Source organism: Gallinula chloropus (assembly GCF_964237585.1).
Source record: "Gallinula chloropus genome assembly, chromosome: 8".
Lineage (NCBI taxonomy): Eukaryota > Metazoa > Chordata > Aves > Gruiformes > Rallidae > Gallinula > Gallinula chloropus.
This window is the reverse complement of record NC_140093.1, coordinates 18,566,546-18,638,634: the sequence shown is the minus strand read 5'-3', so window position 1 is coordinate 18,638,634 and position 72,089 is coordinate 18,566,546. Positions and strand designations below refer to the sequence as shown.

General features: G+C 42.6%; 3 protein-coding genes across 3 annotated transcripts; 2 read left to right on the top strand and 1 right to left on the bottom strand.

Moving 5' to 3' along the window:
• Positions 1-8,103: 8,103 nt before the first annotated feature.
• SEC62 (SEC62 homolog, preprotein translocation factor) lies at positions 8,104-26,201 on the top strand. The gene is made up of 8 exons (XM_084267624.1): positions 8,104-8,253; positions 16,308-16,416; positions 16,809-16,914; positions 19,102-19,312; positions 20,801-20,893; positions 22,819-22,879; positions 23,689-23,808; positions 24,604-26,201. Exons 1-8 carry the CDS (start codon positions 8,218-8,220, stop codon positions 25,068-25,070), a joined length of 1,203 nt encoding a protein of 400 aa, XP_084123750.1. The 5' UTR covers positions 8,104-8,217; the 3' UTR covers positions 25,071-26,201.
• Positions 26,202-36,090: 9,889 nt separating this feature from the next.
• Positions 36,091-37,110, top strand: GPR160 (G protein-coupled receptor 160; the record flags this gene model as incomplete). Its single annotated transcript, XM_084267223.1, has 1 exon — positions 36,091-37,110. The coding sequence occupies one exon, from the start codon at positions 36,091-36,093 to the stop codon at positions 37,108-37,110; it is 1,020 nt and encodes a 339-aa protein (XP_084123349.1).
• Positions 37,111-46,416: 9,306 nt separating this feature from the next.
• PHC3 (polyhomeotic homolog 3) lies at positions 46,417-66,173 on the bottom strand (the record flags this gene model as incomplete). The annotated part of the gene is made up of 14 exons (XM_084267205.1): positions 66,039-66,173; positions 65,104-65,262; positions 63,644-63,721; positions 61,927-62,085; positions 60,542-60,640; positions 58,798-59,038; positions 56,435-57,312; positions 54,855-55,005; positions 53,612-53,865; positions 52,628-52,784; positions 50,468-50,582; positions 48,959-49,109; positions 48,636-48,867; positions 46,417-46,571 (listed from the first exon to the last, which is right to left on the bottom strand). The coding sequence occupies exons 1-14, from the start codon at positions 66,162-66,164 to the stop codon at positions 46,417-46,419; spliced, it is 2,955 nt and encodes a 984-aa protein (XP_084123331.1). The 5' UTR covers positions 66,165-66,173.
• Positions 66,174-72,089: the final 5,916 nt, after the last annotated feature.

Here is a 72,089-nt window from a genome sequence, read left to right as displayed (position 1 = left end):
AAATATGTTTCCCTCTCACTTCTGCTACTGGTGATTCATTACCTCACAGCAAACAAGAACCACAAAAGAGAGGTTTTAGCTAGGGATAAATCCCCAGCATTTTATTGTGATTCCTGTGCAGATTATCTTTGTTCCTTCTTTAGGGGTTTGGTCATACACTAGTCTTCCACTGAGGCTTTGGAAGTCAGTATACTTCCACTCTCCTCTTTGTAAAAACACTACTCCAAAATACAGACAAATATTTTTGATTAAATTAAGTTCTGTAAATTGAAGGTTTACTGCTGTTTACTGCTACTTTAGATTCTCTCCCCTTAGTTTAGTCTGCATGGCTTCAGGTACTTAAAAACCAAGAGACACGCTGCTGTTTAGAGGGTGAGTGTGTAAACACATGAGAACAGGGGGTATTCTTGTATTCTACACTGTGGGCACCTGTTCTTTTACTTCAGCCTGACATAAACTATTTTATATCTTTGGTATATTTGTGAACTAGATCATATGTGCTTAGATGTTTGCAACAGCAACTTAAGATGTTCATCTTACTATACAGTCCAAGCTTTGCAGCCTTGAGAAGAAGGGCAAATATCTATGGTATTCTTTTTCTGAACCAGCAAAGTCTTCCTGTAAAAGGAATAGAGCCTGATTTCTGCTCTCACTACAAACTGCCCCTGACACCAGTTACGGGAGTTCAGGGCTCTGTGTGTGTATCTCCCAATACTGTAACTGGAATACAGGAATTTAGGGTTAATCAATAAAATCCTGTGAGGCCTGATGCAAAAACGTGGTATGCTACACAGCAAATACTCCAAAGGTGGGGACAGACCCTGAAGTAATCCCCACCTACCTGAAGTGCTGACCTTTATGTCTGTGATCTGGTGAAATAAGGGGAGTCTTTCTCAAAGAGTTTGGATAATGTCTTATGTGTCATCCATGGGTATTTTTCACAAGGGAACTACTTACTGAATACTCAGTAGTGTTTAAAAAAGGACAAAATTATAACCTGAAGGTGGAAAGTTTAAATATAATTCCATGAAAGTGTTTAAAAGCTGCACAGCATCAATAGTAATCTTGGTCTGGCGATTTTGATGTTCACTTAGTCATAATTTCAAAAAGTGTTAATTAACCTCTGTTCTCTTCATGAACTTTTCTACATTTTTTTCATGGCTTGAAGAGTTTTATGATAAATTTGGTAATGTAAATGTTTTTACTTTTTCAGATTTTGTTCGAAACACAATTTTCTAGGTAAAATTACTACTCTCTTTGAAAAGCTTTGACCTGTTATTTTAACAAGTAACATCTTGGAGTAGTTACACCAGAAAAATGTTTTACTTTTACAGTAGATTTCATTATTGTGATTTTTTTTTTAAATGTAGACTGTTCAAATACATTGAGGGAAAAAGAATATATTTTTATATAGAAAAAGTGTTAGTTAAAATAATAAAAAAACCCTATCAGGGACACCAATTCTGCTTAGCATCTGAAACAAGTTCTAACTTTGGGGGTTTTTGTACAATTGACGACCATGTTGACAATGTCACTTATCTAAATAAAGAGAGTTAATGAATTGGTTTTCATACGGCATCCTGTATGAAATATTTGACTCAGTCCACAGGAGACCTTCTCGCTCTGGAAGAGGAATCCCTGACATGTTTCCAGGTCAGAGAGGCCACGAGATGTCGCTGCAAAGCTACGAGACGTTACCTACCACCTCTAAAAGTGAAATGCGGCACCCTTGAAATACAGGTGGCCTGTTAAGAGCAAGGATATGAAGAAACGGAACTTGGTTTTCCTAAGGTAGCAGCAGAACTGAAATCCCATCTGCTAGGGAAGGCGGAAGTCTGGTTCTGAGGGTGACTGGTTTTGCAAACGGCTCAGGCACAGGCAATGCCAAAAGCAGAGAAGGCTGGGATGCAGACTTTGCTGTCTGGTACTACTTGTGTGCTCCTTCACACATACTGGGCTCTTCTTCTTCCCAGAAAGACAGAAAGAGTGACTTCACAGCTTCCTGTACTGGGGGAAGATGTGCCAAAGCAGCCAAGGTGCAGTAAGGCCTGGGCTGCTTACAGCCAGAGAGTGAAATAGGAAGGAAAGGGATTTACCTAAACACCCATCAGCAATTCTGTTTCAGATGAAGGAAATGCCACTGGTAATGAATGTTTCCTCTCATACAAACACTTCAGAGGGAATGAAAAGAAAAAAAAACAAACACAAAACGGTAAAAATGTAAAAAAAATTACATAGAATCAGTGGTCAGACCCATTTTTTCAGACTTTGCTGTGTTTTCAGGAGTTATAAGTAAACATTGAAGCCTTACTGATTCTCAGCAGCTACATATTCTTTTTCGACTTCTAATGCTTACACCAGCTGCACAGGGGTGTAGCTACCAAGCACATGTGAAAGCTGGCAGACTTGTGCTAGTGAGTAATTTTCTGGTACCTAAGCCACCACTGCACTCTTTTTTTTTTTTTTTGCTATGGCACTAAAATCCCAATGGGATGCAGGTGATGTCTTTTAATAGGTGTGGCAGCACTAGAAATGTTTCACTTCACATCTATTTCTGTAATAGGTAATGAAGAAGAGACTGTTTTTTATGAGATGTTGAAGAAGTATTTGATTGTGTCTCTATCTGCACTGAATGGGTAAGTTCCTAGGGACAGGAACTTCTGTGTCTCTTTATTTTAAGGGCCAAGGCTAAAGACAAGCTAAGTAAAAAGGTATAGAAAATGCATATGATGGTTATGTGGAATATGTATTCACACAGACCTAAACAGAGTATTCTCTGTTTGATTTCCTAGGTGAAAAATCTCTAAAAGAATGCTATGAATATACAACACTTAGACAGAATTCCCACCTGGTCTAAGTCAGGCAGCTTCTAGCCACCCCACTAGCCACTTTATAAAACTTAGAACTGTCAATTCTTCACAAAACAGTTTTCATAATGTAATTTATCCTTTGAGGGTGAAACAGAAAAAAAATCACCTCCAGTTTTAAAAAACACCTCTATGTTTATTTCTAATTAGAAACTTCTCACATTTTAGTCTTTCCAAATATGCTAATAGAACGCTGATTACTGTGTAGTGTTTTGAGTCACCTCCAACAGCAGGCATGTTACAGAAAAGCATCCAAAAGCAGATACAGCACTTGCTTCAGTACCTTGCTCTGATAATGGCATAATAAATGTCCTAAGCCCTTTATTGTTCACTGAAAATAACAAGTTAGTTCATTAGGGTTCTCCTGAGGCTTTTCATTAAGCCCTTTATGATATAATAAATAGCCATATTGCTATTGCAATTTCAGTATAAGAACACATCTTCCGGTAAAGGAAAACTCACCTCTCTTTTTTTGTTTGTTTGTGGGGGTTTTTTGTGGAGGTGCTTTCTGCATTATCTCCTTCTTTGGGAAGGCTCTGCTCCTTTCATCTATCCCGAGGCCATAAGAACTATTCTGTTGATTTGGCCTTTATGCATTCCTTTCTTCATCCCATTGCCAAGACAACCTAAGCCTGAATTCTTCCAGGCAGACATTAGTTCTGCTACTACCCACATGTTCTCCTTGAACCAACAATTTCCCTGTTGGTGAGGATGCAAAGTCTTTCACCTAAGCAGTAGAAAAGTTACCTGGAGACCTATTGTCTGTGCTGTTTAGAGAATGATACAGTGTGCTTTCCAACAGCACAGCAAAGACATGGATAGATGTTTTGCTTTATCAGAATTTAAAAACACATATATGTGGCATCTGCATGTGTGAAGTACTGAAGTAGAAACCAATCAACCAAAACAGCAAACAGAAGAAGCACTGCTGACCAAGAGGGAAAAAGAAGCATCAAGCCAATCTGGTTTTCATCTCTGCTGATTACCTTTCAGGGTTCAAACAGCTCGGGCAGAGAGAGTGCTGTGCAGTCTGTGATTCATGGGCCTCCAGCAGCCTGTAAACAGTCTGCACTGAAAGATGGTCTGTAGAGCAGTCAGCATCTTCTCCTTGAATCTGTTAATTGGAGAGATGAAAACTCAAGAATCACAGTTTTACATAACAAGTATTTTTAACTCAAACACATGTAGTCATAACAACAAAGTTATGATTTCATAAAATAATAAGTTCCTAATGCTACATCCTTAAATATTACTGTTCTCCTCCCTTCCTGCCACTGTCAAAAAAGAGATATACAAGAAAGCCTTTTTTTATTTTTCTTCAACCAAAACCTCATCCGGTTCTTAAAAAACAAAAAAAAAAAAAAAAAAAAAAGGATAGATGTAGTTTCAATTTAACATATTTATGTATCCAGGTACATCCCCACTGCATCCAGCAAGGTCTGCTGGACCAGGAGAATTGATGGTGGTCTTTAGGAAGAGCTACAGACCACTCTGCATCAGGAGAATCATTCCTTTATCAGGGTTCACCAGCTATTGCTAAAGTGAAAAAGTATTCTTGCAAAAAGCAAAGCTGGTATTTGAAATAGATGAAATTCATTACAGAGGGACCATAATCAGGGGAAATTCATTCTTAGTTCAACTATGGCTTTTGTAAGTTGTATGTATCAAATAATTCTGAGTTGTACAGAAATGAAAAGGAACTTGCAAGAGTGGAAGTATTTAAGAAGCTTCTTAGTGAAAGATAATTCTGGACATTTGTCTAATGAATCTTTGTTGTTCTGCTAAATTAAAAGCTAAGTGGCTAACTAAATATTTATGAGCTTCTGAGATGGAAGTGACTCAGGGTATGTCTACACTGGAGTGTGCTTCTGAGTAATGACTCATGTATTTGTGGGTGGATTTTATCTAAACCTGCCATGAACGCATGTGTTGCTGTACAGCACAAGGCCTCTATTCCTGGTATTTTGAACCCCTATTCAGTGCTGCAGCTGACTGGATGAAATGGGAGTTCACTCTAGAGCCTGCAGCATGCTACCATCTGTGGATGATGTTGGAAATGGCTCCTAAGTTATCACCAAGGAATTTGCCTACCCTTCTTGGATCCCTCTATTGAGGCTGTTTCCTTCTTTCCTTCCTTCCTACCTTCCCTCCTGCCTGCCTTCCTGCTTACCAACATCATAGTTGAGGTAACTGTGATTTGTCTTCTCCCCTCTCTTCCCCCAAAGACAGAAGGATCAACCACGGGGCCAGCGGATAAGGTTCTTACAAGTGAATAGTTTGCTGAGCAGAACAGTTCAGAGTTCTAGTGGCACTGTTTCTGTATTGCAGATGGCAGTGTGACTCTAGAGATAATTCATGACATGCTTGCCAGTAACTTGTCTGCCAATGTGTAGCCTTGCATTTCTGGCACCTATTAACTATGCCATAGTGGTAACATCAAATCATCTTATGGATCCAGGATCAGTGACACCGAGCCCAAAACAGTGAGACTGCCCATAGCACAAACCCTGATAAATCACCAGGAATAAGTGAGTATAAGGGTATAAGAAAATATGTTCCAGAAAGAGAAAAAAACCACCCAATTCAGGGACCTCCCTCAGATGCCAAGACAGGATACCTAAAGCAGAGTATAAAAACAAAGCAAATGTTGCAGAAAACTCCCTTTATCTCCAGAGAACCTTTCACACAACCAACCAGATCTGATTTTTGTATTTGAGAGCTCATGATGCCCTTTTGTTTCGTGAATGTATCCAGCTGGTTTTTGAACTAAGCTTTCAGCATCCATACTGCTGTTTTAGATCACACAGTTGGGTAAAGAGCAGAGAGAGAGGAGAGAAAAGAGACAGATGAAATGCTGTCGGTTTAGCTTCAGTTGAAAAAGGAAACCACTCCACTTGCATGCAATATCCTTCACACCAGTAATCTGAGCGGTCATGATTCTGAAACACTACTTGAAACAAAATGGCAGTTGGCATTTAAAGGGTAATAACATTACTGCATGGTTCTGAAATGCTTCTTTTTGCAGCCTGCCCTACAGCTCACATAGACACTAACCTTAAATGCACTCAGTTTGAACCTTCACTTCCACTCCCTGGCTTCCTTGAGATACAGCCACTTGTTCCTTTCCAGTTCTCTCACTCTGCTGACAACTGTAAACAAGCTTGTCCCATGTATGGATTCAATCTTGATAGGCTCTGTGCTCCATAGTGGTAGGAAGCTCACCAGCCAGTGCCTCATGCTGGACAGCACATTCCCTGACCCACTGTCCATCCCTCAATCCTTTCCATAGATCTTGAAGTCATAGCTTTGTCCCCTGTGCTGCATACCGATCTGCTGCTACATGTCCAGCTGAACTGGGAAAAGCTCCTGCAAGTTATTGTTCCTCATGCTTCAAATGAATTCAAAGTTCTGTGGAGGAAAAAAGAAAAAGAAAAAGAAAAAAAGTAAAAAAGAGAGATTAACCAGAAATCCAAGGTGCTTCTCTGGCAGCAAACAGCTTTATGTACTGCAGATAATACACTGTGCAAAAATAGACCCAGAACATTAAGAACTAAGCATTAAAGGTGGATTTATGAATCAGCAGTAGATTCAAAGACACAGAAAGCATATGGGAAGTAAGGGTTTTAAAAAGCCTGAAAGTAGAGGGATGAGGGATGATGACCTGGAATGGGACTCATCGTGTGGCAATGGCACACTTCACAAGGAAGGCTGTGAGGAGACAGCAGCACGGTTCCAAACAGCCTCTCCCATAGAGCAGGGAGGAGTTTTCCAGCTGCAGTTCAGCTTGTGCCTGTGCTGGGAGAGCAGAGGGGCTCTGAGCGAGGCTGTGCTGGAAGCCTTAGTGCAGGCACTGTGTATTATTAGCAAGCCCTGAGCTACAGATGGCTGAAACTTCTTCCGCATGAAAGCCTCTAGTTCAGACGTGCTTCTATGTTACTGCAATTTGAGCACGTGAAATAACTGTTAAAATCATTGGCAACTTAAAAATGTAATTTTTAACAAATGCAGTTTGCACACTTTTTACGAGATATTGTTTTATTGTAACCATAACAACTTTTAATTCCCTATACCTACAATTCCATCTTTTGAATTACCCTTTTATAGTTCATTCACTCTGCAGTCAGCCAGCTTAATTTGTAACTTGTATAGATTTTCTGCCCAACAACAGCAAGAGGAAAACATTCAGAAGAAAAATACGTCATAGCAGAAAAAGCACAGAAAACTGGCACAGTAACTCAGGAGCAAATATGCTGCTGGAAACAATGTTAGGTTTTTAATTACCTAGTTTTCAATCTGAGAGGTTCCAAATGGCAGGAACAGGAGGGGGCACTGAGATTTGAAAGGACTGGACAAGACGATGCAGCGCTGTACGTACTTTTCCATCCCGAAGCGCCAGGGTGTGGCTCCAAAACATGGAGCCAGGATAAACGACTATAGGCTCTGCTAATTTGCGTGACCTCATAGGGGAAGCATGCAGGACACCCACAGACTAAAAAACCCCAACGCTTTACTTTTTATAGGTTGAATTCTAAATCTAATTCTGTAGGTACATGAGGTCTGTGCAAGCAGAGCACGTTTAAATAGGTAGTAGTGAACAAAGGCCTGCTACATCTAGTTGCTTTTAAGACCAAACATCTTACTTAAGAGTATCAAAACTAAACATGTAGCTTTTTACTGCCAAGGAGCTGGAGCACCTTCATTCCAGTGGGATGGGGCAGCTCGTCAAGAGGCCAAGTGACCCCTCTGGGTGCGAATAGGCAACTTTGGCCTTGTCCAGCCTGCAGAAGACACGGCCAGGCCACGGCTGGAGTGCTGCCTCCTGCCTTGGGCAGGGCCTAACGCACAGCCACAGCCACCTGCGAGGGAACCAGATGGCCAGGGGCTGCAGGAACGATTTGGGAGTTGGACTTTAGACGACGGGGCCCAAGCACGGCGGGGAGAGGTCCGGGCACAGGGACAGGAGAGGCTGTGTTTCCCCTGCCGGGAGTTTCCCATTAACCAGAGCGCTGCTGGGGGCCCTGACAGCGGCGCCTTTGAACCGGGGCTGCCACCGCAACGGAGACCCGGCACGGGGATGCCGCCAGCGACCTTTCCCTCAGAGCTCGGCACCGCCCGGCGAGGGGACTGAGGAGAGGAGAGGAGCGGCCGTCGAGGCGGGCTGCGGGCCGAAAGGAGCTGCGAAGCTGAGGCGACTCCGGCTCTTCGCAGCCGCCGGGCTCTGTGAGGGGCTGAGGGGGCGCGGCCTTCCCGCCCCTCCGCCGGCTCCCGCCGCCTCTCGCGAGGCCGCCGCCACCTCCCCCCCCCCCCCCCCCCCCCGGCCCACGTCACCGGCGGAGCAGACGGGGACAACATGGCGGAGCGGCGGAGGCATAGGAAGCGGATCCAGGTAGCCGAGCTTCTCCCTCCCTGCCCGGCCCGCGCCCCCCTCCTCGGGAGGCAGCTCACCGTCCTCCGAGCGGCCCGGCCTCAGCGGGCGGGCTGCTCCGGGGCGGCTCAGCCACCCTTCGGAGGGGCTTTCCCTCCCCCCCTTCTCCGGTTCTGCGGCCTCCCCGCCCCGACGCCGTTGCGAGGAGGCGGCGGCAGGCGGTGCCGTGCGCTGGGGCTGCCCGCGGGAGCCGGCGGCGAGGGAAGCGGTCTCTGCCGCCGCCGGGGCAGCGGGAGCCCCGCAGGCACCGGGAGCGCTGGGGGGGGGGGGTTGGGGGAGCGCCGCAGCGGAGCTCGGTGAGAGCCCAGGCTGGCGCCGCAGGGACAGGCTTTCCTCGGAATTTTCTAGCAAATTCGGAAATCCTAATAAACACTGAGGGAAGCTGGAGCCCGCTGCGCGGCGGAGGATGGCGGGTGGGAGCGTTTCGGGAGCGCCGCTGACTCTGCAGTCCCCAGGCTCCCCGCAGCACCGGCTGCCGCGGCGGGGGGCTGAGGGGCGGCCGGCCGGGTGCCCTGGCCCGGTACCCTGGCCCATCCGATACCCCCGGCTGCCCATGTACCCGAGGGCCCGGTGGTTCTGCTCTCATGGGGGTCTGCGCCCTCAAAAGTACGTTCTGTTTCTCAGTGGTCAGAGTGAGATTTCCAGCTGTTACCTATTTGCAATCGCTGTATTATACTCGGGATCTCACCCCGTACTTATGTTGAACGACAGCCTGAATACCCCTAGAATGCCCAGGTGAGCAGCAGCCGTAGCCAGGAGCTGACACCCAGCGTGCCTGTCCCAGTGGTTTGTAAACAAAAGACATGGGACAGATGGTATAAGCATCTTAAAAACTAATGTGCCCCGGCCAGGAAATGATGTGGTAAGGAAAGGAAATTTGTTTTTACAAGACATAAACAAGCAACAGCATCTAAAAATAGACCTAATCAGCTTTAAGATCAAGTTAAAATGTATTAATAATTATATGGTGTCACTTAAAGCCAAAGCAAGGACTGCTTAGGTATTTTCATGTACCTCAAACCCTGGACTTCTCAGTGTGTAACTTTAGAAGTGAGTTTTACAGAGGTTTTAATGCATGTTCTGGGCATAGTTACAGCATCAGTTACTATAATGCCTGTTGCTGTTATGTATTAGCACTAAGCCTAAACAATGTTTGTTTGGGATTCTTTGCTGCAAGCAGAGATAATATGAGAGAAATCAATGTGCACTTCATATGTCATCCTGCTTGCCTGCCCTCTCTTCTTCCTCATCCTTTCCCTTCCCAGCCCCCAAAAGGATGGAGATGAGCCTGAACCTGTAATGGTTTCTTTTGTCCCCTTTAATTCAAATTACTGAGGTGGGGAGAGAAGGGAGGAACGTGAAGAGCAATTAATCAAAATTTTGCTAAGCCTTATCACCAGCATGAATGAATTATCATAAAACATTACAGAATTATTCTGCTTTCATAATCGTTATAGACTGTCCCTTATCAGGGATGACAACAGCTCAATAGAGCATCCATCAAAACCAAGTTAAATGTAGTTTAATGTTTAGTATAATACCCAAGGCTGTGGTCTTGCAGGCATTTAAACATATGCTTCATTCCCAGCCTGTTAGCAGTAAAAGTATATCCCGGATTGTTAGTAATTAAATCGATGTCTGGGTGTTAACACTTGAAGGTTGAAGATTGTGGCCTAAATTTGTGATATAATTATGCAGATAAATGTGTGTTGCATCTTAGTAATTTCCCAGTGTATGTCAACAACAATGGGAAGACAAGACAGAGAACAAAGAATGCTGTTGAATGCCCGAAGGGTGTTCTTAATTGGTCAGCGAATAAAACTGCAAGCATTTTTCTTGGTAGTTGTTTTGTTGGGGGTTTTTTTTAAGCATTTTGAACTTTATTGGCACAGTTACAGTATGATTATCTTGTTTCAGGATAATTGTGCAAGTTCTTTTAAAAAGCAAGCATGGGATTTTTATTTCTAGGTGATTCCTGTGCTTTAGAAGTGTGTACTCATTTTAGGGTGATGTGTAACCCTTAATAAAGAGACTAACAAAGAGACTAACGTGCTGTATGCAAGCCTGGCATTTGAGTACCCCATTGGCATTAAGCAGAGCTCTATATTTTGACAAGAACAAGGTTCTTCAGAGGAGGCAGTGTGTTTACCTGTGGAAGAGGCTCATGTATTGGAGTTGAATTGCAAATACAGAACCTGGGTTTTGAATAATTTTCTACGATTTTATGTCTGCCATTGAGATTGGAATCATAGTTAGTTAGGTCAGCTAGCTACATGAGACAAATCATTAAAGCAGTTTCATTAAAATAGTTCAAAGCTCTGTCAAGCCTCCTCTCTGTGTTTCCTATTGGAGTGCTAACAGGAAGGATGTGTTTTGTAGAAAGCATTTTCATGAAAAGACACGTTGCCCAATCTGTATTGCATAGCTTAGACTCTGGCAACGTGTGGGAAGTTATGGAGGTTGCAGAAATCTTAACTTTAAAAGTTTGAATAAAACCATTTTAGATGTAAAGTTTTCAAAGCGGTGTTCCTGATTGTCTTTTAATTGTAATTAACATGGAGATTACTTCAGATGTGCCATAGTGAAAAGAAACTGGTCTGTAGGGATGCAGGTTGCTCAAGCCACTGGGCTCACATATGATTCAAATCACTGAAATCAAGAATGCTTGCTGTATGTAAAGGACTCATGGAAGGAAAAACAATATATGTTATCTAATACCTAGTTTAATATTGTTTTCTTCTTTCCAGCTACATCTGGAAAGATGGGAGGTGTCTTTGGATGCCTATTACTCCAGCAACCTGATCAAAGCTAGTTAATATCTTGGAAAACAAATATGGATCCGTATATATCCTGAAATATTCACTGAAGCACAAAACCTTCAGAGTTGGTAACTTTGACAAGCATTCAGCAGGGTACCACGTGGCACTTTGTTGGCAGCTCTGCAGTCTGACTGTTAAGCAGGCATTACTTTTTAATTACCTTGGCCGGGTTCCATTGTGCACGGTTCTGCTCCCCACATGTGAAGTTTTGTTTATCTTTGCATTGCAATTAATAACACTTGCACAGCACCTTAGTGCTTTGTCCTCTACTCTGGAAATGTTAATGCATATAAATACTGCTCTTATGAGTAGAGAAAGCGGTTCTTAGGCAAATGTCTCACTGCAAATAGACCTCTTGAATCATTGGATTCAAGCTTTCAGATGCTCCTGATGAAGGACATCTACTAATCAATATTAACTGTTGTAGCCTACAGTTCTGCCATGTCTTGATTTGGGGAGGAAAATGTGCAACAGCATCATTGCTGCTTCCTATACTGCAGGTTTTTTGTGAATCAGGATGAAAAAGATTTTCAGAAATGACAAAACAATTGTTTTCTGGTAACATGGACTTGTCTGTCTGTATTTTCTCATATATTCTAGGAGAGCTGAGTGGAATGCCAGCAAAGGAGACTGGCTGAGTGACTTCTTTGAAAGTGAATGTTACCAGGTGGTAGAGAAGAAAATAAACATTGGGAGGGGGGAGACAGAAAAATAAGAATGATAAGTAGCAGTGCCACTTGTCCTTACAACAAGAATTGCTGTCTTGAAAACCTGGGTTACACTTTTGGAGGTGGGAAAGGGAATAAGTCAAGCCAGCTGGCCTGGGGTTAGAAGAGGACTGACTGCAGCTGGCACATTTTGGCTTCAAAATTTTGTACATTGCTCCTTTGACATGTGTTTTAGAACTCTGTTTACAGCTTTTGCTCAAAAAATATAGTGATGGGTGAAAAGGAGAAAACAAATACTTCGATTTTTATAGGATATGTATAGGACAAAAAAAATCTGTTTCATTTTTTCTGTAAAGAGAAATTAATGTCCTGTAGCTAGCACACAGCCATGGTAATCCAGAAGAACTGGTTTCTCTGCATGGTTCTGCCATGTTTTCTTTTAACAGTCCTCAGGCAATCCTTGTACTGGTCATCAGTGCAGGAGTTGGACAATTTTAGGTTTATTAGTCACTGAAGAAAATGTACATAGAGTCCTAAGAGCAGCTCCTAAGACCCTAATGCGTCCTTCTGCATCTTGATTTATTTTAGGCAAAGTATAAATGTTTCAGCAGAACATGAGGAGTACCAGCTTCCCTGCCACTGAACGTCATCTAGTCTGAGGTCCTGAGAGTCAACAGATAATCCTGTGATTCAGCCCAAGCTTTGTTGTGCTCAGACCACCTTCAGAGATGATAACACTAATAAAGTTGTACTGTGAGGAGAGGTGTGAGGAATGGAGCAGGACTTGACACAGTGTCATTTCTGATGCATACTCTCAGCTTGAAAAACAGGTTGCACGTAGCAGATGTGTTTAAATTTCTTCTTTTCCTTATCTGAAAACTGTATAAACTAATCTGCTCCAGGAATCTTCTGTGAAGGGAGGATGTTCTGAGCATCGAAAATCTCAGATGTAAGAGCAAAGAAGTAAAACCAGATGTAATTGAAATCAAAGAACTCTGATGCTCCTTTAAAAGAGGAGCATCGATCCTTGTAATGGGTTTGCACATGGAATAACTTGTTAGTCATAGTCATCAGTTAATTTCTCCTGATTTTCCAGGAACCTTGTGTACATTACTGTGTTGTGGATGGAAATCATCCTGTCTTGGGTCACACCTGTCTTCTCACAGCTGTGATGCAAAGGTGGGGAAAACAAAGAGTGACATTTCAAACCACAAATACGATCTGGTCTTTTGAGATCCATTGAGTGGTTCCAGGAGTAAGAGAGCCTGAATAAGTCATAAGGAGAGATGAGAGGGAGAAGGAAGCTCATGGGCACAATAATCTTAATTGCTCAGTTCAGGTGGTTTTATTTTTGCTTGATTCAGGCAGCTCTTCTGCTGCAGCCCAGCTGGAGGCTGAATTAACTGGGAACTACATCAGTGCGTTGAAGGAGGTTCAGAGAGCACTATGCTATGCTGTGAATTGGGAGATAATGGTAAAAAAAAAATAGATGAAGATTTTCCTGTCACTTCAGCAGGTCTGGAAGGACCCTAGAACAGAAAACCTCAACTTTGTTTTATGAATTCATTGAAGGCAGGGTTTTGATAGGAATACTTGAGAATTATTCTTTAAAAATTTGAAATACCAGTGCATTTCTAGTTAGTAGGCACACTGAGCACTGCTTTTCCTGTCTTCCAGTAGATGGAGTTCTTATGTTTAGATAAATAAGAAATAGGGTTTGATTTTATTTTTAATGGCATTCTTCCAGAGTTTGTAAATTATCAGGGATCATAAATCTCTATGTTTTACGTTGCATGTTTTGATATTTAAAATTGAAGTAGATGCAAGGGTCTAAAACTAAATGTAGAGCAGAAGAATTTGGAAGCTTCATACTATCCTATGTTTTTTATTAATTGAAAAGAGTTCTGTATGATTTTAATTGAGAAGACATTTTATAGCATTCCAGAAACATATTGCCTGAGTGGTTTCTTGAATCTCTCAGCCTTTCCTATAAAAGCAAATGTTAAATACCAGCAAATTTTCATATGCATTTACAGGCTGTTTCCTCTGTTAAAAAACTCTATAATTTATGGAGAATCATCCCTTGATTCGTTTGTATAATCTTTTTCTGAATGTATAAGGAGGCCTAAAGTGCCTGGGGCTCGGCTGGTTTTATAACTCAACATCAGGACCAGCTGAAAGGCATCTTGAAAAAGTAGAGCTTAGGCTACTGAAAGTTTCAGGGCTTTGGTTGATTTCAGGTTGTGATGAAATGTAACACTCTGTTCTGTCAGTCATAATGTTCTAAGAGAAGCCTGGCTTTGGGATGAAAATAGGATGAAAAGATGGGGATTAAATTGCAGGACAGACTTTGTCAGAACGAGCTCAGTTAAACTGTGGCTGTCTGTCTCGCAGGGAAGCTTGCTGGGGATGGTATGAAACTAGCCCACAGGGAAGGACAAGGCAATAGATAGTAAGGAGCAATGAAAAAATCAATCCAATGCCAGCCTCTGCCTATACAGCACATCACACGACCTGGCAGGATCATAAATAGTTCAGGAGGAAAAAAAAATGAGCCTCTTAGAGGAATTAATGTTGATGTGAATATCTCTAGTTTCTCTGACAGCTTTCCTGTCTGTCCCAGGAAGGTTTGCCCTGTGAATGGTGCCAAGTTTAATTTGCTGGTAAGAAATACTAGAAAAGTGTTATTTTGAAACACAAATGCTGCATGTAGCCATCAATCTCCATGGTACCTTACCTGTGGGCCACATGGTAATGATGGTACATGTTCCCTCTTTCCTTTAAATGCATTGTACCTCCTTTTGTTGCTATTAAACCAAATCAGTTTTGATACCAAACTTGGTAGTATCATCAGTGATTTACTATTACTGGTACAACTGTACCATATAAGGGGACATCAAACTACAGCGTGTAAATTACAGGCACTCATGCACTGCCAATTAGTGATTAGTTTTCCATGAGTTATCTGATGTTTTATTTCTAAAATGAAAAGAAGAAGAGGGGGAGAAGATTCAGCACAGAGACAGAGCTTATTTAATCTATATGAGGACTCTTAGGCTCATCTGCCTTAATTTGGGCATGCATTTTTGAAATAACTGCTGAGTATGAGAGCTTTTTTCCACATGTATATGAAGTACTTGGGCTTTTAAAGTCAATAATCTCAGAATTTGAAAACTATGGAGAGCTTTTGGCATTTAGGTATCATGTCTGTATTATTCTCTTTAAAATTGCCCTCAGGTAGGAAAAGCAACAATCTCCTCTAGAACTAGAATTCATTACCCAGTTGATTTTGAAAGTTGACTGTTTAACAACACTCATCACCTGAAGTTTTTATCTAGTGTAACAGCGTCTGTCTGGCCTCAAATTTCCCCTTAACACACTGCTTGTGCTCTGATTATACATCTTGAAAGCAGTAATGGGGGTTGTATATGTTTATTGATCTTTGGAAACAGTATGTCTTCAAATAGAACCTTTGGCTTGTGCCTATTCCTGTAAATCCCCAATCTGTGGTGTGGCTTCTGTGGTCTGTTTCTTTGTCTGGGTACAGAAGAGGTACTGCCAGGCTGAAAAGGTGTCCTGATGCTTATGGATCTGCAGATAGCAGGGGGATTTGGAGAATTATGCATTAAAAGAATGTACAGAAAGGAATTTGGAGGAAGTTTGCCTGAGTCTGTACAACATGTATTTGTACTATAACAAATGTTGGGTCCAGATGTGTTTTTGTGAAGCAGCAGTGCTGGGAAGGTCTTCCTCTCCTGATGACAAATATCAGGTCCTAATTTTACATAGTTGAAAATGCCCATCTCCATCCTTCTGGTTTACACATCTTTGAATTCTGCTGCCTCTCTGCCAGTTCCTGCCTGTACAAAGTTCATGAACGTGTGCAGGCTGAGGGCTGCCTTCTCCTAAACCAGCTCTTGTGGCCTTCACGGGCTTCGTTCTGCTTCCTACTGATGTCCCTGGTCTCTAGAGGGGAAGAATCTCCATCTCCTCACTGCTACTCTGAAGTTTATGTCACTTTGTAACATGCAGTGGTACTGAAAGTTTGTAGCCAAATCTTTCAACTTTATTCCAGCCTGATTTTCTCTGCCCTCACATGAAATTCAAGCTGCTGTATTCTGTCAGTGTGCCTGCATTGCTGTCACTTCATACATGTTTGTCCCTTGCTCTGTTGTTTGTCTTTCAGCTTCACAACTCTTTCCATCCAAGCTTGTGTGCCTTCAGCAGCTTTCCCTGTGCCCAGGGCTTTCCTCTCACTTCCTCCTTTACCTTGCTGTTTTTCACAGAGCTGTTAAGTTCACAGTTGCTGCCTTCAGATCACCTAACTTCAGAATTCCTGCTTTTTTATGTGTGTAGACAGAAAGTTACAGGGGAAAAACCACTTGATCTATTTGCACATCTTTGACACCTTGTTTGTTTATGAATTGTCCTACAATAATGAAGCATTGGCAACATCTGCTTTTTGAGCCCAAATGAGTGTCTTTCCCATGTGTTTAAACCTATTAACTTTGCACTTTTGCTGTTGCAGGAGGTGGGTGAGCCATTCAAAGAGGAGAAGGCTGTTGCTAAATACTTACGCTTCAACTGTCCAACAAAATCCACCAACATGATGGGACACAGAGTTGATTATTTTATTGGTAGGGTCACTTTTAACTGGAGAATGAAACTTTTCTTCTTCTAACATTGCACTTTGGGGGGTGGGAAGGCTCTTTTGGTTTTATTATTAATGCTTTAATAAGTACTGATCTTACATAAAACTTATCTAGGCATTAGAGAGCCATAAAATTAATCTAATCAGCCTGAAGTAAACACAATAAACTTCACTCTGTGATTTAAAGTATATATTTGTCAAGACTAATGTAATTCCAAAGAGTGGCTAGTCTTACTTCAAAGATTGAGAGGATGTAGAACATCACCAGAACTGACTGACTGGCTGGTGTTGTTCAAAAAATGAAAACTAAATGTTACAATAAATGTGATTGCTTCTAATGCATTTTTAATTTATTTTTAATTCATTTTTTCCCTCTAGCCTCAAAAGCTGTGGATTGCCTCCTGGATTCTAAATGGGCAAAGGCAAAGAAAGGAGAAGAGGCTTTATTTACAACCCGAGAGTCTGTCGTTGATTACTGCAACAGGTATGACCTAGCCTAATCCATCACTTCTGTTCATGAGTACAGTTGTGAAGGTGTCCTAGTTATTTAAGAGCCAGTTTCACTTGGGCTTCTGTATTCTAAAACACTTGTGGTTGGAGGTAAAATAATGATGGCAATTTATGACTGCATTTGAGGATGTCATAGCAGAAACAGGAATAATTTAGTTTCATCATCTTTATTCTCAAAGCTCCCTCGTGTTCGTTGTGCTGCTTGGGGCAGCAAGGTGAACAAAAGGATTTTTGAGATTTGATAGTTATTTTATGTTAGTGGGGTCAGTGCTCTCAAATCTCTCCTCATGGACCTGTTCTGCCTTCATGGACCTTGAGGTTCAGTTTATGCCTCTCAGATTGTCTCTGATGCTTGTTTAGGTGAACAGCATATTGATACATCTCATTTGGGGCATGCTCATAGGATTAAGGGGACCATCTACACTTGGAGAGCTCTGCCAGAGCTACTTAGGGATGAAGAATATGGCTACTCTTATGACACTTTTGTTCCTTTTTGGCCTCTTTGATATAGCCATCCAGCAAGGTAGGGTTCTTTTCCCCAGTTCCAGGGCTGAGGCAGGGCTGATTCTGTGTTTGAATTTTAATCCTTTTGCTGATTTCTTCAAGAAAGTTCAGAAAAGAATAAACCAGCATTGTTTTAATGCAAGCAGAAAAAATAAGATTTCCCTTCCAGAGTTTTTGGACTCCGTAGGGATCTGTGTGTTTGTTCTTCAGTTACAAAAACATCAGGTGAGATGAAGTTGAGCTCCACCTGTGTAGTGTGCAGAGAAGATCAGTTCAGCCTCTGTTCTCTGGCACTGATTTTTCTCCAGTGTGTAAGGCTCCCAGTACACTGACATCCTGACCTAAGTTCAGTGAGTTTTCTTTTGAGGGGGTTTGTCATGAGCTACAGCAATAGAGCTTTGTCCAGCAGTTCTGTAGAGGGTTTAGCAAACAATCTGCACTTCATTATTTATGTCAGGGTCTGTCCTGCTTCAGGACCTGGCTGTTGGCTGCACTGCTACTGTGGGTCCATGCTCTGAGCAGTGGGTCTTGCACAGTCCCATCGTTTTGTCTTCCATCAGAGACAGAGGTAGCTCCTGTGAGTGCCAGACCTGTCCTCTGGGCCAGACCTGTCCTCTGGGCTGTTCGCTACCCGAGCCCCTGGACTCCTGGATGTGAAGAAAAGTAGTTTCCCAAACAAGTGATTTTTCTGTTGCTAGAAGGAGAACCCACGTCAGCAGTTGTCTGAAGAAAGATTTCATGATTTTCCATCTTTCATAAAAGATCTACATGAAGGAGCTTTGCTTGCTAGTCAGCATGCATGCAGTTGAATTGGCAGAATGATTTCTCTCTCTCCAGCAGGTTTTCTTTATTCAGTGAGCAGCCCTGTGTAGGGATTTGGGCTGCAGCAAGCCATGAAAGGAACCAAGGGCAAATCAAATCGATTGGGAAGGTGGGACCAGGATTTTCAGTGTGAATGAGTGCTTGGATTTCAGGCTCTGCTGGTTCCTCTCAGTCTGAAGAGCAGTATTCTGTACTGTTCTTCCCATTCTGAATTTGGCTGTGATCTTTTCAAGCATATTACTGTTGGTAACAACCTTAAGACTACCAGCCAGTGCTTCCTGGTGCCCAGCTGGCCACAGCTATGCCTGCTGTAAGGTTTGTTCTGTAGCTGGTATGAATGGGACGCTTCCATACCCGCCACCAACGGGGTGATTTTATTCATCACCCACCTCTTACCAAGGAGCTTGATAAGCCACATGTCCACTTCCTTACTTTTGCTATGAAATACACTGACACCAACATGAAAATAAATCGTGGTAGGAGTTGCATTAATGGGAATGATAATTAAATTGACCTGATGGCTTTCTCTGTCCTACATCTTGTGTATTCATGTATATCTATGCAAAATGCTGCCACAGAAAATGTGGGTTTTACCCAGTGTTGAATAGATAGTAAAAAGAAGAGCAAAGCAAGAAGTGAGTTACAGGATAATTAGGTCTGGTTTGTTTCTTTGCACATAGAGCAGATGATGTTGGCCTCTGTCCTTTAATCCTGCTATGCATGATTATATTAGATAGCCTATCTAAACTGGTATCTAATAATAACACAGTTGAGTATAAACATTATTATTGCAGCCACACTTAAATGTATCATTTAAATTTGTTTTCATTTTAAGACTCCTGAAAAAACAGTTCTTCCATCGAGCATTAAAAGTGATGAAAATGAAACCTGACAAGGATACAAAGAAAGAAAAGGAAAAAGGAAAGGCTGAGAGTGGGAAAGAAGAGGAGAAAAAGAGCAAGAAGGAAAGTGGCAAAGATGAAAAAACTAAGAAGGAGAAAGAAAAGGAAAAGAAAAAGGATGGTGAAAAGGAGGAGTGTAAGAAGGTCAGTACTATCTGTAAGAGAAGAGCCAAACCCGTAGCAGAGAATACATGAACTGATTGTTAAGATTTCATTGGCTTGAAAACATGGTTGGTTGGTCTAAAATGTGACACCTTTCTTGCCTGTTTTCATCTCTAAAAGATACTCCTCTTTTTAAAAACTTTGGAGCATTTCTGAGTTTGGTCTAGGTAAAGAAAGAGGCTTCAGTGGGTTCTTTGTGTACCTACCTTATCATCTTCTAACATGGACCAAGTTAATTGAAAGTGAATTCTCTGCAGCCGCAGTAGCACTGCTGCTTAGCAGTGGTTAGCATGGAGTGACATAAATGCGTGGGCCTAACAGCTCAAAGCAGGTGTGAAACAAAGCCAGGCCTGCAGGGTTTGGTGATAAGAATACCTGGGATTTAATGTTGGATGCTTGGTGCTTGTCAACAGCTCTGCAGTGGTGGGTGGGTTTCTGTGTGATGCCTGGTTTTCACACGGGTCCTGCCTTTGAACTTCAAACTGTTCTTACTGCACAAGTTTCCATATGCATTCACAGTCATGTTTTCCTTCCTGATTTCTGTTGTTAGCAAAACAGAATTCCCAAAGGATAATGTTAGGAATCTGCAGGAGAAACTTGATGATGGGCTGTGGGGTTTTTCTTCTATATCCAGTGAGCGTGAGCAGGGTCAAAAGTCAGTATTCCAGACACCCCTAAGTGAAATAATGGCAGGTTCAGTGAGAGGTGCAGTCCGTGTGCACAGCCTGGATCTCACAAGGAAGCTACAGGGCTAATAAAAGAATTCTAAACAAAACAGTCTTGCTGGCAGTCCAAACACAGACACCAGTGTAACATGACCTAACTTGAGGTACTTTAAACACCAATTATGAAAGCTGTGAACCAATCCAATCCCCTGTCACTGGGAGAGTTACATTATTAATGTCATGTTAATTTTTAAATTAACCATTACTTATTGAAATGAGATTTTAGTGCATTATATAAACCAGTGGGAAGTAATTTGAACGACACAGGACACAATTCAGAAAGTTCATTTCAAGCAAGGAGAAGGAAACAGGGAGGAGGAAGCACAAGGTTCACAAAGAGATTGAGAGGATGAGAATAAACAGCAGAAACAGATTCTGACAGGATGCCCATGTGGTGAATACAGGGAGAGGGACCAGATAATTCTAATAACATCAGTGATTAAGAAGTGGTGTGTCCAGTCCCTGATCTTTGGGCAGACTTCTGTTAGTATCAGCAGACTTTGCTGTGTGTTTGAAGATGTGATGTTATTGTGCAGTCATAATCTAGTCCTTAGACACTAATTAAAAATGACATTTCTCTTCCCTTAAAATTTACATTTATTTTTAAGTACCCAGTTGGTAATAACAACTTTACCAAAAAGCAAGTGAAAGTGATCTTGTCTGTGAAAAGTTACCAGACTCAATATATTAAAATGTTAGGAATTAACCTCTTAATTGATTATTTTTAATTGTATTTTTTGCTCAGGATGAGACCCCAGGAACACCCAAGAAAAAGGAAACTAAGAGGAAATTTAAACTTGAGCCACATGAAGACCAAGTTTTCCTGGATGGAAATGAGGTAAGATTTAAGGTACTTTCTAACTTTCAGTGTCAGTGTCCTGCTGGCAGCTGCCAGTGTAATTTACTGGATGTCTGCAAGCTCCTTCTTGGCCCATTGAAATCAGGAAAATTCCTGACAATGTGATGGCTGATCTTGAAACATCAGAATTTTAAATATTTGCAAGGAGGTGAGAGAGAGATAAATGCAGGACAGTGACATAAAGAATCTAATAGTTTACCTGTTAGTGCCCATGAGGTCCTGGGGCTGTGATGGGGTGTTGGAGCAGGCTGCAGCCTCCGCGCTCCCCAGGCTCTTGTGACCAGGCAAGTCAAAGCCCCCAGTGAGCTGGACTGGCCTTGCAGCTGGACAGAGAGACCCAAATTTTCCTGAGGCTGTTGTCAGCTGAAATGTTTCTAAACAAAACAGAAACCTTTTAGAACAGGAGGGGAAAAGAAAAGTTTCTGCTGCCCAGAGGCTGCCTGACCTTGTGAGCCAAGCAGCAAGGCCTAGGCATTCCTCACCTCTCTTCCTGGCTTGGTCACTGCTGTTTGTTTTGCTCTTCTCAGCCAGTTCTCTTACCACCCGCATCGCTGTGTTCAGTCCCACCACATGCAGAATCACACCGACCTCTGATCCTCCCCGTTGTTTTTAATGGGGGTAACCAGAACAGCATGCAGCAGTTACAATGAGGGTGCAGTTCTGTCTTTGCAGTATAACAGTATTTACTTTCTGTCTTAGCATTCTTTACTTTTTCCTTGATTAATGAGCTGACTTTTTTAAGAACTGCGGTTTTCAAGATCTTTCTTAAGTAGCACCTAATTTAGAGCTGATCTTGGGGTACTTACATCAGAGCCATTTCTTCTTGTTTATTTTGCCCTTAAACACTATTACACACTACCTAGTGTGTAATTGCCCAGTCATCCATCATGATCTTCAGCTTGTTTGGGCCCAGAGAGTAGCCTGGCAACAGAGCTACACCTGTAGAGAGTCAGCTCTCTCACCCTGTGAGAGGCAGAATATTAAATATCACATCACCCTGACAAACTATTGCTGCCTCTCAGGCATCCTCATGGTGGTTCTTATTAACTCACCCAATATACAAGGGTTGCTGGTTTCTAGCAACCAGCATCTTCTTTCACAGTTAACTGCAAAGATTCAAACTGTTTGGTTTGGAAAGAAACAAAAATCCCTGGTTTTCTCATTCAGAAAATCCTGTGCTTTCCCAAGAAGGGCTTGGTTTGGGATTTTTTTAGTAAGGCAGAGGAAATCTGCTTCAGAGATGCACAGTTCTCACACAGATACTTGGTTCTGAGCGTTGCAACTGCAGACATCCTCTGAAGGGAATCTCTTCACAACTAGAAGCATATTTTGTTACTGCTTGGTGGACCTGAGAAATGTTTTGGGCTGGTTTTTGTTTTCTACAACAGTTTTTTTGGCTTCATGCTGCACAACATTAATGAATAGAGATAAACCCAAACCTCCATTCAGTAATGTTTCTGGATCTTTAATTTCCCCATCAGTTTTGCTGTCAGATTGCTTTCCCCAGGGTTTTACATCACCTGTATGTTACTTTGAGTACTGCTTCTTTTAAAAAATTCTTCCAGTCTGAGATGTGCCATATCTTTCTCTCATAGCAATGGAAATTCCTTCCCTTCCTCTTCCCCTGCCAGCTGGGAGCTGCCAGCACTGCCCAGCGCTGCCTTGGGGCTCCGATTGTCATCGGCAGGTAGCTAAGGCAGTGAGTGCAGTGTGATCACACAGCCCCTTGCCTGGCTGGGTGGCTCCTTTTGCACCTCTTTCACTGGCAGAAACCTGTTCCAGAGTGTCACCTTGCCTATGCTGGGTATCACAGCATGGCAGTAAGCACTTGGATGAGGGAATAAATGAAATCATTTCTCAGAGAGCTTTTTTTCTAAGCGTAAACCATGTTCTTGCTGTTGTAGGTGTATGTGTGGATCTATGACCCTGTTCACTTTAAAACTTTTGCCATGGGACTTGTACTGGGTAAGTAGGAGCTGATACTAGTAAGCACATTTGCTCTTTGTTTTCAGCACGATATACCAGCATGATGCTCAGCATGATACCAATCGTATGACATGAATTTTAATCTTGGTGTGGAGCAGCTACACACATTTAAAACAAAACCAAACCTGGAGTGTGTGTTAGCAAGTATCTGAACTTGCACAAGGCTGCAAACTGTTTATTTCCATTGCTTTAAGCTAATGAGTAAATAGCCCAAGAGGCAAATGGGTTGCAAATCAGGGGTTTATAGTACAGATGGTACAATGAGATTGTGTAAAACGTGAAAGATGTAAAAGGAATTATTTTACACTATGAGTGATACCTTTCTGGAGTTGGATTTGTGCAGGGCAAACCCAATCAGCTAATTTTTAATCTGAATTAGTACTGAGGTTGCCTGACATCAGGGGGTACCTGTGCCTTCTGGCTTCCCTGCCTGAGAGAAGCGCCTTTCCCGAGAATGTGACACCCTTCAGGGTCACCCCTTGCACCAGCCTTTGGGGCCACCCAGCTCCCTGTGCCCGTGTCCTGCCTGCCTGGCCCAAGACAGCTCCCCACTCCTCTGTTCACCCCTGCCCTCTCCTGGAAGGAGTCACTGGGGAAGCAGGGCAGCTTGCTCTGAAGCGGTCTGACAATGGGAGCAGTGAACCTAGACTGGGCTTCGCTTGAGGCCTGAAATCCTGTCAGCAGCTCGTGCTGTGCTAAGCCGGTACCTGGGATAAATGGTGAGCCTAGAACCTTTACACACGTACCAGGAAAACTAACCCTGCTTCTCTTCTCACCTCTGTGTTCAGTGATCGCTGTCATAGCTGCCACTCTGTTCCCGCTCTGGCCAGCAGAAATGCGGGTTGGTGTTTATTACCTCAGCGTGGGCGCGGGCTGCTTTGTCGCCAGTATTCTCCTGCTTGCCGTTGGTAAGTGTCCCTCGTCCTTTTTATTCTTACCCGCGGGAGAAGCGTTAGGAGGGCAGGGACAGAGTCTGCTGCTTGAGACTCTCACTTCCCCCGACCGTGGTGAGAGAGGAGCCAGCCTGCTCCCACCTACACCCGTCCCTCCTGGCCGCTGGGTGTCAGAGGCGTGCCGCGACACGGAGGAGCAGCGAGCTGGCGGCACACGGGTGCTTCCTCCAGAGCTGGGATTTGGGTACTGCCAGAGGAACAAAACAAAGGGCAAAGCGAACCCGAGAACTGCCCGTAAGAACAGATTCAGCGGTGAGGATGGGGTAACTGGGCTTTTAAAGCTTTCTTTGGCACAGGGGCTAAGGAGTTGGAGAAAAGATACGAGTTTAACAGGGTGGGGGAGCGTGGTAGGAGCAAACTCTTCCACAAAGCCATTGCAAAAGGAGAGGTTCCCCCCAGGCATGCCGTCCCTGGCTTTGAGGGTGTTAGCAGTGGGTATGTCTTACACCACAGCTGCACAGTGGGGATGTTAAATTAGATATTAGGGGGAAGTTCTTTACAGAGAGAGTGGTGAGGGGCTGGAACAGGCTGCGCAGAGAGGTGGTGGATGCTCCATCCCTGGGGTGTTCAAAGCCAGGTTGGATGGGGCCCTGGGAAACCTTGTGTAGCTCCAGGCCTGGAGGTTGGTGGCTCTGCCTGTGGCAGGGGGTTGGAACTCTGTGATCCTTGGGGTCCCTTCCAACCCAGACCATTCTATGATGTTTATAACAGAACCCTGAATTTTTCCTTTCCTTTTGTTCTTTTATACAGCTCGCTGCATCCTCTTCCTTATCATCTGGCTCATCACCGGAGGAAGGCATCACTTCTGGTTCCTGCCAAATCTTACCGCAGACGTGGGATTCATTGACTCCTTCAGGCCCCTGTACACACATGAATACAAAGGACCAAAAGCAGACTTAAAGAAAGAGGAGAAATCAGAATCCAAAAAGCAGCAGAAATACGACAGCGAGGAGAAATCAGATAGTGAGAAGAAGGAAGATGACGATGGGAAAACAGAAGCAACGAGGAACTCGGGAACAGACGGCTCAGGGGGAGAGCGACATTCAGACACTGACAGTGACAGGCGTGAAGACGACAGGTCCCAGCACAGTAGTGGAAATGGAAACGACTTTGAAATGATCACAAAAGAGGAACTGGAACAGCAAACAGATGAAGGAGATTGTGAAGAGGAAGAGGAGGAAGATACCGAAAGTAGGCCTTCACATGAAAAATCGTAACTCACTGTGGTTTTGGGACTAAGTATGTGCAAATGGTTGGATTTTCTTTGTTGGCTGATCACCAAAACATAGACCGTTACCGTAGCATCTTTGTTTGCTGAAATACACGTTACCAAACAGTTTTATATCTACTTCCTTCCTTTTTTTAACCATTAACTTGATTACTTGGTACTATGTTAATCATTAATATCCATTTGCAGGAGTTTTATCAATCTGACAAGTTTTCTATTGATCGATAGATTGCCCAGATCGTCCTCAAACACACTGAAAACCATAGTTTTCTGGTACTTGCATAACTGGTCAATTAGTTTAGCTTCTCAAACTTGCTTTTGTAAACCACGTACAAGTTGAATGACCAAATCTCAGATTATTCCTAGTTACGCTCACGTGATAGCTGGTTACATAGAGCCCTTCTTACCCCACGGTTTTCTTGATATTTTTCTTGATTTTATTTTTGAGAAGATTATGAAAACTTTCCGAAGAAAACTTTAGTTTTAGCAGAAGTATTTTTTGCTGAAAATACAAAAAATCTGGTAGTGCTGAATGTGGCTGCAGTGTTTGCTCTTTCTCCAGACTGTGTGTGCCAGCAACTGAGGAAATCCAAACTGGTTTTGTACATCTGGTTCGAGAAAGATGTCATCTCCAGCAGGCGAAGGAAGCAGCGCCGTTGGGAAAGCACGGCTGTTTTCTTTCTCCTGCTCCATCTTAATTAAAAAATAAAATAAAAAATAAATGTATTCTGTACATAATTTACAAATAAAGCAAACCATTTACTTTAACTGCTACTTATTATTTAGAGATTTGATCCAGTTTGTATTATTAAAGCCATTTTGTGGTGTATCTATCAGAGAAATGCAAGTCAAGAGGACCTCACAGAATATTTGTGTATGATTGGTAGCTGTTCCACAAGAGCTTTAGTTCTGTGCCAACATTCCATGTATTTGAGTCAATTGATCTTTATTAAATGAAAGCAAACAACATAGCTGTACGTATGCCTTAATGTGAAAACTGTCTGTATTCTGGAACTGGAATACTTTTTAAACTGAAGAGGCAGCAGAGTCCTCATCTGTTGGGAAATGTAGGTAACTCGGAACTAATACAAAGTGACCATTAATAATTTGTTTATAAATATCTCGGAGTAGTTTGTGCAGTTTCTGTTATGCACCCCCTCCTGCTGGGTGGTTGGAGGTTGTACCTTGTGTTGGAGTTGTCTGAGCACTGGAGAAGTTACAGCATCATTCCTCAAGATGAACCTGTAACTCTGAACCCAGTCCTCTCCCAAACCCACTCAGAGAAGATAAGGGTAAGTGTGACCTTGGATTACCTGACTCCTCAGAGAATGTTCTTACTGTCCTGCAATGCTTCCCCTTCCTTCCAGCACCGGCCTTCGGGATGAAGATGCTCATTTTTCAGATTGTGCACATATATGCATCGTAATGGGTGCGTTGATAAACACTTCATGGGTGTGGTGTGTTTGCTGCTTAAATCCTGGATCTGTACTCCTTAAGGAACAGATAAATTGGATCACTTTTTTATTCATAGCAAAAAATTAAAAGCCCGTTACCTAAACAGATTGCCTCCTGGACATCTGTGTTATCGCTGATTAAAAGAGCTAAGGAAGCCGGCGCTGCCTTCAGTCCCTTGCTGTGACAGCGAAGCATCTTGACCAACAGCTGCCTTGGGCTCACTTCACCCTGTGCTCCCATGGTGTGTTCCCTTTGGGTTTCACACCTCGCACTCAGTGTTGAGGACATCCTGCACGGGGCCCTGCAGCGCGCTGGTGCTGTACTTACACTGCATCTGACATGAAGAGCTTGTACCACAGTGTGCTCAGCAGTTTCCTCTTACCCCACAAGTGCAGGGGTACACAACTCCCTGTACAAAAGGGAGCCTTGCAGTTCCTGAGGTTAGATTCCTGATGATTCCAATGGGAGCTAAACTGAGGGTGGCTGCCTGACCCTTTGTGTGTGTATCTTGTGGAAACTGTTACGAGCTGGCACTATGACACACAGAACACCTGCTCCTGCTCCACGCTGGCAGTAGTTCGCAGCTCAGCCTGCTGCAGGGTGGAAAGAAGTTAATGCAGTGGTTTTCAACCAGGTTTCACGTGTCTTTCCTCCTAGAAGTGAAGTAACATATTAAAGGCCTTGCATAGAAATTAAAGTTGAAATGGTCAATAAATACTTTAATAACGTTGTCATCTGCTTCCTGTTAAGGGGATGAATGCAAGAGGCCAGCACCACCCACCTCTGGCCTGAGGACAAGTGTCTGCATCTCAAAACTGACCATCAAAAATCTACAGTCACCTTACTAGAGCTGCAAGCTGACAGCCCTAGAAACTGCATCAGCCTTAAAACTCTTCCCCTTCATCTGCAGTGAAACGGAACCTTCTGAGGTAGTGGTGCAAAGAAAGAGACCTTGTTGGAGCTGCTCAGCAGTGCAGGGAAGGGCTTCGTGACCTGTTGCTGTAATTAGCATTTTCTACAACTGTTCCCCAGATACTTCAGAATCCCTTTGGGATGAGATGATGAGGGAAGCACAAGTGTGAGTGGATTTATGGTATCCTGAGAAATGCTCTGTGTCTGAAGAGAGAGTCACAAAGGGATGTGGCCATGCTGTCATTTATCAGGACACACATCAGGGTGTGTCAGAGTTGTTCTTGCTGATTTTGACTTCTAACAGAGTCTAGGGTGACCTTATGGGAACAAGTATATATGGATACATATATTTAGCAGAAAGTTATTTCAATAGCTAGCTGTTAAAATATCCTTCCTGAAATAAAATTTTATAGCTCTAGAAAGCTTGTATCTGCCTTACTGCCTTATATTTGAGTCTAAATTCTTCATGGAGTTGCACTGGGAGGAGTTCAGAGTAGATCCACAAATTTGCAACATGCAAAAATGGGACAGGAACCGACCTCTGCTCACAGGGGTGGTCAGGAGGGAAGGAATGCTGGTGCAGGAGGTGCTGAGGTGCATCCTCAGACCACACTGTCTGCCCACAGTAGCTGCTGTGGGAAGGAGGGGGCTGCTTGGCTCACACATCATCCAACTCCTCCTGAGGCATTTCAAAACCAAGCCCAGAAATGGTTGAATCTTGCAAGTTGGAACAAAATTCTTCATTATGCTATTTTTACCAGAAAGTCTTTATCAAACATTTCCAGTATCAAGAGTGGTTACAATGCAGCTTCTTAGGAGCTGTAATGTACATTTGCCCGTTCAGTGTTTAGCAGAGAGATTGTTGCTGGGGTTACTTTTAAATTAGGTAACTCTTGGTAGGTACCCCCACCTATCCTGTGAAACACCTACTTGGCCAGCACAGCTACATGACAGAGTATTGACTTCTCAAACAGAAGAGATGGAGAGATTAATCCTTTAGGGAAGGGATGGGGATATGGAACTCCATCGAATGAGGCTGACCCCCAGCTCACTCCAGAGCACTCCTCAGGCTCCTGAGCCATTTTATCAAATAAGAAGAGTTGCCTGAATTGAGACTCAACCTCTCTCATCGATCCCTCTCTAGCAAATCAGTAATACAGCTGCTCTTTACCTGCATCACCAGTGTGCTCTAAGGGTGTGTAAGCTGGTGTTGGCAAGAGAGGTAGCTGTAAGGCTGCTTCCAACAAACCTTTACAAGTCACAGGTACTTAACTGTTGAGCATGATTTGTTGCTGATGCCAATGAAATGCTTCAAAGGGCACTAGCAGTAGTGGTACGAAGCAGCCCAGGGCTCTGCTGCACACTGGCAGGGCACTGGGGTTCTCACTTGGAGCCTCAGAAGAAGCACAAAACAATCCTATCAGTGTAAACCAACTGAGACTGAGCAGCTGCTGAATGTTTTCAAGAGGCTTCCTGGTAATGGCTGGTACAATTTCATTAGGGCTTCTCATTTTATTTAATAAAACATTGGGTGAATTTATTTGTATTACAGCAGCAGGTGCAGCAAAACAAAAGGCACATTTCCTGGTGGTGGCCACAAAGAGCCCATTACTGGCTGGCTAACACCGCCAGCATTCGTTTTGCCACGTGTGGGTTTTTTTAATGTGAAAATAATAATCACTGGGAAAAATAATTGAGTTTTGATAAAAGACTTTTGAGAGGGGAATTAGTTTAGAGTTAGTAACAGCACTATGCAAACAGTTTCAGAACAAGGTGAAGGAAAGAGAGAGCTAACAGTGCTTGGTAAACACTGATCATGCTTTAGATACAGGTCAAAGTATTCTCTACAGGTGGTAACCACCTTTAATCCTCATCATGTAAAATAGAAGCCAAACACAAAAAGGGCTAGGTGTATGATCCCTGAGAGGACTCTGCAGCATGGATCCAGTGAAGGAGGAAGTGCTCACGGGACACTCTTACACTTGGCTCTTACTAGTCAATAGACAGCGAATTGACTCTCACTAGACTTAACAGTGAAGTTCATATGTTCTCTTCCTGGCATATGAGTCTTCACCCAATAATTAAGAAAGGTCGTTTGCTGGGAACCAGGAGGTGGAGTTTTGAATTCTTCAGATTGAGGGTGGGATTGAAATCACATTCCCCCCTTTTTAGCTTCCTTCTAAAGGAAAGTGCCACTACAGAATTTGTTTAAAATTGAAGTCTACCTGGAGGTGATAAGATACCAAAAGGTTGCAGAAGATCAGAGAATCACAGAATCCCCTGGGTTGGGAGAGACACTTTAGATCATCGAGTCCAACCACAGCCTAACCCTACCTAGCTCACCTCTAGATCATGTCCTTAAGCACTTCATCTACACACCTTTTAAATCCCTCCAGGGATGGTGACTCCACCAGCTCCCTGGGCAGCCTGTGCCAATGCCTGACAACCCTTTCAGTACAGAAATTCTTTCTGATACCCAACCTCAATCTCCCAGAGTGCATCACTCACTGCTTGGCTCACACACCATCCAACCACTACTCAGACATTCTTAAAACCAAGCTTAGAGACATTTGAGTCATGCAAATTTGAACAAAACCACTAGCTCTTCTCTCTCTTGTTTTGTTTTTTGTGAGCAGCATACCAAGAGTAAGATCACACCTTGCATGTCCTGGTGGCTTCAGTCTCAACATTCCTGGTTTCTTGTTGCAGTGGCCAGCAAGCTGTGAGTTCAGTTTCATAACTTACTGGTTCATGCAGTGTAGTTTGAAGAGCTTCCCATAGTTCTTCTAGTTCTGATTCTTTGTGACAAAGACAAGCAAAACCCCCAAAAAGCTGCAGTCTTCATAAACCCCAGGGAGGGGTACACCTTGTGCACAAATCAAGGAAGCTCTGCTTCTGGAAAACTGCATCAGCCAGGTACTGCACTGACTCTAGATTTTCACTGAAAAAGCAGAGTTAGAATTCTGTAACAAGGTGCCTTCAAATTAAAATCACTGTGGAAATCTTTACAGTTTCTTCTCAATGAGAACTTCCTAAGAACAAACCTGTTGCTTTCAAGATGAGCACCTCAAATCATTCAAACCAGGATCGAATCACACATCATCTGGGCTGTTAAAAGATTCCTGAAAAGCAAATGAAAACATCTTGTAAATGGGACACAGGTCAAGTGGTGTCTTCTTTAAAAGATCAAGTTAGTTAAATATTTTATTAAAAAATGAAAATCTTCATAAACTCTGTGCTGCCTGAGACATGCAGCCTTTCAGGAACAGCAGCTCCACAACCACTTGCTCATCAGCCATTGCAAAACTCAGGTTTCTAATCCGTGCTGACAGGGCACAACATCTAATAGGGCATTAAACATGCTCAGCCAGGCACCACCCAGTTAAAGGCACATCCAGGAAGAAGAGAGGAACACAGGGAAGGGTGTATCACACCAGCACTCATCTCCACGTGTGAATACATCACAGAGGCGACGTTCTGCACAGTCAACTGCCAGCCCTGCTCACAGGCTGGGGCTGTTCAGCCTTGAGAAGAGAAGACTGAGAGGGGATCTGATCAATGGTTATCAATATCTGCAGTGTGGGACACAGGGGGAAATGGCCAGCCTCTTCTCAGTGTCTGTGGGGACAGGACAAGGGGTGATGGCCTCAAGTTGGAGTGCAGGGAGTTCTACACCAATATGTGGATGAATGTTTACACAGTGAGGCTGACAGAGCCCTGGGACAGGCTGCCCAGGGAGTGTGGAGTCTCCTTCTCTGGAGATATTCCAGCCCCATCTGGGTGCTGACCAGTGTGACCTGTCCTAGGGACCCTGCTTTTTTCAGGGGGTTGGACCCAATGAGCTCTGGAGGTCTCTTCCAACCCCTACACCTCTGTGATTCATCACAGCTCAACTCCTTGATGCTCAGGATACTGACTTTTCATAGTATTTTTTCCAGGAGTTCCCTTTGCAGCACACAGCTTTCCCCAGCCATGACATCAAAATGCACAAAGACACATTTCATCTCCCCATTTTGCTCCCACACGGATTGAGGCGTCCGAGATGCCAACACAAAATACACAAAGATGAGGCTTAAATCTGTTCCTTCCTTTCAACTCAATAAAGGGGCAGATAGTGAGCAGCTTCTGCAGCACAACACGTCCCAGACACAAAGAACTGGGGAAAAGACAAGACCTGGTGCTGGCTACACAGGAGGCATACCCTGTACTCCTTCATTAATGGTACAGGAGTTGTGTTCGTTATCTGTGCCTAACCCTGCCTGAAGGAATCCTCTGGGCCCTAGATGAGGCAGCACTGAGGATGAAGCAGGAGGCTGTGCTGGGTACTCTGGAGATCACACACTCATTAAGATTTTTATCAGCAGAAAAACAATGTTTAAGCCCTTCCCTTCCCCTCCTGGTTGCTCATTTCTACCACCCAGGTACCTCCCCACCCAGGCTGTACGGCAGTTTCTGCAGTCATAAATAAAGCCAGAAACAAGCAAAACCAACAGAAAGTGATGAAACAACTCACTAGTTACCACTGAGAAAAGCACTTTTGCTGCTTCAGGTTAGCACTAAGCAGAAGAAAACCAGCTACTACCGAGAGCATCACCTTTGGATACCTGGGAGTAGGACCAGGCTGTGACCTGGGTGCTCAGAATGTAAAATACCCATATTAGGAGTTAACATTTTCTTACCACATTGCAATTTGTGCAACAGCCCCAGTAGGAACTCTCTGGGTAAATAAATGTGAGTATGTGTGAATGCTGCTTGAGGAGATTACTACAAGCTCTTAGGTTTTTTCAGCCTATAATACCGATCGTCTTGGTTTTCTCCCAAAAAAATAACCTTTTGGGGTCTTTTCTCTGAAGTTACTGAATCCTTGAAATGAGCCAGAGAAGGAAGGGAAAAGAATAAAAAAAAGGAAAAGAATAAAAAAGGAAAAATATTTTTAAAAAGAAAAGAAAAAGCTCTACTTACATCTGAATTTAATTCCAGGGAGTTAGTTGCTCTCAGAAGAGGTCCTACCAGCTACTTGATACTTTTTGTGCACACAGGTAGATCAAACATGGATTTGCAATCATCTACCCTGCAAGAAAAACAGTGTTTCCCTCCCAATGGACACCAGGCATGGAAAAAAGGTCTATGATCGATGGTTTAGACCCCAAAAAACACAGGTTAAATTGAGTAACGTACAACAATCCCCAAAAAAGCTCCCGAAGGTTTAGCTCTCTTCATTTGGCCCCAGAAACCAGGTGTCCTGCCTAAACTTCTCAGGCAGGAAGCAGCCCAAAGATGCCATTTATTCCCAGCAGTACCTGATTTTTGAGAAAGGCAGGATGTTCAATGCTACCTTTTCCTAGATCATCTAGCTCAGTGACTCATGGGCAACTCCTCCTCAGCAATCCTGTTTGGATGGGCAACCTTGCTGTCCGTGGAGGCAGAGGAGCAGCAGTACTGGGCTCTGGAGCGCTCAGCATGAGGCAGGTGTTGCAGCATCCATCTCACAGCCTTCTGAGCTTCTTGTTAGATTTAGCCCCAAATTACCAAAAAACATAAAGGGGAAAAAAATAAAGATGTCATAACATTACAGCTCTGTTATGTATGTGCAGCAAGCAGGAAACTGCTGCCAGTTAAGCTGAGCAGCACAGCTCATGGCCCTCAGAAAGCTGTATGCTCCTATCCCCCATGTGTTGCTAGATGGGGATTAAAACAGCAAATGGAAAACTAAATTAGTAGTTTGATCTGCAGAAGTGGAAAGCTGTTACAGTGAAGTTTTAAATTCTACTAAGATTGCTACAGGGCAGCTAAGCTAAAAGGCAACCCATTTAAGAAGGTTTCGTATGTATTCGCAGGATTATCTATTTTAATTCATCATTATCTTAAAACAAATAATGGGTATTCCCTAACCTCTCTCCCAAACTTTTCTTAATTGTTAAGGATCTCTGAGGAAGACAGAATGGAGAGACCCATTTGTAAAAAAGCTTTTTGCCAAGATAACATTTACAGTAAAATATTCCTTAACATTTGCTGCACAGGCCTTGAACTGTATCACTACCAGAAGGCAGTCGTGCATGAAGTTCTCATGTGGAAGGGAATTGACATACAGTGTGTGGGGGTGTAGTGCAATGTTGTGCTGTATTTTGAAACCAGAAGTGTTCTGTAAGACCATTAGACAGTGTTAAAGATGTGAGCTGTGCTGCAAATACCCCACTGGCTGACTTCTTGGTAACTCAGTCAGTGGTAACGGTAGAGGAGTGCTGCAAACAGCTGGCTCGTCACGTACCTTGAGATACGTCGTGTTCGGTTCATGGACGCCGTGTGCGTGTGAGCCCACGGACCCAGGGCACTGCAGGGGTCACCATGGCCGAGGTGGCCCACATGATTCCCCACGGAAGGCTCCATGGATGGGGCCAGGAGAGCCACTGCCAGGCTGAGCAGACGGCAGACACCCTCATGGAACGCACTGAGTCCTTCCAGCTGTGGGAGCAGAACAGAAGCAGAAACTAGTTCTGCTGAGTACCCCAAGGGGCGTCTCTGGGTGCAGAGCAGCATCCCAGCTCCTGAGCACCAACTCCGTGTGTGTGGGACGTACCTGCTCGCCATCAGGGCTACCAGTGCCTGAGCCGAGGCGACAGGTGAGCGCCTGCAGTGTGAACACAGGGCTCCCTGAGCCGACATCTCCCCACTGCCACGCAGCACGGCCCTCCCATCTCTTCTGCGGGCCCTGGCTATCACCAGCTGCAGCCCCCTCAGTGTCCCGCCATCGCTCCGCTGTCTTCTTTCCCTACGTATCACACGTGTAGACCAGAAAATGTTTATCCGTAACGTCGTTATCGGCCCTGCGAGGGCTGCCCCGGTCCGGCCTCGCCCCTCAGGTAACGCCAGGCGCTCGCCTCCCGCGCCCGGAGCCGCTTCGCTCCCCTCTGTCACGGCGGACGGGTGAGGAGGGAGCGACCGGGCACGGCACGCTTAATCCCCTTCCCTCAAGGTGGTGATGTCTCCCTCACCGTGAGGCCCTCACCGCCCTGCCCCGCTCCGCCGCCCGCCCTGAGGGAGGGCCCGGCCCGGGTTGGGCGCTGAGGCGCCCGGGCGTCGGCGGGAAACTGGCGGGCGCCGAGCGGCAGGACCGGCTCGACTCGGTGCGGGGCAGGGCAGGGCTGGGCTGGGCAGGGCGGGGCGGGGCAGGCCCGGCCCCGCGCGGGGAGCCGAGCCCTGCCCTTCTCTTCCCCGGGTGCCCGTGCATGGGGAGGGGCGGAGATGGCCGCCGCCTGAGGTGTCCGCGGACGGCCGGGGAAAGTCCCCGCAGCGCACGGCGAGGAGCGGCGCGGAGGCCGCGGCAGGTGGGTGCCTGGGGCCGGCCTAAGCGAGAACCCGCCGCGGGAGCTGCTCCTCGACCCGGGGCTTAACCCGGCGGGCGGGAGGCCTCTCCTGCGCGGGGCTAATGCGGCGGGGATGCGCGGGCTCGCCTCAGCACCGCGGCCCTGCCCGGGGTATAGGTGTTCTCCCTGCTGCGTGCGGAGGCGGGATGCAGGCGGAAGGGGAGCCGTGCTGGGAAACGTGTTTGGCTTGGAAGGATGAGACGTGCGGCTGAAGTGTGATGCGGCAAAGCCAGGTGGGCTTGTAACCGGGTTGGGCGGGTACGTCTCATGCTGCGCTGCTGAGTCCTTCTGAGTGTTCTTGCTCTGCTTCGCAGGAGCCTTTGGCTCAAATGGTCACTCTCTCTGGTGAGCTAATAACAAAACAGGCCCGTGAGTCACTGTTAACAGAGATCCTAAGGGGGAATTCCTTTTGACAGCTCCCTTGGCTCCTCGGCTTTCCTCTGCTGACACCATCCTGCTTCTTTAGCCCCTACAGCCTTGCCTCACACCTCTTGCTGGCACACACGAAGCCGTCCTGTGGTCAGTTTCCTTAGGCATTAACGTGTGGAAAAGAGTTATCATAAGGAAACTTGTGGAAGACCAAGGGGAAGACCAGCTGTTCAGAGGCATCAGCCACTGTAGTGCCTACATAGCTAAAAGATGAACAGAGAATGCCCAGTCAGCTCATGAAGCTTGCGTGCGTTGCACTGCCGCAGAGTTCCCAGTTTTCAGCACCGAAAACGGATGAGTTGGGTTGATGGTTTTTCTGCTTTCAGGGTATTTCTGCAGTCTGAATACACATCCTATGAGTGTAACAAACTGTGAGGCTGTACTGTAACATCTCCCCTGTCTTGTACGATCTCTGTCCTATGTGGCTATCCAATTTCTTCAACATACGTAGGAGCTCTGAAACATCCACCCCTCTGGACAGAAGGAGCCCCTGTGCTTTCTAAAGGAGATAAACACAGCCAGCCTTATTTCCTCAACTATTCCTTAGGAAAGTAGCTAGAAAAGTAACTGTGTTGACCTTTTAACTCTCAAGAGAATGTTATTTGAAGAAGATAAAATTTAGGTGCTTCTTGACAATTAAGTGATGTGTTAAATTAAGCTATTTACTTTTAATTAAGGAGCCTGGAAAAATCAAATATAAATTGGTAGATGCTGTGATAGAGAATTAACTAGCTGGGAGACAAACCCTAGAAATAAATTTTTACAGAGTTGTTTTGGGTCTTTTTTCCTCCCCAGAGGTGAAGCACTGTGCCCTGTGATGGTTATTTTGCTGGTTCATACCATTGGAAGATGGATGCTATACTCTGTGAAAATTGTTCTGGTCAGTACATCTACACTCAGGTCAGCCAGCCTCATGACATCAGCTGCACGTTGCTCCTGATTATGCTTGGAAAAGTGTTCCTTGATTTCTTCATGCTGCAAGTGAAGCAAAAACCCGTGAAAGTCAGTTTTATGGGATACTTCTGTGTTTCGCTGGCACTTCTCGATTTCATACTGCTGACAAGTTTGGTTTTCATTTTCTATTTTGAGGACTTTGCAATCTGGGGTGTGAGGTTTACAAAATACCACATTTGCCTGTTCACCCAGATCATTTCTCTTACCTACGGCGTTTTGCATTACCCAGTCTATCTCATGGCTGGTCTGGACTATTACATGACTATAGCCCAAACCTCTCAGCTTCCTAGAAGAGGTCAGAGACTGCTTTATGTGTTTGCTGTGCTGGTTATATGGATTTCAGGGTTTTTTTGTATTCTGAAAGTTCCTGCTATCCACGAAGAACTAGCCGTTCAGAACCTTTTTTCTCCTTATCAGTGTCCTCTCTATGCCAGCGCGCAGAGCTACTCTGTCTCGTGTGCCATGGTGCTACTCATAGGCACAGCTCTCCTGGCTTGTTGGAAGGAGGTGGTAGCCATGCTGATGTCTGTCAGGGTAGGTTCCTTTGCCAGCCAGCCTGTCCTGATGTTCTCCTATGTGTCTAACAATGGCACTTGCTCTAAGAGGCAGCTCCTGAGCAGACTCCTCATCTGTTTCCTTGGCACTTGGGCACCTTTTGTTTTTCTTCAAATGATCCTTTTCTTTCTGGGTGCTCGGATTCCAGCCTACGTGGAGATGAACGTTCCCTGGCTGTGCTTCATCAACAGCTTTCTCATTGCCCTAGCATACTGGTGTCGCTGTCGCGATGTCCAACTGACAGAAGAGATGTGGTGGTCTACAGATCCATTTGTCAGCTGGAAATTCTGCTTTACACCATTTAACAATGAAAACACACAGCCAGCTGATAAGCCAGGGACAGTAATTGTTATTTGTTAATGAGCTGCTGACTGAAAGGACTGCAAAAGAAGTGTTGTGCAACAGAAGTGCCTGTGTTCTCTGACCACCTCCTTACAGATAATACAAGGAAACACCTCCAGATTTATAACCCTTGGAACTGATTTAATTCCACCACTACAGCAACAAAGATTTGCACCAGAGCTTGGGACACACATGCCCACGCTGTGTCCCAGTGGGCAGTGAGCACTGGCCCAGGCAGAGACGTTAACTCGGCAGTACAGGTTAAAGACAAGACCACTACTTTAAAAAGAGAAGTTTACAGTTAAACCTTGTGGTTACTACTCAAGTTTCACACTTGCTGTAAGCAGAACGATCTCAGGTTTTATAGCACAAAATGCAATAAAGTCTCCTTCAGAGCTGGAGCCCATTTATTGTGCCTGCCTACCGTCCAAGGTTCAGACAACTCCCCTCAGTTTTTGAAGTGTATTTGCCTGTTTGACGGTTAGATTTAAGATAAGGGCTGTTGTCTGATGAGAACAATTGTTCTAGTTAAAGGTACAGCTACAGAAATGCAAACTTCATTTACACAGTGCAAAAACAGCACACAGCATGTGCAGCTTTCATAACACCAGGAGAAGCTGGGATGTTCCATTACTACTTTGCTACTGGTCAGTCACAGCACTGAGCAGCGTGGTTACTTGCTATACACAAATACACACCCGAGGCTGATGAATGCCTTAAATGAAAGCAGAATTTATTTTTAAGCCAAAATTACTTTGAATTTAAAATAGTTAATTTTGTGGAAGTGGGACTTCTTTGCTGTGGGTTAAGCCCAGCAGGTAGCTGAGCACTCTACTAAATTTTCAAATTCTTACACTTGTTTTGACTTACACTCTAAATTGACTTAATTTAGCAGAAGGGAAAGACGTGACACACAACCAAAGCAGACAAATGGAAGTAGCATTTATTTCTGAAGCACTGAACTCACAATACAATGCTGTATTGAAATAGAAACTAAGTAAGTAAACGATGCTGCAGGTTGGTTAATCATTCACTCAGACCCACAGGGAACAATGATACTGCACAAGAATACTCATTAAGAAAAATCTGCAGATAACAAAAGGTGCAATTACAAGCAAGTTTAAGCAGCATAGTATAAGGTGCTTCGTTTCAGCATTTATATGATGAATTTACCCATTAACAGACAGATTAAAGAAATTTCACGTCTACGGAGCATAACAAATGAGAGAATCTAAAGTTCATTCACATGCTAGTTGGCAATAGGAAAGTGCTTTTTAAAAAAATGATTCACAAAGTGAAGATCATATTTTTTTTTTTTTACATAGTTCACTGTGTGCTCTTCAACTTTAAAATTTAATTTTGGGGTTATCATTTACATTATTACATACCAATTACAGACGTAGATGTAATGGCAGAATTTAGTGCTAGTTGGGCTAAAATCTCTTATAAAAGAATATTCCAGTATATCCCTCCTTAAGAATACAGTGTCACATCTCAATCATATATTAATATTCCATTCCTACAATATATCAAAGTCCAATTATCAGATTTATTACTTCACCCCATATAGTGCTTTCCCCCAGAGCCTGTGGTACATCTCTTTGAGGATGCAGTGATGTAATCAAGGACACGAGCAGTAGAAAGTGGTTGGGGGTGTGTGTAATCCATTAAAAAGGCCATCAAAAGGACAGTAAATGATCAAAAACTGGATTTTAGAACTAGTGCAATAAGAGGAGGCAATGCTTAGCAACACAGTCTGAAGCGTTTGGCACCACAAGTTATTTTATCCTTTATGCTGGAACATGTATTTGGAGGAAATTGGGGGAAAGCACGTGCAATGCTAACTCGAGAAACAGCCGCGAGCAATCACCCCCTTGCGCTCTCAAATGTAACTGCTGCTATTCAGCGCTTGAGATGCTATAGGATAAACCATGTCTGAACACATCAGTTTGACACAGCATTTCTTTAGGTTTTATATAAACTGGGTACCCACTGAAACGGGGTTGACAAAGTATTTACAAAACCCAATTCCATTTAAAAACCAGCAAATATCTCAAACACAGTAAATGCACCAGGCATTTCAGAAGATGATGAAGTAACTAATCCCTACAGACTCTGCAGGCAAGAGAAAGTTAATTTTAAATTGGGAATATAAAACCAGACAAAGTTATTTTCAAGAACATGCATTTCAGCTGCTTCTGTGTTGTGGAGTTAGTCTCACCCTGCTGATTCTGTAAAGCATTCAGAACTGGATTGGCAAGGAGTTGGGTAAGGCTGCTGATGTGTTTATCAGTGTGGTTCAGCTTCTCAACTGGTAACTAACGTTTACACAACCCCATCTGTTCTGACGTGGCAGAACCCCCGTGGGTGCTGCAGTGCCCCAAAGCTACTTCTGAAATTTTATTTTTAACAGGAAAGTCCTAACAGGTGGCCCAAGCACTGATGTTACAACACTGTATTGCTACTAAGTTTGTTCCTCCTCTCTTTGGGGAAAAGCACCAAAGACCATCAACTTTTGGGCTGTCACTACATCCACCTGGTAGGTAATGGTGGCACTCAGGTCTTCATAGAGCATCCAGCTGTGGCCTCTGCTAACTGTTTTAAAATACATCAACAGTAGCTCTCTTCCTATTCCTGCTTTTATCCCGTACCTTTTATGGCAGGAGGTATCAGCCTATTAACGACTAAGCCTCCATGTCTTTTATCTGGTGCTTCTGGGAAGTCCTTACCACTGAACCTCAAGTCCAGCCACACAACCATAAACCACCACTCTGCAGAGCAGGGTTACAGTTTCACTGCCAGACAGGAAGAGGAGAGGAGCTATGCTAGGACTAGGAAGGTGGTAGAAATTAGAGCTACAGCCAGGCACTGCTGCATCTCCTCTGGACAGTACTGCTTGTGCTGTGCCAGCAACTAATGGCCTTACACCGTTCACATGCTTTACCACCTTTAATTCCTATAGGATTATTTGATATTAATGGTAACAAGGACTAAAGCCTTAACCCTTAATGACAAACTGCTGTGCTTTCCTCATACAAAGAGCCCCTTAAAAGCCAACAGAAATTTTAATGAGATACTCTATGTGTTTTTGAGTCTAAATAGTATTTGGCACTCATTAACAAAACCCTTTCCTGATCAGCACTGGTTTGCTAACACTACAGCACGAGGACCATTAATAAAGCAAGCTGGTTGTGCAGAATCTCTCACTGTTCTTTCAAACATCAGCTTCACAAAAAGCTGCTGGAGGGAGGATGGCAACATCCTGGCTGCCAGTACAGGGCTCAGGTAGTGGGGGACAACATGAGTCTTCCCACAGGTGACCTGATTTCACCCACAAAGCAGTTATGCCTCATGAATCAGTTATAATTGTGCTCCTAGCCTAATCCCATAATCAGCAAGGATACCTGGATTTAGTACCTGTGAACAATACTATAGGCCTTTCAACAACCCTACATAACAATACTTTGCTTTTTACCACAATTAAAATGCTCCTTAAGTGTTATGTATTGCACTCAAACAATATTAATCATCTGTATTCTCTCAATTGTGCTCAGATTATTAGTCTTTCTAGATGGAAAAGCATCTTTACATCTCCTTTACTGTACACAGTCACTCTGGATAATTCAGCAGGAAGCTAATATGTGCTGGAAGTTTAAGGTTTTTTTTAATGTGAAATCTGCTGTTAATACTGACTCCCAGAACTGTGTTTTGCAAAACAGATTGAGGGTTACAAAAGCCAGACTATAAGTTTACTACATACCTTCAATTACAAGCACATTCACACCTCTGAGGTTTTTTTCCTTCCACTTCCCTGTAAGGGCTGGGTAAATAACACCCACCTCCTCCAGGGGAACGAGCAGGTGCCTGGAATTTTTAATGCAGAACACACAAACCTATGCAGCAGCTTAGGATGGGGCCTTGAACACACGTGGAAGTGCTGACTGAGACCAGGACACAACATGCTCCAGCCAACACTGCTGACACCCAATGGGGCAAAAAGCAGTTAGAAATCTGTATGGAGAAGAAAATGGCATGTGATAGAGCTCCTCCAGAGTTAGGACAGTGGTAAAATCCAGTCAACCTCATCCTTATGGATTAGAGCAATGTGTCCTAAGTGCTTTTGTCTCTGGTCTGTGTGCCAGGCTCAGACTGCAGAGCACAGGTGCCCTCAGCTCTCAGACCACATTAAGGACAGGTTTTTGAAAAAGAAAGATGTAGCATCTACACAGCAGGCACTTATCTGCACCACACCTCCCATCTCATCTTTAAACACCACTATTTGCAAAGCCATCCAGTGGATCCAACTGAACAGAGCCTAAATTCTTTTAAAGCAAACAATTTAGGCTCAGCTTAAATGAGCTAAGCATTAAATTAATTTACATTCCTTTCTCCTCAGTATTTTTTGTCTGAAAATACAGCTCACTGTGCAAGGGTGACTTCAAAATTAATTCACCACGAGCAATTAACACTTCATGCTGAAATGACACATTTCTCACTCTGCTCATACCCGTTCCGCCCAGCGTTCAAGAGAAACCACGCTTAAAACAAAATACTTTAAAGCATTAGTTTTCTCTCAGTTTCTAATAAACTAATTAGGGGAATGTTAAATAGCAGTATCTTAGATTGATTCTTTTACAGAGTCATTATCTGCAGCTTAGAACAATGGGTGAGTAAAAGTCTGGTTAATGAGTGACAACTATAAATCCAACTATATGCCAACCCCCCCCCCCCCCCCCCCCCCCCCCGATGCAATACTGCTACGGAAATAACCCTGAAGCTTTTATACACACGCCTGATGTTAATATGGATAATCTTGATACAATCAGAACTGCCTGTGTTATAAATCACACCATGTCTAATTCTTTGCAAAACCAGGACTCAGTACAGCTGTCCCTGAATTCCTTGATCAGAGCTAGACATCTGTCAGTGTGTAAGGAACTGCTTAAGCTACTGAGCTGCAAGTCCTGGTGTTGATACTGTGGTACTAAAATGGGAGCAGTCATCCAAAATGGGCATTAGTGTTCACTGGTATGCTGGGCAGTGACACGCTACACCCAGCAAAGCCTCACTACATCATCTTCCACTCGAATTACAGTTCAGAAGCTGGTTTACACCTGAACATTTCCTTACAGCTGAGGTCAGTACAGAGAAGTAATGCAAAAGCCATTGTAAACCTGTTCAAACTCTTTGTTTTATCCCATTCCTTTCCTCTTGCTGCCACATCTGCAGTTATGGACTCTACCTGTTCTATCCTAAAGGCTGGATGCCCACTTGTCCAAAAAGAAGTTAGGGGAAAAAAACCCACCTACTTTCACATGAAATAATGAGGAAATGGATGCTTGAAGGACATAAACCTTCTGTTTGAGAGATCTCATTGACAGAAACCTAGCAAAGGTTTTACCCTCTATCAAGAAATTCAGTTCTGGAGAAAAAAAAAATTCTGATGGATTAATGGGTAAAAAAATGGATTTACAATGCAGTTTGTTTGGTAGCCCTTCAAACAATCTCTGGTGATCCAAGACAACTGTCAGTCTAACTCAATAAGATGGATAAACAAGGTGGTAAAGTCTTGGGAATGGGCCAAACATGAGGCAGTATGGATTGGCTGGGAGAAGCCTGCAATTCCCTGGTTTTGAACAAGCAGCAGCCTAGAGCTCTTTGGGGGTGGCCAAGCTTCCTCGCTGGAAAGCAGGGCTGCTGAGTGGCATGGGCCAGGTTAAACAGGGAAGCCTGTGTACCCATCCTGATCATTCAGAGCATTTCTTTAAAACCCCAAACAGACTCTGAAGCTGAGACAACTGTAACAGTTATAATTCTATTGGAAGAAATCCTGACAGCCACGTTTAGCCCTGAGCTAATGCTGCAGTTTGCATTAGGGATTTGGGTAGGATGGAGACCAGCAGAGAAAAAGGAAGGGGAAAAGCCATCCGACATACCTCCCTTTTGAGCTAAGATCCTACAGTGTCCTGTATTCTTTTCTGTAAGAACTGAAACACCCTGGGGATTACCATGAGATGTGGCCCACAACAGCAGCAGTCTGTATACAGAATGTAAAACTGCAGGAAATAAAAGCTAATGAAAAGGATTTCTTGTAGACACATCCAGAGGGGCAAGGGTTGAAAACCAATCAATTAAAATCTGCAATACTTCCTCTTTTGCAAGAGGCTCTAGCTTAACTGGTGGGGAAAGCCATGAGAAATGTAGTATAAGCCTGGGAAAACCTCACTAATCTGAACAGAAACTAATGACTGGTACACAATGGTTCCAGAGGAGTATTACTTCAGTACTATATTGCTTTAAGATCAAAAGCTTCTGAAGGAGACTTCAGTTGCACTTGGAGGTCTTTCAGCCTGCTTTCACATACAGGTGTGCTTTATTTTTAAAAAAAAAAAAACCCTCTTATTTTATTGACACAGCTATACTGGCACACACTCCAGTATGTTTGGAGCACATGTGCATGTCTATCCATACAGGTTAGCATAGCTGTGCCTGCTTTTTAGTTCCTGCTTAATGCCAAAAATCAGTGAAGGAAAAAAAAAACCCTTTCAATATGCCTAAGGCCCACATTCTTAGTTGCTGCATTCATGAATATTTAAAGCGTAACTCACTACCTGTGGCTCTCCTAACACCACAGGAAATGTAGTGTACCAGAAGCAGCAGAACAGACATGCGTTCATCAGGTCTGCTCTGAGCTCCTGGCATCTGCCAGTGATTAGATCCGAGAGCTGTATATCAACACTAGCTGTAGGAGGTCTCCTGAAAGCTGTCTAATAAAGCAAAATTAAAACAGCCATGAAGTTCTCATGCACGTAACAACACTGTGATTAACTGCAGGTCTAAGTAAGACTCATAACAAGTCCACATCTTCAAATATGCCTTAAGCCATTATCAAATCACACTGACACAAACCTACTTTTTACACTGCCAAAGAACAGTACAATCAGAAGACAGATTAAAAATTAGCCAGTGAAATTTCTGTATAAAAATAATAAAACTTTAAGACAAAAGCCAAAGGATAAATATCTAAGATATCTTTAGTCTTCAATTAGCTCATCAAAACAGAATGCATCCTTTAAAACATATGTTACAGATATGCTACACGGTGTATCTTACATAAATGCTACAAATGGGAACCTACTGTCTCCATCATTTGAGTATCTTTCAAATCAACATTGCCAAAACACTGAACCTTCAACTGAGAAGTTTATTTGACAACAGTAACTGAAGACAGAAAAAAAAAAAATTAGAAAGTGCTTAGTAACTTCCCTCCAAAATAAATCCAGACATGAATTCATTCTCTAAAGCCTTTGCTGCTGTTTGGATAAGGGTGCTTACCACACATGAGCACGTAACAGCAATGGCTTGTCCTAACGTGGGGCTTCAGTGGTTAATGAAAATATTAATAACATCTGCTGTTAGCAGGCTCAAACACTTGTAATTAAAAACAGTGATTGTAACATTGATCTCTGGAAGGTAACAGTAGAAAGTCTGTTAATAGAAGCAAAGCAATAATCTAACTAAAGGAAAATGAAGCAGGGATTTTTCAGTAATCCCAGTTTACTCTTTAAGGTGATCAGTTAAATAATACACATTAATCTACCTGTCATAAACCTGCCTTTCAGCCAGTGTATGTGCATTGACGCCTTTTGATCTAGGTCAGCAGTTCTCAAACTTCAGGTCAGTTCCTCTTCAAGAATACTTTAGAGTCCTCCCGAGTATCTCCCTACACAATCATATATTATGCATTAATTTGCATAAAATTCAAAATACATTATTTTCAGACACATACACATATTTAATTCAAATCTACACAATGATTCTATCAGCACACATTCCCTTCTCTCCCTGCAGAAGAGCTATGGGATTTAGGTATGTACATAAGGGTAGCGGAGCTGCAAAAGGGTGGGAACAGAAGGTACAAAATACATCCATGAGCATCCATACATAGGTGATGGGGAAGCAAAGGCTGAGAAGGGCTGCTGCCTCAGAGCCCAAGCAGCATCGGAGTGTAAATGGGGTAATTTGTTTCACATAGGGCACAAGAAAGGGAAGACAGAGACAGACACTAAAATCCCACTGCCTGGGTCCTCATCATTCAAGTCAAAATCTCCTGGAGCAGGACAAAACAGGGTCCCTAGAGAATTCTCCCTATGTTGCTTAGTGGTGGCACTCCTGTCCACCTCCACCTCCCAGGCTCCCTCACTGCAGCCGCAGCTGCTCCTACACCCAGCTCAAAAGGCCTCACTGAGCAACTCACTGTGCTCCTTCCTCAGACTACTGCAAGCCCAGCTCACGCTAGCCAGTGGAGAAATAAAAGGTGCTTGGAAGCTTCCAGTGAGGCACTGGGAATGCACTGTGGGGAAAGACAAGTTAGAAGAGGTATCAAGAAAATCAGCATCTGACCTGTGCCATCCCTTCTCTACCTCCAGTCTTTAAAGTATGCTCATCTCAACATCAGCTAGGTCTGGCTGCAGTTTTCAGCCCCTCACGCCTACACGTTTGGGAACCCAAACCCTGAGTGCTCTCACACCTTCTCAGGATCCACTCTGAACTGCTCATTTGAGAACTGCTGGTCTAGTTTAACTAGCAGCATGCAGAACTACAAACCCAACAACTTAATGCCCTCTTAGTGCATAGCAGCATACAAAGAGTAAAGTAACGTGTGCTTCAGTTACCTCCGGCCATCGCATCTCCGCAGCCTGACGATGAGGATTTTGATGAGTCTTCTACATGGTTTACAGTATTTCCAGAAAATACTACAGTGGCAGAGATGAGGGTAAGCCTACACAAGGAAAACCGCCTGCCAACCTACCCCTTGCAAACAATTTGCTCAAGACTAAAAGAAACTCAGAGAGCACGACTAAATGCATAGCATTTTACTGTTACTAGTGCTTCCACAGGGTCTGTGGACACTTCTGTTATTTCAGTCCAAAAACTGCTGTACACGGGGGAAAAATCTTTCAGAATACAGCAACACAATTTAATGGTGTTTAGATTGGGGTGGGTGCTGGGGTGTTAAACATGTAAGATAAAGTACATGTTGGGAAATATTTGACCTATCACAGCACATTTCACCTCATGTTTTTTCATGAACTCCCACTTCAATTCAATGTATTACTCAGGCTTTACTATGAACCTATTAATTGTCAGAAACTACAGAAGACTACCTGGTATAATTAAAGGAACGTTTTAAAGTCTTTATGTGGGGAAAACCCCCTGTATTTAGCAAAACATCACAGTAACACTCATGCCACAGGAAAGATGTTGGCATATTACTGTCAGTTCTGTCACTGAGAGACTTGTTTAAACCTTCATGTTCACCCCTTAGGATTCTTTCAATGAATTGATACGTGCACAGATTTTCAAGGCAGGTCCAAGCTTAATATTCATTGCACTCATAAGGTGATCCTCCTTCAACAAGAGGAGAGCTTGTCCATCTATTTCTTGTGCTCTAAATTCATCTGCAATATCTTGACAACCTACAAGGCAAGAGAAGAAAGAATTACAGGGTTAGAAATGTGCATTCTTAGAGGCAATGGCTCTTGTCCACGCTAGTGCTACACAATTTCCAATGCTCATCCCTTTAGCTTCCACAACCAAAGGTACATTCAAGAGTTCAATACCACAAGGGGAACTTCCAAGATAATCTGAAAGTAATTTTTACCACAGCCTCTAATTACACTGTAATTCTTGAGGAATTAAAGTCTCAGCAAAGACAGCTCCTCATTTCACTAAGAGGAACAGTGGCCATGATCTCACAGTTGAAAGGGACTGGCCAACCACCACTGAAATAGCAACTGAGAAAGAGCATAATTCAAGTAGGTGTTAATTTTGTCTGTACGTTACAACCAACAGGTTAAGTAAACAGAGTTTTGATCTATGGGCTTTATCTTAACTGCCTCATGAAGACATTTATCATTAGTATTCTACAGACAACAGAAACTGACAAGTGCAACTTTAAACTAGTTGGATTTATTTTTAAAATGATAACACCATAGTCTCAGGTTATTGAGCCTACAACAAAAGAACCTCTTCACGGGCTGGACTGTCCCAAGTAACTGAGGGCCCCTTTCCACTGAAGGACACTGTGGCAACAAAAGGTTCCTCAAAAGTTGTTCTGGACATCTGTTAAGCAGAAATAGTTGGTTATGCCTGGATGTATGGCAGCTCTGTTACATGGACAAACGTCTTCTAACAGTGTGAAAAAGAGCACCCATTGTCAGTTGTTTATTTGAAGCTTCTTTCCTTATAGCTATGTTTTTCATGGGGTTTATATATTTATGTTTTCAAACCAGTGGTCTCGCCATCTGAGAGCCTTTCAGACACTTTTTAATTTGGGCTCCACCTTCCATTCCTATGTTCAATCATTCCTCAGCCAAACCTCCTGTCCTGGTTTCAGCTAGAAGAGTTAATTTTCTTTCTAGCAGCTGCTATAATGCTGTGTTTTTGACTTAGGATGAGAATCATGTTGACAGCACACTTCTGGTTTTAGTATGAGCATTTCTTAGCAACAGCTAAGTCAGGGACTTTTCAGCTCCCCATCCTCCGCCAGTGAGAAGGTACCCAAGAAGCTGGGAGTTGGGGGGACGCAGCCAGGGCAGCTGACCCAGAGTGGCCAAGGGGATATTCCATACCATAAGGCATCACACTCAGTATATAACTGGGGGGTTGGCCAGGGAACAGGCTGGGCATCAGTCAGCAATTGCACATTCTTTTACTGTTACTATTGTTTTACCTTCCTTTGCTGTCCCAATTAACTGTTTTAATCTCAACCCATGAATTTTACTTTTCCCTGATTCTCTCCCTCACCTCACTTCAAAGTGAGCAAGCAGCTGCGTGGTGTTTGGCTGCTGCCAGGTTAAACCCCAACATTGAGTTCTGGCACTTTTTATATTTTCCCTGTTCTAAAAGCATACTATTACAGAGATAGGAAAATATTGGGAAGAACTCCTTTTTTACCCCAGATGAGAGCAATTAACTAATTCAATGTCCTCTTGTGTGTTCAGATTTAAATTCTATAAAAGACAGTGTAATTTCCTGATGGATTTACAAGTGTGTAAGAGAAATAGAAAGGAAATGTGGAAGGAAGTACCAACATCCAAACCTTCATTCATTTGGATTATTACTGTGTGGCAGGGTTGTAACATTCAAGGTTGGAAAAGTTCAGCTTTTCACAAAGAACACAGTATGATTTTTTTTTTTTCTTAATTATCTGTTAAAGAGACTTGGTGCAACAATTAGCTGCCACCTTATTAAGGAGAGAGAAAAATTAAAGGATAAATATGAAAGCAGAAAGGTCTTACTATGGGAATTTACTGTAGCCTCAGATAGGACACAACAACAGAAGTAGGACTAGTACTACTGACATGGGATTTGTGCTAAAAGAACAAGTGGAAACAAATCACAGTCCAGTTTTTAATCACTAATTAACGAGTACACTAGTGCTGTTACTACGCCACCTCCTCACCACACTGACGCTGAAAAGCAAGGAACTTTACCATAAGTAAAGAACCCAAAGGCACAAGGTATTGCACTTTACATACCAGGCAAAGAATGTATGAACGCCCACACTTCTTCAACAGTCCACACTGAGGGGTCAGCTTGCACCACTGGTAGCAAGTCAATGCTCTCTGGCATTTTCCTAATTCTTAGCTCCCTAAGTTCCCGTTCCCTCTCTCTTTCACTCTGTCTTCGCAGACGGGTGGTCATGGCAGCTGGAACAGCATCGTCATGAGAAGCCACATCTTCTTCTGCAGATGGATAAGTAATTGGAAGCTGGAAAACGCAGTACAAATACACTACAGTATTATATTTTATTTGAAATCCCCAAAACAGTGCCATAGTTTTAAGCAAATATTCCACAGACCTGTCTAAGAAAATGATCTCGTGATGCCCCATCAGGGCCACTCGGTCGACGCCCGCGTCGCCCAAGGCTTTGGCTATCTGACTTCCGATTCCAGCGACTGGTCTTGTCTGATGTAAACAGCCCAAATTTCTTAGTGCAACTAAGGCTGTGCCTAAAGAAGCAAGATATATGGAATAATGCACTAATAGTATTTTGGACTGAATTAAATCAAGAAACCATAAAATGACAATGTTGTAGAAATGCTGCCTAACTAAAGGTAACAGCAACTGCCAGAGCTATAGGAAAAAGGTATCTCAAAGGCTATTCACTCAGTCTCCTTGTCTTGAGACAAGATCAAGTACATCTAAATCATCCCTGAAAATGTCAGTCTTACCCATTTTTTAACAATTTCCATTACAGAAATACTTTTCTCATTATATCACACCCCACCTCTCTAAACCAGACAGTAAATAATGTGACTAAAGTCACAGTGCATCTTTTGCTTCCATTTTCTCTACCTAGCTGATACCCAGTCAGAGGAGGATGGAGGGAAAAAAAAAATCCCAATTTAAAATTTAGGGGCCAAATACCTTTTTGAAGTATTTTGCTGGTAGTGTCCCAACAAATGCCAAGGCAAAAACATACATTTTCACTGCAAAGAATGGGAATATCACACATGGGGGATTAAAAAAGTAGCAGTCAAGAGAAAGGTGGTCTCTGGGCACACTGATGGAAAGAAAAAAAGTGGTGATTGGAAATGGGACACTATTCCCCATTCCTAAAACATCTGGGATTAAATATCCCTTTCCCATCTGTAATGATGGAAGATTTTCCTTTCAGGTATTGACTATTAATTCTTCCTCTTCTAATCAAAGCAAAATAAAAGCACCTACTGAACTCAGAGAGGAACAGAAACCTGCCATTTTTCTCTGCTAACAATGCTCAAGTAAATGGCATCACTTCTTATTTTCAGGAAATGAGAAGCTTTAGAAAACAACAAATTATTTATGTTTATGAATATTTCTATTTCACTCTATGCAGATAAAGATTTCTTTACACTGTTACTAAAAACATTTAAGAATGGGTTTTGTCTGTGCAGCATTTCAATTATGCCAAGATAAATTCAGTGGGTTTTTTCCCCTAGTATCACACAAAACTACAAGAAAGCCCACCCAGCCCAGCATTCTCCCTCTGATGTTGCTAACATGAAGGGGAATATGATAAACACATAATGATTTGAACCTCTGTGCCAGTTTCCAAACATTTAGTAACCCTTAACAGATTTCTCTTCCATGATACCCATGACATTTCCACAAGGCCAACACCACTCACATCACCCTCTGGCAACAGGTCCACAACTTTGCCGTAATTCCCTTCATAACATATTTCAAGATGGGAAACAATCTACCATTGTACCCATATATTCTGCAAATTTGGGTGATGGTTTACCATTTCTTTATTATTCAATATCAGATACTATTTGGGTGCTATTCCATTAACCAGACAGTAGTACACAGTAACCCAAAATACCTTTTGGCACAGGATGTGGAGCAGAATCTTTTTGACCGTAGGAACTTGTTAGAATATCCCATTTTTCCACAAAATTCACACTTCAGAAGTTCATTTTCCATTTCATCCAGTCCCTCTAAATGAAGGAACAAGGCATGAAGTCAGTTTCAATGACAAAATTACCTCCGTATTTTTCATCTCAAGCAGGATTTTGAAATACCTAATGCATTTATGTAACAAAATCATGCAACGCTAAAGCAAGTCACAGATTTCACTCTACAGAAACAATCTTGAGTCAACTGAACGTTAAGTTATTCAAGTAATTTAACCAGCTTTTTGCTAAATTTAATGCTATCTATGAGCCAGTACGCCCTCAAACATAGTGATCAGTTAAAAAGTAGCATTCCAGTCCTCATGAATTGCTTATAAAGAGTTCATGAAGAGAACTGGGCATTCCACAGTCTGAATTTGAGCTCTCTAATAATGACATAATGCATTCACCTTTTAAAACACTTCCTGTGAATAAGCAACTATCACAACCAAAGGACTCGCAAAAGCAAATAAAACACTGAATCTTGTCTGTGAAGATAAGCTGCATATAAGAACAGGATTTACAGGCTACTGTTACGGAGTATTTTGGTTATCGGTGACATGAGGAGGAACTTTTCTGCTCCTTATAATGAACTCAAACACCAGTTGAGAGAAGCATAAATGAAAGAAAAAGGAGAATAGCCCCAAAGCAGCAGTGCAAGGCATCAAGGCAGCACACCCATCACATACTCAATGTCCATGCTCTCTTCTGCTCGAAATGTATTTTGTGAGTAGAGCGTGGTTTGTACCTACTTTAGAATCATGCCACCTTATCTGCAAACTAGCTTGGCTTCTGGCATGGGAAAAAACCAACCCTCATCCCCATGCACCATCTGTGAAATGTCATGAGGAAACTGGCACGAACTAAAATGCAGCATTTTGTCATTGTTCAGGTAAAAGAACTGCATGCCACATGGCTGTGCTCAGGGACAAAATGCATGGCTCAAAAATTCAGACTAAACATTTTTAATTTACCTGAGTCACTGTTTCATATACTTGTTATTCACCTTCTGCATTCATACTTTTACCTAATAGTGAGTTGCAAAAATTGCAAACCAGTTTTTTATTCTAATCTCTTCATTAAGCTCTGATGCCAGCTAATGCAAATGCAGGTATCAAAGTTTAACTGAAAGTTTTTAACTATGAATCATAGCAGTTTGTTATAGATCTGTCAACTAAACTGCTTACTAATGCTAGTGTACCAGCAAGGTACAGCAAAGAGCTGAAAATACTAAAAGGGGTGTCTGAATAACAGATCTGATGTATCAGGACTCAAAGCCATACCTAAAGCCACCAAATCCTCTAGCAGCTTCAGACTGAAACTTACCAGGTTGCCCATCTCCAAACTACTAAGTTGGTATCACACAGGAAGTAAAAACTGGAAACTGGAAACAAACTGAATCTGATTCAACCTTGCAACTGGAGTTGGAATACCAGAGATACACCCTTCAAATAAATCACACGCTCTCTAAAAAAAGCCCTCACTCCAAATACAGGTCATGCTCTACAGAGAGAAGTAACAACAGGCTGAAGCAAAACCTGATGCTAAGAGCCTTTTCTGCTGCTTCATTTTAATAGCTAGACAATTACATCACATCAAAAATGTTAGTTACAAATCAAAGCACTTCAAATCCCTGCCACTGCCTAAACTAGGCAGTTAGAGCAAAATGAAGAAGGGCTCTGGACTACACTGAGATACACTAGTAAATGTACTCATATAAACAGCTCTGATTTAGGAAATCCTGATTTATGTTTCATTTTCAGGCACTGTTTCCACAGTTTCTAACTTCTTTGGACACATGTTGATCTCAGGACTGCAGCCCATCACTATTGCCTTTCAGTAATGTGCTTCCAAGCTACCCCAGCTGCTAATAAAAATCAGTGCTACAAGTAAAAATACACTCTTAATTTTAAGCAGAGACATATTGTCTGAATGGTAAATAACTCAGCCATAAGCAAAAATTCTGACCATGTTTACTTCATGAATAAATACTCCTCTTGAATTTATAACACTTTTACCATGTCAGAAATCTTTGACATGGGTCTGACCCACTACACTTATGAGCAATAATGGATATAAATCACACAAACCTTCTGCAATCATATCTTCTATCTCTGTGTCTGAGGAGTTGTCTGCATGTTTTGTGTTCTGCAAATCTGATTCAACACACACAACACTCATGATCTGACCTTCCATTAGCAACTGTTTTTCCGCAGGCTGTTCTACCAACAAAGATGAACCACTTACCTGTTGCAATATAAAAGCAAAGCAACAGTCATTACCTGAACAATGAGTAACTGAAAAGAGTATTTGCAACTTAGCAGTTGTAACAGTAGAAGCACAATTTCTATTCTGTATTAATGAATCATTATTGTATAGTGCTAAAGCCCTCAAAGACTCGCTCCTGCTCTGCAAAGTTTGTAATTACATTTAACAAAAGAAACACACTGTATCTGGAGAAAGGCAGGCATGGGAAAATTAAAAACATTAAACTAGTTAATAAGGCAGGCTCATAGGTTTTAAACTGTCCATTTATGGATTTAAAATTTTCAACAGTAGTTCTTACCAGACACAGTACTAACTGCACCAAGCTCAGTAAGGGGCTTGCCAGTGCTTCAAACAATGTAATTTCAACATTTTAGAATTTTAACACAGGTTTAAATTAAGGTATGACTTAAATTGAGGTATCTAAGAGACACACAAACATAAAACAAAGTTACTGCAAGTGATAGCCTAAAAATCACACTCTGCTGTTACTGCTGAATACAGCTTATCTACTCAACTGTGTGTCTCCATTCAGTACCTTGCCATCCAGTAATACAGGTGAGCCTAAGAGTAGCATGAATTCAGATTACACACACAAGACAGTACAAACAGTATAGTGGAATATACAGCACAAGTGTAGTGGAATACTTTAAGAAACAGGTTAGCAATCAGTGGGGAAAAGGGTCAAAACCAGCATTTCAAAAGTGATTCAAGGCCTACATAGCTACTAGCCACAAATAACATGATCCTTAAGATTAGTTTGTTTCAAAAATTAGTAGTAAATACTTCATAGTAACTTTTACACTTACAGGGAATGGCTCTAACCCCTCCTGAATCACAAAGCCTTCAATAACATGGGTCAGGATCTGTGGTTTAACAATGGCCTGTGGAGGTTTATTTTCTAGGCTAGGAATGCTACTGGGCATTGAGATGCTGTTGCTCCTTGTTGTTGCTGCTGGAAGCAGGAGAGGTGGTGGTGGAATAGAGGCATGTGAAGGATCAGATGGGGATTTAATTACTGAGGCACTGACTGATGATGTCACTGAAGGTAGTCCCCCGTGTTCTGAAAAAAAGATAACAGAATTTGTTAATTTTATCACTTGGCTCAGAATTCCAGAAGTAAGATGTGACAAACACACCCATCTCTGCACCACCAATCTGTAGCACAGGCTTTTCCCTAGGTTTTACCTGGAAAACAAGATGTTTTTCCTAGACAGACTATTCCAAAAACAAACAGTTCTCACATAAGCTTTTTCCTTTACCTACAGACTACTGGCACAGTTGGCCATTAAATACTTACATACATCCATAAGTCAAAAGCAGAAATCAGTATATTGAAACACTGGATTCTCAAGACTAAGTAGCTGAAATATTTCTACAGAGAGAATTTATTTTCAGGGATGCTTTAAGGCTCAGTAACTTGCAGGGTCACAAGCATATACAACATCAGGCCACTAAGCATTCAGCTATACACACAGCATATATACATATATGCAATATACTATTGAGGGTGTGTATAAATGTGTATTTAGCACATGAGGGAAGTTACATTAGTATCCAGTACAAAAATTGATAGACACATGTATATAATTCACTGAAGAAAAGTTTTCATTTATAGTTTGGAACAGCTGAAAAAATGGTGCCAGGAAGAATCTTACCGTGTAGCCAACCATTCTGACAGCAACTTCTGATCGCTGACCCTGATTCTGAAAATCAACCTTCACACCAGATCAAGTCAGGATGTTTTGCTCCTGTCATGCAGCTATCACTTAAAAATGGATATTAACACTACCCTTAAGATCTGAGTATAAAAGTATATGCTAAAGAGCTCTAACAAGCGTTTGCTGTGTTATGTTATCCAAATACATATATAATATGCACTTTTGGGACTATCAAACAGATTCCTAATATATTTCATGTAGTTTCTTTTCCCTAAACAATTATACCACTGAATTCTAAAAAAAGATCAGAATCACAGATACCTATTTTATAACATCAATAACTATGAGTTTCTAATCAGAACAGCTACCTCAGTATGACATTTGTTCTCACCTGACAAAGGATCTTCTGAATTAAGTGACTCCCCATTCCCCAAGGTTATGGCTGGTGGAGACAAAGTGGGTGGTGTAGGTGTTCTAGCCATATGGACACAATCTGATTCCTCGGGCATCTCTTCTTCACATACATTCTCCACTTGGTAAATCTGCATCCAACAAACTATTGCTTTAGAGAGATTCCCATTCTATCTTAATACCTTAAAAGAGTTGCATAAATACATTTTTTAAAATAAATTATCAGTTAAAATGTTAAAATATGCTAATCTCCAAATAAAATGCCAGTTTCCAAACTGCAGAAAAGAGAATGAACTCTGGTGACATCACAATGTCCATGACAGCAAAAAAAAGTGTTCTGTTACAAATTAAAAAATATAAAGAGGCACAGTCCTCCCACCAAACAGACCAGAGAACTTGACATTTTCAATGCCTTATCTTTATGTTTACTGTATTTTTAATTACACACACATTTGTAGCTATTTAACACACTTCTGCTAAACACAAGCCTTGTAACAGTGACAAGTCAGCGAATTGTTCTCTCTTATACAGCAGTATAACCAAGCTGAGTATCTCAGACACGTACACCAAGATGATCAAGCATCAGTGCTTACAAAATATTTTAAGGTATTTTCCTCAAAACTATTACAACACATAAATTACTGACAGCCAGTTTAGCAGACTAAAAGCAAACCTGGAATCTACTCTTCCACCCAATTTCTACATGAAATATCAAGACAGTTGAGATTATCATTACCCTCCTGCTAGAAGTTAAAAAAACCCCAAACACTTTCTTCATGAACCTGTTGATAACCTGAAAAAAAGCCTACAAGAGCTGTTGATTCTTTTGGTTGTGTTAACAGGCTAATGAGATTACCACTGAAGGCCAGTAATGCCATCCTAATTGTCAGCATTATTTGTATAGTTTTATTTCACTGAACATGATTTTAGTTCAGTGTGAGTGAAGCTGAAACCTTCAGTTACAAACTGCAGCCGCCTGACGCTACCCTGAATAAAACTAAAGGGCAGGGAGGGCAAACATCAAAACAGCACCAAAATTTCCCCTGTTCTTGTATGAAAAGGATCTCTTTGATGTTAGTACAAAATTAATTATCCAGAACTGTAGTATCTTAATAAACTGCTCTACACCTTTGCACCTAGTATAGAGATGACATTCTCCTACTCTAAACTTCAATTCACTGTATTAATGTAATGAGGTAAAAGCTTATAGTCCATATGGGATTTTTATCAAAATTGCTGTGACACAAGCATTTACATATATTTACTTGCTCTTTTAACTTCAGATATACTGCAATTTCATCACAAGATTAGATTTTTAGGTCAAAGCTGGACTTTCATGATTCTTAGCTGATACTCTTGACTGATGATCCATCACAAAAAAACAAACAAAATCAGAGGAAAATGTCTATTGTTTTCTTAAAACTCGTTTCTGTAATCAACAGGTTTCTTCTGATCCTCTGTTAGCAGCTGGTTTAGCTCCTTCTAAAGTCAATGGGCCAGACTTAGAGCTCTTTAGAAAGCTGAGGATAAAGAATGAAGAACTGCAATATTACCACTTACCACAGGAGTTTCAATTGGTACTGATGGCTGCACTTGAAGATTTACTGCAACAGTCTGTGGTGGTGGAAGGGTTTGAAATGGCAGCTGGACCAAAGCTTCTGCAGCAGGAAGTTCCTCCTCAGAAACCAAAGTGTTTTGAACCAAAACCTGGCCCTGGGACAGAATTTCAGGCTGCACTTGTAAAGACTGCACAGACTGCAAGGGCAGTTGTTGAATCTGTGTTGAGGATGTTGACAGCTGGGGAGGAGCTGCAAGAGGGATAGGTGCGGACTGCAAGGCTGAGTATTGCTGGTGTGGCGTCGAGGACACGATCTGTTGACCTGGGGAAACTAAGCTGGGCTGTTCTACTGACCCTATGTGTACAGCAGGGGAAGATGGCAGTGGAAGATGTGATGGAAGATTGAGTGGCTGTGCAATGGGTCGCACTGGATTGGTAGGAGCTTGTTGAGCAGCAGCCTGCTCTGGCTGAAGAGCTGTTGGGACAAGGGAGTTTGCCTGGGACTGAATAAGCGCTTGAGGGTGAATAATTATTGTGGGTGACTGACTAGGGGAGTGAGAAGGTGGAGGGGATACCACTACTGACTGCTGAGCTGACTGGGATGGAGTAGGAGATAATGTTAGAGGTGGAGGATGTATGTGAATAGGTGAGCAATGGGACTGGACACTGCTGGGAGCTGGAGGAAGATTGTGGCTTGGGAGGGGTAGACAGTGCTGCGATGGAGGGGGGTCCTGACCCGAAGGAGTCTGAAGTGCAATTGGCTGGACTTGCTGCTGCTGCTGCAGTATCAGCTGATGATGGGAAATCTTTGGAGGGGGTGAATGAAGTGGGATCTGCTGATGTTTTACTAAAGAATGAGGTTGCAATGGAGAATATGAAGCTGTGAGGGGAGGAAAAGAAAATGACAATTAGTATTTCTTTCAGGACTGAGAACATAAGAATATTAAAAGAAAGGAAGTTTTACTTCAAATAAGAGCAGCACAAATTTCTCAACCCCTTGGAACTATGTTTAGAAATAACTTATTTGCTATTATGTGAATATAGTACACAAGAGCAATTTAATCAGTTTCCAAAGCAAAATGCAGCAATGAATAAAGGAATGTAGCCATGCTTTTTACATATATATCTACACACATACACATATGTACTTTCTATATAAAAGTATCTAAACTTATCTTTTTGGTGCTAGTTCTAAGATTATTGCTGATCCAGCCTTCTCTTACTTAAGAATTTCATGCAACTTTAAATGGGATTAACCTTTGCCTTGAAACAGACTGGAACGGAAGAGATAAGCATGTCACCATCAACTGGATTTGTTGATAACTGCACAGTTAAACTTTAGGTAATGTGATTTTGAGAGACTAAACAAAATTCCAAGAGTTTGGTGTGAATTGAAACCTTTCCATGTATTTGAATTTGAACACACAAACTGAAAGGTACTAATCTCAAAACCTCCAGAGATATCACATCACCTTCCAGTGAACCAGTGACTCACTGGTAATTCTTTGCAGCATGTACATGCACATTCACCTCTATATGCAAACCTCTCTGTCTTTTCCACTTGAAAAACTACTCATTTATGTTGTCTTTTCTTATCTAGTCTATTAGTGAAGATGGATTTTTTTCTTTACAAAAGGGAGCACTAAGAGCAGAAGGGCTCAATACCTCAAGAACTTCTGCCTTGCAGACTTACTCCTCTAAAAGCTGCCATTAAGCTAACCTAAATCCTACAGGATTCAGACCAATTGTCTAGATCACCCTTACTCTTTCAAAATAAGGAAGCTAAAAATGCAAATATATTGCATGCAATGTAAATGCCCAACTGTGTGCTTTTTTTGATTCATCACAATACAAAATACTAAAGTTCTGGGGCACTATTCCCTAAATGTTTATAAAAGTACTTCACATAAAAACATTCTGATGACACAGACAAGACATGTACACACATAAAAAGAGAACCACCAACAAAATAGACTTTGATGAGAGCAAGAGGCTTGAGGTCATTTCAGCCCACGCTTGCTTCTCAGAGACTGGGAATGACATGTCCTGACAATGAGCATACAGAGAGACCAGAGACCAGCAATGAGAGTCAGGTTTGTAATGTGATTCAAGTATGCATTGCAATTGCTGTGTTGTGCTTATATCATGATTTAAGAACACTGCTAAAACTAAACCCTGTGTAACATTCAATATCAACAAATAATTAAATTTACTATTAAATATTAAACTGCATTCATGTGGAATTTCCAACACAATCTGGTCAGAGAGCAGTGCACCCTCACAGAATCATAATGTACAAATTAACTTTCACTCAAACAACAAAGCTAACAAGGTTAGCTTTCTTATAGCTGCATTTTCATCCTACCTGGTGTTATTAAGTGATGTATGCTTGATGTCCGTGTGACTGGGGTGCTCCGACACTCTGGAGTCGGGCTCTCTCCTTTTCTATTGCTTTCTGAGGGGTCTGGTTGGCTGCCCTTGGAACTGGTTACAGGTTTGTTAGGACACAGAGCCAATGACTGACTTTGACTGCTGCTCTTTGGTGGGCCATTCTGTGAACCTGACAACACACCCAACTTCTGACTGCGCAAAGTCAAGTTCTGAACCTGGGAAATGAGCAGAATGTGATAAAACCCCAAACCATATAAACATCTGTGCCACACATCCTGGCAAAAATAGCAAAGATATGAAATGCTTCTCATCCCATGTGATCAAAATACGTAAGAGGTTTAAAATCTGCTATCAAAATATCTCTTAAGCCACAGAATTCAAAGACTGGGGTTCTCTACTTACTTCAGTGACAAAGAAAATATGGGAAAACTTTTTCTTGTTCAACTTTTAAAAGAAATGGAAGTTGTTCATTACACTGAATTAAAACTTGCATTTTTTCCCTCTTCCATTGTGCCTTCAAAGTGAACAACACAAAGCACCTTAGGCAATTGTAATTTTATCTTTTACACAGATGCTGCAGAGTTGCAGCAGTCTGTAAATACTTCCAGAGACTAACAAACTATAGCCTTGAGTAGTCAACAGGACCAGAATCTGCTGTATGTTATCCGTGAGCCCTTCAGTTCTACAGCACTATCAATGTACCTTTTCATCGTGACACCTCTAATGTCACATGAAACAAAAAGTTTGCCTTCTGAAATGTAAATCAGTCAGTGATTGTTTTCACTTACTTCTGTTAAATCACAGCCAGATTCTGTACATGATGATCCCAGCTTTCCAATCTGTTATGCTGAGACAGAATTTTGTTTTAAAAAATAAAGACTATCCTTTTAGCACTAACCTACATCATCATTTTTCTTACTAACTGGCATTGCCTACTTGCTCACAGCTTGTATGATACAGGCAGACATTTAACTCTGAAGGAGCAGTGTGTCTTTCCAATGAAGGCCCAACTGACACATTGTGAGCTGGCTCAACAACATCCCCCCAAAAAATACACAGTCATACATCCGCAAAATCTGCCCACCTCACATACCTACTGGGAAAGCAAAGGCGAGGCAAGCCCCAGTGACTGACCATTATCTCAGAACAGTGACATGTCTTTAAGGTTTTTATATCTCTTAGAATCTTCTGAAGGGGTCAACAAACATAGGGTTGGAGAACACTCAACTGGTATAATTTACTTGGATTTCTAGCAGGTTTCTGATCAAGGTCTGTTCATCAAAGGCTTTTAAAGAAACTGCTAAGATGTAAGTGAAGATCTGTCAAGACAGCATAAATTTCTTAGATAAATATTCACTTTTCACAGCAAAAGACTAATATGTTTTGTAGATATTTGTTCTGTACCAAATTATTTTTTCCAGATAGAGAAATATGTCGAGCAGTGAAAAGGCGATACAAGTTCAGCTGATAACGTGAAGTTATTCAAGGTAATAAAGACAAAAGCTAATTAGGAAAACCTAAAATATCATATCCATGATCCAAATCTTACATATAACATGATCACCCCTAAACGTGTGATGATGACAAAGAGAAGACACTGATGTTGTCGATAACCAGTACCCATTAGTAGTTTTTATAAGAAAGTAAAACTTTCCTCCTACCTCTCAGTTCTGTCCCACTCTGCTGGACATCCCTTTAATAAATTTACACAAGCTCACCTGAGTAGCTGCAGACTGACAGGAAGATGAGGATGATGATGAGACAACAGGAATGTCAGATTGGACAGCAGCCACAGTGGTCGCAGGAGTAAAAATAAGCTGTTAAGCAAACAAAAAAATCCAGTAACAGACTGAAACGTTAAAATATTACCTTTCTTTCACATGTTTTCAAAGAGAGATTTACACATAGTAATGCAGAGCTGTTAAGATTTACTTTTTCACTCTTAGGAGAATTTAAAGAGCAATTTATCATTGTAGTTTAAGTCAATAAAACTAAAAGATAATAATGTAAAACAAATACAACATATTTGTTGTATATATTGAGAAAAATGTTTCATATACAGACAACCCTACCATCTTTCACACAAGCATTTTAAAGATTACTTTCCCTCCAATATTACAAATGAAACAATGGCAAAAAGAGTCAAGAGCGCAGCCCAGTATCTACTGTACTAGAGAACTTAGAGCTTCCAATCTGTCAATATGTTATTTAACAAGCAAAGTTGTCATATGAACTTTAACTATGCTAATTAAGTGTCACAGAAAGAACAGGTATTATACAAACAACCTGAAATTACCAGCTTCAGAATACCAGCACACCTAACTATCATTCATTTCTTTATGGGCAATGTAGCAAAGACAAGCGTCATGGAAGGCTTTGAAGAGAGATGATTAGTGTTCCATACTGACTGGTACCTGAGCATTCATGTAGACCTTCAGTAACATCTATTAAATCCCACACAGATCACAAGGTTCAAGTCATACAAAAGTCACTAAAGTATTACATAAATACAAATGAAAATTCCCTAAACTGCGTTAGGAAATGGAAATGCCACACTGACAGGAAACCGCAAGAATCTAATGAGTTCCAGGAGAATCCAGAGATTTAAAGTTATATATCCAACACAAATGCTACAGACAATGATGCAAAGAACAATCTTAGTTAATATAAGAAAAATTTAATCTGTAGTCAGAACTCTGAATGTTACCAGTGCATTGGAGAAGTCTACCTTGAATATAGACAGACTCCAGTGTGTCTCCACTATATCTCTTATTCTATTTTCCTTCTGTCTCATCAATTTAATTACTGTAGTATGACCAGGCTAAAAACACTTGAGCAAACTTCACTAGAGAACTAAGCTACAGTGATCCTTTAACTTCTGATGTCCACAGCGCTTCAGAAGATACATATTCACAAATTAATGACTGAATTCTCAATGCTATCTGAAACTAAAGAAAAATATTTATAAGTAATTTATAGAAATAAAATAATAGCTGAAACAGTTAAGACTGAGGGTTGTTTGTTTATTTTTGAGGGAGACAAATGGTGATGACAACACAGGGGCAAACCAAAACCAAGCTTAAGAATCGTAATCAAAGCTTACCATTTGAGCTCGTAGATACATTTGAGCCTGGCTTGCACTCAGGCTTGGAGAGGTGCTCCCCAGCAACATAGTCTGTTGGGTAATACTGCTGCTGGTGGTGTTGGAGGTCTGTGAACGGCTTATTATCTGTGCAGGTGTAGGAGAGGTGGAGAGGTTAATCTAAGGAAACAAAAATATTGCTTCTGTCATGGAAATTCATTCATCCTAGGGCCTAAAGCCAGAAAGCCTTTGACAAAATGGCAGGGGCAGTTGAAATCTTTGAACTGTAAAGATATCAAAAATATACTGAGCCAATTATTACAAAAGTGGATTCTGGCAAGACTGTACATTTTCATTCTTCAGTGGCAAGCAGCCCTTTGGCACTAAATAACAATAAGCAGCTACAAGTATAAACACTGATATTATGAAGTCTGAAAAATATACCTCAAATACATTTACAGAATTTGTAGCATGAATTTTAATACTTAAGCATCTTTAAATGTTCATATTATCTGACTGGGCCAATATCTTCTGTTATGCTTGTTACACAACCGGATCAGGAAGCTTCTTTGTTCATCCTATACATACTCTGATTCCTCATTCTACATATGTACATTTAAAAATGACTGGAGACAAATACTTTCTACAGTTTCATAAGAAAAGCTCCTCAGTGATTGTCTTTACCATCCTCTCAAACAAAAGCTGTTGTGGTTTGGGGTTTTTTGTTGTGTGGGGTTTTTTTTTTCCTAACCAGTCTAACAGAGTTAAGTGCCCAGCTCTTTTTCACCACTTTCTCAAAAGATTTCCTTGAAAAATTATTGTTAGTTTAACATCAAGCATCTGTAAATACTTTCCCTTGTGAATTTAATAACTGAACAATTTTACTTCTAACAACTGTAAGCCAAAGCAGTGCTATGGGAGCTCGAAAAAAATATACAGTTAAATCACAAAAGCTATGCACTGAAGTGATGAACAGCTTGAGGGCATGATTAAAAAGCAGGATGTCTGTAGGACTAGAGAAGTCCTACTCAAGACAACTGTAGAACTGTACATAAGAGATGGTGCAAATTACACATCTGAAAGTGTCGCTTGAAGAAATACAGCATGAACTAAACAGAGCTGCTTATAACTGAAACCTCAGCACACACCTAGATATGGATAAAATAATTTGAAGTGCATAGAAGATGCATGATGAAAGATGATAATCAATAAAAGAATGAATGCTGTCAGCAGTTAACCAGTTTAATATATTTACGTGAGCACTGACTTGATTTCTTTAGATTTGGTGCTCTTAGATCATTTGATACACAGAGTGATGATTTTAGCCTACAGCAGTCCCCTGAATAAAGAAACTAATGGGAAAAATCAGTAAGAAATCATGTAAAAGATGAAAGCTTGGTGAGTGACTCCTGCAGTGGTCTGAACAGTCACTAGTGCTTGTGGAGTGAGCTGCTGCCCCTTGGTGGGATGGGTGAAGCCTCCAATACTGGCCAGCAACAGCAGTGGCAGCTGGCAGCATGCATCAGCACAACTGGCAGATGCTGGAAGCACAGTCATTGCTTACTTCAGAGCCATCATACTTCTATTTACTGTTTCAGTAACACTAACTTTAACCACACAGATTTAAATACTAATATCTTTTCTGTTTCATTTTTTTGTGGTTTTTTTTCCCCCCAAGTAGTTATGCAATAAGCAAGAGGAGTTGAGAATGGATGGCGGGCTCCGTTCCGTTACGTACCGAGGTCTGCGACATGCTTGACTGCTGAGTGACACTCCCAGTGGGGGAAGTACATTGCCTCCCACCTGACAGGCTTGCCTAAATAGCAAGAATATGCATCAAATATTGAAATCAGAAAGTGTTTAAGTGATGTTCATATTATTGCATAAACCATCAGAAACATCCCTCTCTACCATCACCTTATCTCTGAGTTAACAGTAAAAATGCTTTACTTGGTGGAATTAGCTCTCAGCCAAGCCTACTATGGAATGCTATCTGCTAGATGCTAAATGCCTTGAATTCCTACCCAATTTCAGGCATTCTTGCAGATTAAGACTTGGAAAAAAATGTTAACAGTGGAGCTAGCGAATCAGGTCACTACCTATGATGCTCAGAACTTAAAGTGTGACATCATTAAAAACTCATTATTAAAACTCACATATTTTTATTATGATTAGAGTCCTCTAAAAACTAAAAAAACATTATAAATGCTGTAAAGAACACCCTGGTGTTCTAGAATGATAATTTATATAGGCACATCTAGTGCCTGTAACAGGACACTATTACAGCCCTTCAGATGAATGCAGGGAGAGCAATTTAGATTCCTGTATGCACAGACTGCATACTAAAACTTCTTCGCCTTCCCCAATCTGATATTCTTTGGTCTGTCTCAGTAACTGTATATGCACATACAAATCCATCATAAAAAACCCAAAACAAATCAATATATTACCACAATCTAGTGGAAAAGTTATAGAGGAAAAAGCCAGGAGCATAGAAGAGTCAGTCCCAGTTCTGACAAACAGCTGCATCCCTCAAGTCTTTAACCCTGTTTGAGCATTTCCATGTGTAAAATCACTAACCACCACCTATCCCTGCAGGTCTCGATCCAAGGTCAACTGAGGTCAAAGGAAATCTTTCCACTGCTTTAGTTTTCAAAATGAGTCTCCTCTAATGCTCACAAGTGCTAAAAGCTGTGCTTTCCAAAATGAAATGCCATTTACTTCCTACATTTCCACACTCAGAGTTAAGACTGAATTTTGCCAGTACTTATAATGCAGCCAGATGTGTGGCAAAACACACTAAGTTCCCAGATGTTGTTGTTTTTTATTTGATTTCACTGAGATACATTGATATTCACTGCTTTTGCCATCAACTTTTAGAGAAAATCATGGGATGAAGATTGAAGTAGTCTATTTTTAACATTTACTTTATTACTGTTTGATGATTTACATGATGCATCATAATGTATGCAATAAAAGCATGGAATGGTTGCCTACTGGAGCATCTGTAACACCAGACAAAACCCTCCAAATAGTTTGGAGAAAATTACAATTTAAAAGTCATTAAAATGTAACAATGAATTATTGAGACATTAAGCTCAGGCACTTAAGCTGTTATTACTTTTGACAACGCTCTAGAATTGTAGCCCTGCTCTAGAAAGTAGCACACCATTCTTTCTCAGCAATCTTCGCTCTCACCTGTGGTACAGTTGCCAGACTCTGAAATTGGGTACTGCTTAAGTGCTGCTGCTGCAAAGCAGCAGTCTGCAGCATTAGATGCTGCTGTTGGGCTGCATACATCTGCTGGAGGTACTGAGCAGCTGAGCTAGGAGGGCGATGCAAGGCCTGCTGAATAACCTGTGATGAATCAGTAGGTAATTAATTACAATTGCAATGTACACACCATGCTGACATGATGCTGAAGTTTACCTTAGCAAGGAAATAAACCCAAATAAATTCTTTTCATACCAATTATGTAATACTGAACTTGCTCCACTGTTCTCAACCAAGTCACAGAACACAGTCAAAAAAAAAGATATTCACATTTTCAAGGAAAACCTGACAATCACCTGGCAATACAGCAGCATTCACAATGCAACAGCCAACCTTCTTAAGTTCTTGTCAATACCTACATAACGTTTGGCCTTTTGAAAGATCAGAATAGCCTGAAACTGAATTATCAAACCCAAAAGAATGCACCACACAGTTCAAGGAGACTAACTTAAGGAAAAGCAAGAGGGGGCTGGATCCAAAGCAGCAGTTACACACACACAGATACCTCTAGATCCTATCTATACTATCTAGATAGTCAATGTTGGTCAAACCAAGAGCTTTCTGTTATTTTGTAAAGGCTTCTGTTAATAATCCATACCCTCGGGGAACAGCAGAAAAACCCCAACTTGCTAGCACTGCATTTCCTCCTCCCTTATTTAGGAAGCAGGCCTGTATCCTGCCCGATTCTTAAGTGGTCTGATGCCCTTTGGTAAACAATACATTCAGAAAAACACTAGGTCAGATATTGAGAAAGAAGACAGCAATTAAGAATGGAAAGTTATTTTTGTGTAAAGTATTGTGCAATGCCTGCATTTGAGAGCCCTGCACAGGACAGGAAAGAGTATCTCATAGCCCAGTACCTGGACTGCATGCCTGTCAGAGCCACTGTAGACAGATATCTGTGGCAGCTGTGTCCGGGACGTGGAGGTGGTAGTGACAGTAGTTGTAGACGCGGAACATGTTGTTGTGTTCGGTTCATTCTCCATAGCTGTGCAGTGGTTGTCCAGCCTAGCAGGATTGAAGTAAGAGGGGACAGAAAAACAGGCAATTTTAAAATGGAAAAGCTTGTAGGATTTGCTATTACTTGATGGGATTCGTTGTGAGATGCAGTTATAATCTTTCAAGATCCATCAAGAGTAGCAACAGGTGACTGATTTCAGAATACATGCAAGATTTCCACACATGAGCACTGCTGCATCCCTCTTCCCCACAGCACTAAAACTGCTGGCTTTCAGCAAAACATTCTTACAAAGATCACTGGCAGCATGCTCTATTTGGAAAGAGAGAGAAAAGATGTAGGGAAAAATGCATTGTACAGCAATACTTCCCAAAATATAGCAAGAGTTGAGGAAGAAACTATCTATTTAAGCATCTCCAATGATTCTTCCCCCAGCCTCATGAGACTTTCCTCTGCTGCAGAGTACAATCTCTCTCCCAAAATGCCACCTTTAAAATGGAAATGAATCATACATCTCAATGTATGAGGGGTGTTTACTTTAATTTCTTTCTCAGTATTAGTATTGCGACTAACAGGAAATAGCAGAGTTGCTGTTTGTTGCTTTTCAAAGGATGTTAAAAAAAAGCACAACAGGTGTGGAGAAGATGGGTTCCCTTCTTACCATACAGGGCTCAGAAAAACAGTAACTGGAAGTGCTGCAGAGTACTGGGAAAAAAGCAGCACTGGGAAGTGCTTCACAAACTGCCCGTTGGATGCTGCATCCAAACAGGAACAGTTAGGGAGTTTCTACTCACAATGCTGAAAGCAGAATGCTGCCAGGCTGCCACCTTCACCTCTCAAAACACAACTCATTTGCAAGCAGAGCTCTGCACAGGATGCCAGAGCTCCAGATTACGTGGAATTCCTGAATTTTAATAAATACATGGCCAGCTAAGGCCCTTAGGCAGCTACACAGAAACAATGGTAGGTGTATCTTTAGCCATCCAAGAAAATTCATGGCAATACAATGTATTTTAAAGGCAGAGCACCCTGCTATTTGAACTGAAGAAAAAAATATGCCTTTGTCGTTAAAAATTCAGACCCATGGTGCATTATTGATGCCATTTGTCTCCTCACAGTAGAGCACAAGTCAGCTTACAGCTTAACCACTTCAACTGCAATAAAGATGGCATCACTTCTAAAACCACTTTACATTAATTTCACATAATGGTAATGAAAAGTGCCTTCAAAAAAAACCAGTTGTCTCCTCCAGAGGACATTAAAAGCACATCAAAATATTTACACCTACAACTCGTCTAGCTAGTTTTAGCAGAGAGTTATGCAACCAGTTAAATTAGCCTAAGAAAACAACATTGGATTTGTAATTTCCTTCATTCTCAGACATGTTTTAGATATAGTATTGGTGAGATATGCAAGGCATCCTACTCCATTAGAAGTTCACCCTAAGAGACCTGAAATCCTTTAGCTGAAAGTGTCTTATTTTCAAATGTCATTGCCCAAGTTGTTCCTGCACCAGCCATACAACAAAACCAGGAAATTGCTCCTCAACTTCTATTCAGCATGGCTTGGCACTGAGATGCATCTCCAGTCCTTCTCTAACACCTCACTTGGAGCTGATACGAGATGCTTACTACCCCTCAGTCCTAGCACTAACACAGCAGCAACACGCAGAAATAGCGTGCCCTCTCTCGGCTGAAGGAATAGTAAAGTGTTTCAACAGATGACAGCTGTTAGAAACCTCTCTAAGTGTGAAGTAAAATGTTTAAGGGAGAAGAGGAAAGACACAAAAAAGTAGTTTGTTTTAGCAAGGAAATGAAGAACCCATTACAATTTAGCTGATATTTTATGATAGAAAGCATAAAAACCACTACAGAGTTAAAATCATGCTGCCTTTAGAGTGCTGCTTTTATTTATTTTACAGTGAGACCACTCCTACTTACTTCAAAACCTTGGCTACAATTGAAAACAATTCTCTGAAATTGTTGAGTACTCAACATCAAAAAGGCAAAATTCCTAACTTCCAGTAAAATTATTTTGTTACATGTTTGACAAACACCTTAAAACGATTCTGCATGTGAGCAACTTAAACTCGAAAGAAACTCTGTCGTGCAAAGTTTTAGCCAATGCACTAAACTTGAACTTCAAACAGTCATACACATTTAGGCAACCCCAAAATACAAAGCACAACGGAAAACTACATTGAAAAGAAGTATTTATTCAAGTAGTAACAGTATGAAAGCCCACATAATTCCAAATGACAGTGTGTAAGGTGCAAGTATTCAGAAGTTTTGTTCACTTTATATTTTTTGGTGAAAGCAAGTATCAGAAGAAATACCTGCTATTCTGTGCCACTAACGTTAAACTGTTCACAGCAGATACCCAGGTCACCACTCACATTTTAGAAAGTTTAGCTTTTGGTAGATGCCATGGCAATAACAAACATCACCAACAATCTGCAACCACAACCGGTATCTTGAAAACAGTTTTGTGGGTTTGGTTTTTTTTTTACATATATGTTTTATTCTTATTCTTTCCGCTCATGACCTCTCTGTAAAGTTCCAAGGGTAAGAAACACAGGCAACGAATGACAATTTCGTCCAAGTCAGAGCCCTATGGGCCTTTTTTCTATGTGACTAAGGCTCCAAAAGAAATCCTCTCTCTCCTCTCTTTTCTTTCTCTCTAGCTACAGCACAGGCCGAACCTGACCAAACCTTCGGGGTGCCTATCTTTGTCTACAGAAAAAAAAAAAAAAGACAAAAGAAGAATAAAACACTTAAAGCTGCACTCCGTGGAAACACAGCCCACGCCACGCCGTGCAACTCGCTCATGAGGCGGCAGAGACCAACCCAGCCCGGGGGCTGTCCGGGCGCGGCTGAGGCAGCCCCGGGGCCGCTCCGCAACCATCGGCTGGGCCCCTGGGCGGCCGCTCCCCGCCACAGGCCGGGCCCTGCGGGCTGACCCGCCCCCCTCAGCCCTCCTTCCCCACCCTCGCCCCACTTCCCCAGAGCCGCGGCCTCGCCCAGCCCGGCTACCGCAACCGGCTGACACGCTGCGGCCCAGCGCCGCCGCCCCCCGCCCAGCGGCTCCTCAGGCACCAGCTGCCGCGGGGGAGGGAGGACAGGGGGGCGGGAGGGGAGGCACCCGCTCCCCGCGCGGGGCCGACCCGCCGCCGGGACGCCGTCAGGGCGCGGGTCCCCGCCTACGCGCCCCGCCCCGCCGCGGCCTGGCCGGGGCCTGCCGCTGCTGCTCCCCCTCCTCCGCGCGTCCCGCCGGGAGACTCGCCTCGGACAAGCCGCTCACTCCGCTTCCGCCATCTTCTCGCCTCCCTCGGGGGGAGGTGCCGCGCAGGCGCGCCGCGCGCCGCCGGGCACGTGACGGCCCCCGCCGCCATGTTGTCGTTGGAGTGTGGCGTCGCCTGTGAGGGGTGGTGGTGGGGTTTGTGTTGGGGGGGGGGGGGTCTGTCTGGTGGCTGCCGGGTTGTGGTGAGGCAGTGTCTGGCTTGACGTTAGTGTAGGAAGGTTGTGGCTCTGCGGAGCTGAGCGTTTAGCTGGGCAGCAGTTGTAGTTTCCCTGTGGGATCGGCAGAGCTGAGCGGTACAGTGCTAGGGCCGGTGGTAGGTGAGCTTGGCTTCTGCCCTGCTTTAGCAACAGTGGGAAGGGGAAAGATGTGGTAGTGGTGCATGGTGTTGCAAGAAGGCTGTCAGGAGGAGAAATAACTGCTCATTGTGCTTTTTTCATCTCAGTAGCTCCAACCAGGGTGCTGGTGGTGAACTTCTAATGCCTCTGAGGAGTATGAAACAGCAGTCTTTTTACTGTGTTAACTTAGATTTCATTTCCTTAATGCAAAATGTTGGCTCTGAGCCATTCTTTGCTACGAGAGAGACCACCTCACCCTCTAAATTAGCCATAATTCATCCAGGTTGAATTAGGGTTTCCTGTCATGAATTAGCAGCTGCTGTGTATTACCTGGAATAGATGAGCAAAGTCCAACCTCCATAAGGACAAGTAGCTGCTATGCCACAGGGGCCTAATTCAGATCTTGTGGAGGATATCTTGACAAGCTCAGCACCTTACTCTCTCTTCAGGAAATGTCTTCCCTATGATGAAGATGCATCTTCTGTATCTTAGGGTTGGGTAACATTGCCACAAAGCTTATAGGTATAATAGTATTTCCAAAGAAAGCAGCTCAGGGCAGTGAGAGTTAGGTAGAAACCAACAGCAGTCAGCACTCCCTGACTCCTTAAGTATTTAATAGGGAATCAGGTGTGTGAATGAAAATGAAATTGGTTAAAAGCTTGATAGGAGCAATAGGAACAAATAGTAATATGTAGCTCAGCAGTGCTTCTTTTGAGCAACTGATAATTGGATAAGAGGAGAGGAAAACCCTTGCCAGATGTCTGGCAGCTAGCTGGGGTAGATAAGTACTTTGCAGAGAAAAGAGTCTCAGCAAGTGCCTTACAAAACTCAGATGCTTTCCAAGGCATTGTAGATGAGCTTAAGCTGTTGAAGGGTGAGGCAGTTACGCTGACCACAGGTGGACTGCCTGTGACAGGTAATGACAGTTGATCAGCTCTAATGGGGATGGCTGCATTCTATGAAAGATGACATGATTCAGTAGGGGAAAACAGGCATTTTCATAGGTTACAAAGGAAGATGGCATGGGGAGATTGAAGACTTGTGCAGAAATACTCTTGGAGATCCAGGAGGAAGTAGCATGTTGGAAGAACTGGCGCAAGGTGAGTTCAGCTGCTGCGGTGTGCTTCCTGTTGTACAAAGAGGGTGTAAGGGTGTGTGGAGGCTGGGTGGAGTCAGTAACTTCCTTCTGAGGGGGAGAAAAACCCGAACCACCACCACAGAAACATCAGGTAGCAGGAAAAAAAATAATTCTGTACTTTGTAACCATGCAGAAGGTAATTCAACAAACAAGCCCTTAAGTTATTTGATCACCAGTGTGAGCAGCAGCGAGGTGTCTGCATTGAAAAGTGCCCGTCTCTTGTAGCAGCCTGGAAAACTGAGCAGGAAAAACATTGAACTCCCCACTGCCCTAATACAAACATCAGGTGTGATGTGGGTTGAAAGGTGGTGGGGAGGGGGGTAGAGTTGTTTCTGCTGTAACAGAGAAAACAAAGTTTCCTAGTTTCCTAGTGTTGTCAGAAACATTAATCTCTTCAGGAAACGTTGGGCAATATTAGTACGTGTTACCGATAGGCAAAGCGGGAAGGAAATGCTACTTGTAGTGATAAGGTGGCTTATGATTAACAGTTTTAATAAAAAACCCTTTGTTAACCATCCTCCTTAAAAGGCATCCTTCATCTTTCTTAAATAGCTTAGCGGTTTGATGAAGTAATTAAAGCTTCATTGGAACTGACGATTCTGGCTTGTGAGCAGCACACAGGTGTGACAATCCTCATGGAAGATCCTACAGCTGACAGCTGTATGGGAGGCATCGCTGCTGCTTCTGAACAGCTCCCCTTGCCCGTTGGCTCTGCACTGGCTGCTGAAGGGCAGACGCTGCTTTTGCAAGGGTTTTATGTTAAAATACTGAATTTTTTGTGGCACTTTTCAGACCGGCTTGGTAGTGAAAATAGTAGTGAAGTCACGGCGTGAAACTGATAGGGAAGGAGCGTGGTTGGATGCTTCCAAGGCTGTTTTTCTGATGCTCGGGCTGTAGCCATAGGTGTGGTTCTACCTAAAAGCCTGGTCAGAGGCCGGTCTGCAGGCGGGGTGTCCGCTGCGTACAGACAGCAGCTGCTCTCCACGAACCCCCTGCAGCCCTTTCCGGCTCTTCAAACCGCGGGGGGAAGGACAGCCCAGCCCTCCTCGTACCCGAGTACAATGACGGGTTTTCCCCTCCTCCCCATCCCGAGCGCAGCTCTGGCTGTGGAGAAGCCCCGCAGACCGAGCCGCTGCCAGAAGCGGTCGGGCACCTGGAGCTCGGAGGGAGTTGCCGGACC

Coding starts and splice junctions, on each gene's coding strand:
- SEC62 (XM_084267624.1), top strand. CDS start 8,218: ATGGCGGAGCGGCGGAGGCATAGGAAGCGGATCCAG. Junction 8,254..16,307: donor GGCATAGGAAGCGGATCCAG/GTAGCCGAGCTT, acceptor TTGCTGTTGCAG/GAGGTGGGTGAGCCATTCAA. Junction 16,417..16,808: donor CAGAGTTGATTATTTTATTG/GTAGGGTCACTT, acceptor TTTTCCCTCTAG/CCTCAAAAGCTGTGGATTGC.